The following is a 72089-nucleotide window of genomic DNA, read 5'->3' as shown; positions in this document are numbered from 1 at the left end:
CCCTTGATGGATCCCACGGATCCGTCGTCAGTGATGAACTTCATTATCAACATCTTTGTACTGATTACTGCCCCGAGATCATTGATAGTCTTTCTTCCTAGAATGACGTTGTAGGCCGTGGAGTCTCGCAGAACCACGAACTCCGCCATTACCGACTTTTTCCCCTGTCCCAGGCCTATGGATACCAGTAGGGAGATTATCCCATCAGACTTGATAAAGTGGTCACCCAACCCTACTACACTGTGCTGGTGAGTCCTTAAATCGGCATCCCGGAGACCTAAAGCATCAAACACGTTGCGGAACATTATATTTGAGTCGGCACCGGTGTCTACGAGAATCCGCTTATCAAGCCGGTTCCCACCTTGGCCGTGATGACCATCGGAGGATTTTCCGCAACCTCATCAAACCATGGTCCTCTGGACCGAATGATATAGACGGAGTCCTCTTGGAGTTTAGTGCAGGTTGGATGACAAGACCGCCAGGACTTTGGTGTCCTTCTTGTGCGCTGACTTCGACTTTGGAGCCGCGTCTCTCCCGATCACCACGTTTACTATGGTAAGGTCGTGCTCGTGGTCCTCGGGCTCTTTGCGTTGTTTCACCGCGCGGCTCTTCTCCTCTCCATCTCGGTCGCGATCTCGTCTTCTCGGCTCCCTGATGAGGTGGGAAAATTCGGCTAGCGTTTCGTCCTGGATTGCTTGTTCCAGCGCGTGTTTTAGGTCAAAACATTCCTGTGTTTTGTGTCCATATCCCTTGTGATAATCAGAATAGAGGTTCTTGTTTCCTCCGGTTCTATTCTTTAGAGGTCGGGGCTTCGACAGAATTCCCTTCTTGACTATCTGCTAGTAAACTTCCACCATGGGGACCGTGAGGGGGGTATAGTTGGTAAACTTTCCGACCCGAAAAAATGGCTTGAATGTCTTGGCGGGCACCTCGTCTTTGGCGTGCTCCTTCAGCCTTTCCCTGCTACCGTGCTACCGAGGTTGGTTGTAGGTGGGTTGGCATTTGTTGGCTGCCACCACCTGACTGACTTCTTCATCATTGATATATTCCCTAGCAACGTTCTGGATTTCCTGCATCGTCCATACCGGCTTGGTGGTGAAATGCTTCCTGAAATTCTCATTTAGAAGTCCATTCGTCAAGTACAAACTGGCCACCGAGTTAGTTAGGCCGTCAATTTCCAAGCACTCATCGTTGAACCTATCCAAATATTTCTTGGTCGGTTCGCCGGATCTTTGAGTTACCCTGAGCAGGTTGATCGGGTGTTTCGCCTTTGCGATGCGGGTAATGAACTGGGCCAAGAAAGCACGGCTGATGTCTGAAAATTTGACTATAGAACCTTGCGGGAGGTTGTTGAACCATCGAATTGCAGGTCCTGCCAGGGTGACCGGGAAAGCGCGGCACCTTACCTCGTCGCCTACCCCCTTCTAAGTTCATCCTGGCCTCAAAGGCCGTTAGATGCTCTTGTGGGTCTTGGGTCCCATCGTACCTCATGTCCGTTGGCTTATCAAAGTGCTTTGGTAGCCGGACCTCGAGGATTGAATGATGGAAAGGGGTTGCACCCATGATCACGAGGTATCGCGTTCTCTTCGGTCTTTCTTCGTTGTCCTCCCGATGCCGTTCGGTGGTTGGTCTCCTTTCAGGTCAGGCGTATATTACGGGGTCACGCCGCCTTTTTGGCACTTCCCGGTTCTCCCCTTAGCGACTATCCGATCCAGATCACGGGCTTGGTGTATGCTTAGAATGATTTCTCTGGGGAGTTCTCCCCCTTCTGTTGGGAGATCTTGAATAGCTTGGTTCAGGAGTATGTTGACGACGTTCCTAATCTTCTAGCTGGCGTTCCAAGTTCTGCACCCTATTGATGGTGTTTTTGCGGAAAAACAAATTTCCAACACACAAATCCAACCGGCAAGTGTACCGGGTCGCATCAAGTAGTAATAACTCACTTAGAGTGAGGTCGATCCCACAGGGATTGATGGATCAAGCAATTTTAGTGGGTGATTAGTTTAGTCAAGCTAACATTGAAGTGAATTTGGATGAAGTGTAGCCAACAGAAAGTAAATAGCAAGGAAAATTAAAGTGCAGAAAGTAAAATTGCAAGTAACTTAAAGAACAAGAAAGTAAAATAGCTGAAACTTAAATTGCAAGAATTCTAAATTGCATCAAATGTAAAGGGGGCTGGGGTGCTGGAAATTAAATGAAAGCAGTAGATCCAAGCTTAGAACAATTGCAGGGAGATTAAAGTGCTTGAAAGTAAATTAGAAGCAATAGAAACAGAAAGGTAAAAATGCAGATGAAATAAAAGCAGCAGATGTAAACAGCAAGGCAAAATTTCTTGAAGGAACAAACAGAAATTAAGTTCAGCTTAAGTGCAGAATAAAATTGAAAATCTCAGGAAATCATAGAGACTAGAAAACAAGTCTAGATCTCAATTCCTTCCTTGATCAAAGTAGAAGACAACTTGCAGAAGAGAAGAAAGATGAAAGCAGTAAAAGAAACTTCAGATCTAATTTCTCAATTTCCTCAATCATGCAGAAGAACACAAATGAATTTCAGATGGAGAATTGAAACAGAATTCCTTCAATTCTTGATCCAAAATTTAAGCAGAAAGGAAAATTAAAAGAGAGAGCTATCTACTACTCCCTAATGGAGCCAACCTTTTTTTTTAATGGAGCTCTATTGATGCCTTTATATAGGCTTTACAAAATGAAAAATGAAAATGAAATTAAAACAAATTACAAAAATGAAAATCCTAATTTAATTGATCCATGTGCCTTTGAGTGATGATGTGGGCTTTGCTTGCTTTGGATTTGAGAAGAAATGGGTTTGGTTGGCCTTGATTCAATTTGGAGAGGAATTGAATTTAAATGAAATTTTAGTTGAATTTTGGCCCATGTTGCTCCCAGGAGGCTGCCCTGCCCTTGTGGAGGGCAGAGTAGGGAAGCCTTGTGTAAGGATCCAACTAGCGTGCCAAATTTTGGGTGAGACCTTCAGGATGCTGCCCTGCCCTTGTGGAGGGCAGGGCAATGTTGCCATGATGCACCAAGCCTTGCCTCCCTGCCCGTGTTGTGATGCGCCAAGGATGTGCGCCCAAGCACCTGGCCGTGCCAAATTGTGCGTGCCATGCACCAAGGAATGTTGCTCTGCCCTCCTTGTGGGCAGCGCTTTCCTTGTTATTGGGTGAGGTCCCAAGTTCGAATCTTGGTGGAGGAAGTTGCTGCAATTTTTCCTTGGTTTTCTTGGCACCTAATTCACGCCTAAGGCTTGGCTTCCTTGGAGGTCTTGTGTTCGAACCTTGGTGAAAGCATTTGGGGGAGCAATTTTCCTTGATTCTTCATGAAGAGAGCACGACATTGCCCTGCTCTCCAAGAGGGCAGAGCAGAAAAATGAGCGCTACTTGCTTTGGAGTGAGGCTCCAGCTTCGAACCTTGGTGGAAGCACTTTGGTTTATTTTCGCTTATTTTTGGCCCGTAAAGATGCCTTTCACTCATGCCTCAATTGTGTGCCAAATATAGATTGCTATATATCGTTGGAAAGCTCTGAATGTCAGCTTTCCAACGCAACTGGAAGCACATCAATTGGACGTCTGTAGCTCAAGTTATAGCCCTTTGAAGTAGGCATAGTCATGCTGTGAACGCCCAGATTTTAACTTAGCGAAATTTTGCTTCCAACCTCACTTTGCATCACGATATTGCCCTGCTCTTGGCAAGGGCAGGGCAGTGTGCGTGCTGGTTGCTTTCTTCTTTGATTTGGTCATGGGCCATGCTTTTAAAAGCGTGGCCTAAGGCTTCAAAGTGTGCTCCAACTTCAAAGTGTGTCCAAAAGCTCTTTTTTTCTCCTTTTTTGTGCTTTTTTGCTTCTTTTTCTTCTTATTTCCTACAAGATTTATAAAATTAAAAGATCAAGGAAATATACCAATTAAGTATAAAAGCATTCAATATTTAAGCACAATTTATCAATTTCTTGTATGAAAAAGCAAAGAAAAATAGGTATATGATGACTTGTCATCACAACACCAAACTTAAACCTTGCTTGTCCCCAAGCAAGAAAAGAATCATGCAATAAAGATTGACAACCCAAGGTAAGAAGAATAGCAACTCAATGTTCATGGCAAGCTAGTTTTCTATGCATGCTACAATCACAAAAGAGATGTAAATGATTGATGCTTCTATCTAGCTCATTTTATGAAATCTTTTTCTTATGATTATTCCTTGAAACAAGCTTTTGAATTTTTTTTTCTTCTTCTTTTTTTTTTTAGCTTCTCCTTTTGGGTGCTTTGCCCCATGAGTTGATAACAAAGCTACGACTTCTAAATGCTTTGTTTTCAAGTATTACCACTTGATACATAAGCACCACAAGCATTTAATTAGAGGACTTCATTAAGCTCATTTTTTTTTCTTTTCTTGACTCTCTAATCATTGATGCTCAGAGCCTTGAGCTTTGAGGGAGTGCTTTTGCACTTGAGCCTAGCCTTGACTTCTAAGTGTTTTGTTTTCAAGCATTTGGCTTGATACATAAACACCACAAGCGCTTAGCAAATAAATTGCCATTGGTACTCAGAGCCTTCAGCTTTCTCATTCTTTCCCTTTTTCTTTTCTTGCTTTAATTGTATTTGCTTCTTCAAGGTTTTCATGATTTCAAAATATTTCACAAAATGTACTAGATGAAAAATTTCAATTAAATAAAATCCAATGCAATTGAACAACAATCAATCATACTAGCTTTCCAATACTTGTATGCACATACTAAATTCTTCTTTAATTCCTTGTTTGTTTATGATCATGATGCTTTTTTGCTTTTGAATTCACAAAACTCAAGTTGGTAGTCATAATGTCACAACAACATATTTCAAATCAAATTCATGCTATGCTTAGTCATACCACACATGCATACAGAAAATATAAAGACAATCATGCAATTTAAAGTGCTGGAAATAAATGAGAGGAAAAAGAACTCTACAACCTTGCAATTCATCTTCTCTATTGTTGTCGTTTTCCTCCCATTCTTCTCCTTCCCATACCAACTCAGAATGCTTGCTCATCCTCAAGCAACAATTAGAACAATGGCTATGGGGCTAAGATGGATCTTGAATGTCTTACACAATGATATGTTAGTAGCACATGTGTTTTAAGCAAGCAAAATTAAAGATAACAATCAAGGCACAAGAGACAGAGACATTTTGATTGCATAGATAAGATGGTGTGCACAATACATTGCATAAAAGATAAGTGGCACACCAAACTTAGTGTGACACTTTCACTTGGAATTAATGCAAGTATCTTGTAAGAATTAGAACCAAATTTTGTTGCATAGCAACACCAAACTTAGAATGCAACCATATGTCAATTTATTTGAACTAAAACTAAACAAAAGAAACTGTTATATGTTAAATACAATCACCAAATGAAGAGTCTGTCATGAATAAGGATGTCTTGGTGATGTATTAACAAAAACAGTTAATGAAAGAAAGCATTAAAAACAAGTAAATAATCGAAACAAAGAGAAAACAAAAATTATCCAACTAAGAAGAAGAAAAATAACACTGCAAAAGGCAATATGATTATGCAGACAAGTGATGTTGCTTGAATGATTTGCATAGAAAATAAGTGGCACACCAAACTTAGAATCTTGGTGTGTCACTTTCATTTTTGATTTGATGCAATCATCCAAAAAGATTGAAAATAATTTGTTGCAAGGCAACACCAAACTTAGAATGTAATCATATGCCAATTTATTGAAATTTAAACACAGCAAAGAAAGAGAATAAACCAAGCAGAGAAATGAAATGTTACCTAAGGTTGGGTTGCCTCCCAACAAGCGCTCTTTTAGTGTCATTAGCTTGACATATTGTTCTTCACTTTCTTCCTCTTCTTCCAGTTTGTTAAGAGGAATGACCTTAAGGGGGAGAAGATTCAGCTACTGTCCCTTGTCTTGGCCTTTCCTCAGCAAGCTTTCTTTTGCAAATGGCTTGATTGATCTTGCTTGCTGGATTAGGGACAGAATTGGTGTTCTTGCTAGTTGCCTTCACTTTTTTGGATACAAGACTTGGTTGCTGTGTGATTATTGGAGTTTCGTATTCATCCAGAGCTTTTTGAATTGGTGGTTCCATGAGCTTTTCTTCTATGTACTTCTCTGCTTCACTTGAGTGTAAATTTTCTGGAATGACTTCCTCACTTTCTTGCTCTTCCACTCCTTTCTTTGCACCCAACATTTGACTTAATAGTTCTTTTATGGAGGAGGTTTGTTGTTCTTCCCAAGATTTCTTCATCTCTTCTTCATATTTTTCGATCACAGATTCAAGGGAAGTTTGTGAGGGTTGTGAATGTTCATGTTCCTTTGTCACCTCAAGTAGCATTTGTGAATGTAAAATCCTTGGCTCATGTCCCTCATCCTTCATTGCAATTTCACTTGACACAGGGACCTTTTGTTTTTGTTTTTCCATTTTCTCCTTCCATGCATTCGACAATTGGCCTAACTGCACTTCCATATTTTTGAGGGAGTTCTCTTATTCTTTTTGGTACTTCTCTTTCTCCTCCACAAATCTTTTGAGCATGGACTCAAGCTTTGATATTCTTTGGCTATTGGAAGTTTGTGTGAGCGGTAAGTTTTGAAAGGAGCTTTTTGTTGAAGCATGGTCAAGTGATGATATCTTTGGATGAATATCATATGGAGCATTAGAATTCCTTTCCCAGCCACTATTGGAATTATGACTTGCATCATTTTGTGGTGGAGGGAAATATCCCATATGATTTTCTTGCTCATCTTGTGTCTGTGAAGCAAATCTCCATGGATTGGAGTGCTTAGAATTTGTATTTTCTTGGTGATATTCCCAACCACCATTAGAGATTGGTGATGGTGGGTGATATCTCATAAAATTTTGTTTGACCATAAGATGAGTTGAACTCCATTTGTATTTTGTAAACATCAATGAAATTTGAAATTCATGTCACAGAGAAAGAATTTCTTAGTGAGGCAATAGCTCAAACACCTTGCTATCAATTTAAAACAGAGAACAAAAACAAAAAAATGCTTGATCTAGACTTCTCACCCACTTAATCATTGTTGATCTAATCAATCCCCGGCAACGGCGCCAAAAACTTGATGGTGTTTTTGCGGAAAAACGAATTTCCAACACACAAATCCAACCGGCAAGTGTACCGGGTCGCATCAAGTAGTAATAACTCACTTAGAGTGAGGTCGATCCCACAGGGATTGATGGATCAAGCAATTTTAGTGGGTGATTAGTTTAGTCAAGCTAACATTGAAGTGAATTTGGATGAAGTGTAGCCAACAGAAAGTAAATAGCAAGGAAAATTAAAGTGCAGAAAGTAAAATTGCAAGTAACTTAAAGAACAAGAAAGTAAAATAGCTGAAACTTAAATTGCAAGAATTCTAAATTGCATCAAATGTAAAGGGGGCTGGGGTGCTGGAAATTAAATGAAAGCAGTAGATCCAAGCTTAGAACAATTGCAGGGAGATTAAAGTGCTTGAAAGTAAATTAGAAGCAATAGAAACAGAAAGGTAAAAATGCAGATGAAATAAAAGCAGCAGATGTAAACAGCAAGGCAAAATTTCTTGAAGGAGCAAACAGAAATTAAGTTCAGCTTAAGTGCAGAATAAAATTGAAAATCTCAGGAAATCATAGAGACTAGAAAACAAGTCTAGATCTCAATTCCTTCCTTGATCAAAGTAGAAGACAACTTGCAGAAGAGAAGAAAGATGAAAGCAGTAAAAGAAACTTCAGATCTAATTTCTCAATTTCCTCAATCATGCAGAAGAACACAAATGAATTTCAGATGGAGAATTGAAACAGAATTCTGATGAGCGGATATTTTATACGCTTTTTGGGGGTAAATTCATGTAGATTTTAGTATGTTTTAATTAGTTTTTAATAGAATTTTATTAGTTTTTAAGCAAAAATCATATTTCTGGACTTTACTATGAGTTTGTGTATTTTTCTTGGATTTCAGGTATTTTCTGGCTGAAATTGAGGAAGCTGAGCAAAAATCTGACTTAGGCTGAAAAAGGACTGCTGATGCTGTTGGATCCTAACCTCCCTGCACTCGAAATGGATTTTCTGGAGTTACAGGAGTCCAATTAGCGCGCTCTCAACGGCTTTGGAAAGTAGACTTCCAGGGCTTTCCAGCAATATATAATAGTCCATACTTTGCGCGAAGATAGACGACGTAACTTGGCGTTGAATGCCAAGTACATGCTGCTGTCTGGAGTTAAACGCCAGAAAAACGTCATGATCCGGAGTTGAACGCCCAAAACACGTCATAACTTGGAGTTCAACTCCAAGAAAAGCTTCTACTTGTGGATAGCTTTAGTCTCAGCCCCAGCACACACCAAGGGGGTCCCAGAAGTGGATTTCTGCACCAATTGTCTTAGTTTACTCATATTCTGTAAACCTAGGTTACTAGTTTACTATTTAAACAACTTTTAGAGAATTATTTTGTACCTCATGACATTTTCAGATCTGAATTACATACTTTTTGACGGCATGAGTCTCTAAACTCCATTGTTGGGGGTGAGGAGCTCTGCAGCGTCTCGATGAATTAATACAATTCCTTTCTTTTCCATTCAAACACGCTTGTTCTTATCTAAGATGTTCATTCGCGCTTAATTATGGAGAAGGTGATGATCCGTGACACTCATCACCTTTCTCAACCCATGAACGTGTGCCTGACAACCACCTCCATTCTACATCAGATTGAATGACTATCTCTTAGATTCCTTAATCAGAATCTTCGTGGTATAAGCCGGATTGATGGCGGCATTCATGAGAATCCAGAAAGTCTAAACCTTGTCTGTGGTATTCCGAGTAGGATTCTGGGATTGAATAACTGTGACGAGCTTCAAACTCCTGAGGGCTGGGCGTTAGTGACAGACGCAAAAGAATCAATGGATTCTACTCCAACTTGATTGAGAACTGACAGATGATTAGCCGTGCTGTGACAGAGCATAGAAATGTTTTCACTGAGAGGATGGGAAGTAGCCATTGACAACGGTGACACCCTACATAGAGCTTTCCATGGAAGGAGCCTTGCGTGTGTTGAAGGATTTCAAGGAAGAGTTGAAGTTCAAAGGACAAAGCATCTCCAAAACTCCAACATATTTCCTATTACTGCACAACAAGTAACAACTATTTATTTTATGCCCTTTTTACTTTATACGAGGCTAAAGAACTCTATTGGTATCCTGATTAAGATTAATAAAATAAACATAGCTTGCTTCAAACCAATAATCTCCGTGGGATCGACCCTTACTCACGTAAGGTATTACTTGGACGACCCAGTGCACTTGCTGGTTAGTTGTGCGGATCACAAATTCGTGCACCAAATTCCTTCAATTCTTGATCCAAAATTTAAGCAGAAAGGAAAATTAAAAGAGAGAGCTATCTACTACTCCCTAATGGAGCCAACCTTTTTTTTTTTTAATGGAGCTCTATTGATGCCTTTATATAGGCTTCACAAAATGAAAAATGAAAATGAAATTAAAACAAATTACAAAAATGAAAATCCTAATTTAATTGATCCATGTGCCTTTGAGTGATGATGTGGGCTTTGCTTGCTTTGGATTTGAGGAGAAATGGGTTTGGTTGGCCTTGATTCAATTTGGAGAGGAATTGAATTTAAATGAAAATTTAGTTGAATTTTGGCCCATGTTGCTCCCAGGAGGCTGCCCTACCCTTGTGGAGGGGTAGAGCAGGGAAGCCTTGTGTAAGGATCCAACTAGCGTGCCAAATTTTGGGAGAGACCTTCAGGATGCTGCCCTGCCCTTGTGGAGGGCAGGGCAATGTTGCCATGATGCACCAAGCCTTGCCTCCTTGCCCGTGCTGTGATGCGCCAAGGATGTGCGCCCAAGCACCTGGCCATGCCAAATTGTGCGTGCCATGCACCAAGGAATGTTGCTTTGCCCTCCTTGTGGGCAGCGCTTTCCTTGTTATTGGGTGAGGTCCCAAGTTCGAATCTTGGTGGAGGAAGTTGCTGCAATTTTTCCTTAGTTTCCTTGGCACCTAATTCACGCCTAAGGCTTGGCTTCCTTGGAGGTCTTGTGTTCGAACCTTGGTGAAAGCATTTGGGGGAGCAATTTTCCTTGATTCTTCATGAAGAGAGCACGACATTTCCCTGCTCTCCAAAAGGGCAGAGCAGAAAAATGAGCGCTACTTGCTTTGGAGTGAGGCTCCAGCTTCGAACCTTGGTGGAAGCACTTTGGTTTATTTTTGCTTATTTTTTGCCCTTAAAGATGCCTTTCACACATGCCTCAATTCTGCGCCAAATATGGATTGCTATATATCGTTGGAAAGCTCTGAATGTCAGCTTTCCAACGCAACTGGAAGCACATCAATTGGACGTCTGTAGCTCAAGTTATAGCCCTTTGAAGTAGGCATAGTCATGCTGTGAACGCCCAGATTTTAACTTAGCGAAATTTTGCTTCCAACCTCACTTTGCATCACGATATTGCCCTGCTCTTGGCAAGGGCAGGGCAGTGTGCGTGCTGGTTGCTTTCTTCTTTGATTTGGTCATGGGCCACGCTTTTAAAAGTGTGGCCTAAGGCTCCAAAGTGTGCTCCAACTTCAAAGTGTCTCCCAAAGCTCTTTTTTTCTCCTTTTTTGTGCTTTTTTGCTTCTTTTTCTTCTTATTTCCTACAAGATTTATAAAATTAAAAGATCAAGGAAATATACCAATTAAGTATAAAAGCATTCAATATTTAAGCACAATTTATCAATTTCTTGTATGAAAAAGCAAAGAAAAATAGGTATATGATGACTTGTCATCACCTATGACGCAGTTCCTGCATTATTCTGGCGCTATCGCTGCCTGTTCCCCCAAAGGGGCGTCTCTCTTGGGATCGTGAGGATGGCTCGGGTCGTCGCAGAGGGGACCTCGTGCACTCCCAAGAGGAATCTACGGAGGCTGCCCCCTGGGCTCGGTTCTACCGCTAGGTTCTACAGGACCCAGTATGAAGTCCATTTAGGCGGTTTCCCACAGACGGCGCCAATGTATGGTAGGTCGGGTACCGGACTGTTCGTAGAGGTCTCGGGATGGGGAGGTGGGTTCCGGCCTATCCTCAGTGGATGGTGTGAACGAAAGTGCACCCGAGCTACCGAGCACTTCAAGTAGAAAGGGGGGTCTCACCTGCAAAGACACTCCGACGTTCTAGTCAGTAAGTGTGCAGGCGATGAAGGTGTAAGGTGTTTAGGGTGACGTACCTTGGGGGAGAGGTAGGACCCTCCCCTTATATACCTTGTTAGTAGGGCGGGCCCCGCAGAGGGAGGACTCTTTCCAAGAAGGTTCTTTCTTCACAGCTGTCATGCAGCTGGCACTAAAGGCTCGTGGCCGGGTCACCAACCGGACGGGCCAGGCGCGTCGACCCGTCCGAGCGGGTCGTGACATATTCGGGTCGGGCGAACGATGTGCCTAACTGGGCTGGGCCGTAACAATACACAAATACATTGATAGCTGATTTTAGTATACAAATAACATTTTTTGTTGATATATTAGAGACAAAAATATATAATTTATACTTTATTGTATATGTATCATATTTTTTCTCAATACTTTTTAAATTTATTTATTTCTATAAATAAAATATTTTTTTAATTTATTTAAATAAAAAATCCGAAATTTATCTATTAGCCACTTTATAAACATGAGTAAAAATTTTAAATTTATAATACAATTCTTTTCGTTAAAATTCATTTAAATTTTACTTGATTTGCTAATTTTTCTACCATCAATTCTATTAATATATCACTAATGATAAGGCAAATAATTTAAATATTAGAAATAACTTTAAAATTTATTTTATACACGAAAAACAAAAATAATACTCTACTCTTAATTTAATTTATATTTTTTCTAGTTAATTAATTGAGATTTGAGAACGTGAGGAAGACATAGAATATGCCTAGCCCAGGGTTTATTCTCAGAGCAAGCACAATAGACTTGGGAATATACTGTGTTTGTTGTGCCTCAGAAGGCTATCATTTATTTTTGTTTTACTTAAAACAATTATGTTATTTCAACTTTATTTGATTTCGACTTGACTAATATCACTTTTTCCTCGTTTTTTTGAGGTTTTTTTTTATTTTATAAAAAATATAAATAATTTTATATTTGGATATTTCGTATAAAAAAATTTATTTATAAATTGTTTGGATATAATAATATAAATTTTTCGTTTATTTATTATGTGAAATTACTATGACGAACTTTTTAATTTTAATATGGAGAGAAGGTTGGTGTATAGCAGAATTATAAAGGTATATGGTGTTTCACTAGGGTATGAGGATTGTGTAAGACAAATCGGACCGTTCAATTGGAGATACTGAAAATCCTCGGTTCGATTTGTGTACTGGCAAAAAACTCTGAGTCCGATTTGTGTACTGGCAGAAAACCTTGGGTCCGATTTCAGAAAATTTTGGGTTTGATTTGTGTACTGGTAGAAAATCCTGGGTCCGATTTCAGAAAATCTTAGGTCCGATTTGTGTCCCTCTCTCTCTCCAATGAAGTCGGACGATTCGATTTCATCCCACTAAAACAAAAAATTAAAAGCCGTCATAATCATGTATATCTCTCCAATACTCCATAACTCAGCATAACTCACATGTCAATCTCATATAAAAAAAATAGCCTTACTATGACATATAGACACTTCGCTGAGTTACCATATTTCCGTGTCAGACACGACACGACACTCATCGATATTCGTCTGATACGTATGTCTGCTGTGTCACAACTGTGACTTAATAAAAACTAGTAAATTCTTCTCTAGCTATACTTGAATACACCTAAATATCATCACGTGTCAGCGTGTCCAACGTTATTCTTAACATGTATTCATAAAATAAACTTACAAATAGTATATATTATTATTATTAAAACAAAAATTATTTTAAATGCTTTATATAATTAAAATAAGATACTAAAAATAATTAAAAAATTAATTTATATTTTAATATCAATAAAATAATAAAAATATCATAACGATTTTATCTAAAAATTACTTTATATTTTATATATATGTGTGTCCTTGTATCTTATAATATTTTAAAATGTGTGTGTCGACGTGTCTCGTGTCTGCGTTAGTGTCTACATCATAATGTGAAAAACATTTTTTTTAAAGATCTTTTAAAAAAATATAAATTATAACTTTTTAAAAAATATGTTTTTTAGTACTTTTATTTATACTACTAAAAATTTATTAAATATACTAAAATTTTTTTTTTAAATTTTTTTTTAAATTTTTTTAGCAACTTAATAACATTTAAATATGTATATAATATTTATAATATATAAAAAATTAATTAAATATTTCAAAATTTAAGTTAAAGACATTTAGTCATTTATACGCTCGTAGAAAAAAAAAATCATAAAATGTAGGGACGCCTACAAGGAAAGGAATCGCAAGACCGAAGGAGGTGTCACCGTAATTTCACCCTTTTCCAATCTCCAATACTGTGCCACCGACCTCACCCATTCTAAAAGAGATGCTACGCAGCCTCAGTATTCGACTAATTTTTTTAGATATGTAAAAATGTTGTCTATAATTTATAGTAATGGTTAATTGGTATATTTTTTATATGAATTTTAATTTTTTAATTTTAATTAATAAATTAAAATTTTAAATTTGAATAATAATAAAATTTGTAAAAATTTTGAAGATTAGATCTCTTAAATTTATAATTTAAATTTTTTATTTATGTTAAAATAAATTTTTTTATTATAAAATAAATTAGAAAGTTTGATTTACAAATTTAAAAATTTTTTTAATATTAAAACAGAAATTTAAAAGTCAAATTTGTATATTTAAAAAATTTTAAAATAAAAAAATAAATTCAATCCTTAAATTTGTATATTTTTAAAAGTCACAAATTCTATACTCTTCACATGAAAAAACACGTCAATTTTTCATATGGTTTAAAATCACCATCCCCAGTCCAAAAAATCAAATCACTATTACACAAAAAATAAAAACCGACAGTATTCAGCAGTGCACTGCACCCTTTCCGTTTATTCTTCCTTCTCGTAAAATCTCTGATTTATTTTTTCCTGCATAATGGGGAAAAAACCTGATCGAAGCCACTGGAAGACGGTTTTGCCCCTGCTATTTCTGTCTCTGTTCTCCACCGTCGGATCATCATGGTCGTCGTCCAATCATCGGCGAGCATCATCAACAATTCGATTCCGATTGGGAAGAGACACTGGTGGGGAGAGGCTGGTTCCGATGCGGGCAGGTGCAGCCTTTAAGATTGCTTTGTTTGCGGACCTCCATTTTGGAGAGGCCGAGTCGACGGACTGGGGACCAGTTCAGGATGTAAACTCCATTAGGGTGATGAACACAGTGCTAGACGACGAAACTCCAGGTGAGGTGAACACTTTTTAATTTTTTTTGAGTTTCGAATTTATGAGAACCAGAAATATTAATGTTTGGTTCAATTTTTAAAATTAAATTAAAAAAATAACTTTTTTCATGACATTATTATTTTTATATCATATTTTTATAATATAAGTATTTTTAGAATTAAAAATTTAAACACAAAATAATTTTTTTATAAGTTGTTTTTAATATAGTTATTTATTGTTTAAACTATTTTTTCTAAAAAAAATTTAATTAAGTTGTTTACCCAAATTAGATCTTACTCTGTTATTTTATTTCGACCTTTTAACATTTGGCTTGAGTTGTCACGAGCAGATATGATAATAGGAATTTTTTATTTAAATAAATTAAATAAATGTATTTATTATTGAAATAAATAATTTTAAAAATTATTACTAAAATTTGTCTTCAAATTTTATTTCGTTTACCTTATAAACGAGATATAGTAAGATAAATTTTCAACATTTATAAAAAGAGGTGTAATTCTTGGTATTTTTCACAAATATTTTATATCTTTTTTTCTCTCGTTTTTCTCACAAAAGAAAGAAAAAATGTCTAGTAATAGCGGATATGTAGTTATGTGTGTTTATCCCAATTGTTGTATGAGAAATGGCGACAACGGGGTGATATTTGAGTGTGAGAATCTGTTACTGTTGCGATCAGTAACATGATGTAACACCTAGCATACTGTGTCGTATGTCGGTGACATCTGGCAGACACGGTCCCGCAGCCATACAAGCTTCAGCGAGAACGACCCTTTCCCCTGTGCTGCCTGCTGTGGAACCACCGGAGGCTTGAGACCGAGCAGCCGCTGCACCAACTCCCACGCCTCCGTGCGATACCATCAGTAGAAGTCACGGAAGCTCCCCCAATTGGGTCCTTCTGTGTGCGTAGCCCGAGTGGTATGCCACATCTTGTAAGGCGATAGTGGCCTCACCCCATGAGAGATGGATCGTGTGGGTCTTTGGACAATCGCTCCACGAATGACGTAATCAGGGAGTTGTCGAATGTGAAATCAATGAGAGGCATCGTATCACCGAATCCAGCTTTCCTCAGATACGGGACGATGGCATCGGGTGGAGGAAGGATATGGCTCACTCGCCGGGGGAGGAGAAGGTGAGGCCTCTGACAAGAAATATATATTCACAATTATTAAAAAATAAATAATTGGATAGGTCTATCAACATAGCAAACTGTCTTTACTATTCTATACATCTACCTAACAGAATCTTACACGTATATACTAATTGGATTTATGTTGACACAACATTTTCTGTGACTATTTACTTTCTTAGCTAATACACATTTTCTCATTCCGTTACGTGAATTTAAAACATTTAATAAAGTTATTAACAATCTAACTAACTAAGTCTGACTTAACTTAATAATTTAATTATCAAACTTGGCTAGTTAATAACTAAGACTTAACTTAATAATTTAATTATCAAACTTGGCTAGTTAATAACTAAATTAATAATTATGTAATAACAACCTAATACAAGTAAAATAAATTAGAGTTTCAAATTTCTACTATTAACCTATTTCTAGTGATACAAACTGTATTCTATCTATATACGCGATTACATAAAAGTCAAGATAACAAAACTAACCGCAAAGTCCTTTGCCCCAGCGTAATGCCAATTCTCATTCAGCCTGTTGATGTTTCAATCACTACCATTTGCGCGCGCCATCGTCATATTACTCGATAATATGGATAGAAAGGGGTAAAAGAGATGAGAAAGTGGTTGAAAGGTTCAAATTGGAGCCAAAACCTTGCTGTCAATGATATATATATTTATAACCGTCCACCAGCCTTATCTCGTTTACAGTATAAACAAGATAGGGATAGAGAACGAATTTTAGTAATAATTTTTAAAATTATTTATTTAAGTAATAAATACATTTGTTTAAATAAAAAACCTTGATAATAGTGGCATAATATGATAATAGTAGCATATTAGTTAAAAAAAAGAAAAAAAGACAGATAGATCCCTGACCTTTTAAGTTTTTGACAAATATATCTTTGACAAAATTTAAATACAAAAAAATTTCTAACTTTAATAAATGGAGGACAATTTAATCATTCCGTCCATTTTTCTCTCATACACCAAACAGAATTGGCTAACATGGTTGAAATTGTGTCCAGATATCCGTTACGGTGTCACGCTGGAAGAGGGATAAAGTTCGAAAGACAAATAAATCCTACTGATGAAAACGACGTCATTTGAGGACAATAGCCTGAGACAAGCTCCACGGATATCAATCGAGTCCTTAGCATCAGGCTTCAAGAGACGATCCTTCACCATCTTCACACACCAGACATCAACCACATACATGCATACATACATACATACAACATGAACAGGGAGAGAAGAAAAATAAGAAGGTAGCATTACCATGACAACAATATGATCGGAACAAGTTGACCTTTCTTCATATACTGTTTAGCAAGATTTTCATTATTACTACTAGTGGCGATCTCAGCCCTAAGCAAATCACCGACAGTAACATGCACTAAACTGTACTTCACAAATCACATACGAGTAATGAGTAAGTGAAGTGTTGAAGGAAGAAAGGGATTAATAATCATCATAATAAAGAAGGAAAGGGAACGAACCAACCTTGTGTTTGACAAACTCGCATTGAGTGCCTTTTTTGGAACCAGGAGCACCCGAAATCATAACCCGAAGAGGCTCGTAATCACGCTCAGGCTGTGCATCAATTCCAAGTGCAGCCACAATCTGAAAATCAAAGTCAACTACAGGATCAACTGATAAAAAGGAAGATAAAAATTGAAATAGTGAGAATAGAATGATATCACGGAATTTGAATTGGAATTGGGGAAAGTGAAAGGGAAAGAGGAAGAGGCAAAGACGGCGGTGCCGCAATGGAGAGTGAGGGCACAAGAAGAAGGATGGCGACGAAGAGTTGAATTAGAAAAAGGCCAGTAGCTCGGAAGAAGAAGAAGAAAAGGAGGAAAGAGTATGTGATTTAGAATTAGTGAAGCTGATGGTGATGGATGGAGTGGTTAGGGATGCCACTGCTACCATGTTGACGCTCATGGCTTCAATTCCAATTATCCCTATTTGCAAAACGACATTGTTTTTATCAGCAGAGATTTATTTGTCTTTTGAATTTTATTCCTTTTCTAGTGTGATATTGTAACGAATATCTGAACACCGTTTTAAGTAAGTCAGTCAATTTTATTTTAGTATATGAGAGATAAATAGACGAAAGAAATTATTCTCTATTTATTAAATTTAAAAATTTTTTGTATTTAAATTTTGTTAAGAGTGTTTGTCAAAAACTGAAGAAGATTAGGGACTTAAGTCTTGATTTGATTTTTAAGGTAAAGTGGTTCAAAATGGACCGCAATCACCTCGTTCAGACTGATTTTTAAAATAATAACAAAATGATATAGATAATATAATTCATTATTAAATATGGTAGAAAATGTTATATAAAAATGTCATAGAAAAAAAAGTCTCATAATTGCATTTTTTAAATTAACAATTACTTAATATTTTTTCCCTCCACTATACATGACAAGTCAAAATATCAATTCTTACTCATTTTCTATTTTGTTGGCTAATTGATTAGTTCTTAATTTAAATTTAATCTTCCTAATAAAATTGTTTTATATTACTTTTCGGATTAAATATATATGTTAAAAATGAATTGTTTAATAAATTTTGGTTTCATATGTTTTGGAATTTAACCTAAATATATTATAACTATTAACTATAAGATGAAATATAATTCAGTGAAAGATAATAAATTACAGATTCTTGTAAAATAGATAAATAAAAAAATATAATAAATATAAAATAAAAAATATAAATAGAAGACTCTAATATTAATATTTACCAATATAATTATCTAATTATAATAATAAAAGTAACTCATATTATATATATATATATATTTTGCAACTTAAGATCCACAGAGATATAGAAAAGAGAGGGAATTTTATATGTTATTGTAATGTGTCATTTTGTCTAAGAGTTAGCCTCCTATTTATATGCATATAGAAGGTTATATTTTTAACTTTATTAAATTCATTCTCTTTTGAGAATGGACATCCACATAATCTTCCTTATCACAATACTCTCCCTTGAATGTCCATTTAGGATTATGCCTCGTTAAAACCTTATTAAAGAAAAATCCAATAAAAAAAACTATAGTAAAGGGAAAAGAGTACAAAATCCTTTGTAATAGGGATTGCCTCATTAAAAATCTTGTCAAGAGAAATCCAATAGAAAAAAAATCTGACCAAGAAAAAAAGAGTACAACCTTTCCCTCTTGTCACGATTATTTAATATCTCGAAATTGGCGTATTCCAATCTGATGTACCAATCTTTCAAAGGAGGATTTTAGAAGTGACTTTGTAAATAAATCTGTCAGATTATCACTTGAGCGGATCCGTTGGACATCAATTGTTCCTTGATTTTGAAGATCATGAGTGAAGAAGAATTTAGGAGAAATATGCTTTGTTATATCACCTTTGATGTATCCACCCTTAAGTTGAGCAATGCATGTTATATTATCTTCAAACAGGACAGTTGGAGCTATCTTATGATCAATTAGTCCATATGATGACAGAATATATTTGATCAAACTCCTGAGCCAAAACCACTCGCGACTTGCTTCATGAATTGCTAGTATTTCAGCATGATTAGAGGATGTTGCTGCTATCGTCTGTTTTGTGGACCTCCATGATATAGTTGTATCACCATATATAAACAGGTATCCTGCTTGAAATCTCTCTTTGTATGGATCAGACAAGTATCCTGCATCTGCATAGCCAACTAGTTGTGACTTGAATCCATATGGATAAAACAATCCTATGTCAACCGTTCCATAAAGATATCGAAAGATTTGTTTGATTCTATTTTAATGTCTTTTGGTTGGAGAGAAACTATACCTTGCTACTAAATTCACAGCAAATGATATATCTCGTTGTGTATTATTAGCAAGATACATTTTAGCGCTCCAATGACACTAAGATATGGTACTTCAAGACCAAGGATATCTTCATTTTCTTCTTTAGGAGGGAATTGATCCATTTCCACATCCAAAGATCTTACGATCATTGGGATATTTAATGGATGTGACTTATCCATATAAAATTTCTTCAAGATCTTTTCTGTGTTTGTTGTTTGATGAGTAAAGATCCCATTTTTTGTATGCTCGATTTGTAGGCCAAGACAAAATTTAGTCTTTTTTAGATCTTTCATCTCAAACTCTTCTTTTAGAACTTTTATAATTGTTGGAATCTATTCAGGAGTTCCAATGATATTTAAATCATCAACGTACACAGCAATTATAATGAATTCAGATACAAATTTCTTTATGAAAACACATGGGTAGATATCATCATTCTTGAATCTGTTTTTGGCTAAATACTTAGTAAGACGATTATAACACATTCGTCCAGATTGCTTTAAACCATATAAAGATCTTTGCAATTTTATTGAGTATAACCCTGTGGATATTCATGGGATGATTTAGATATCTTTAGTTCTTCAGTGACATTCATATCGATATCACGATCTAATGATCCGTATAAATAGGTTGTTACCACATCCATTAGATGCATATGTAGTTTATGGTATGCGGATAAACTGACTAAATAACGCAATATTATTGCATCCACTACAGGAGAATATGTTTCTTCATAATCTATATCAGGCCTTTGTGAAAAATCTTGTGCCACAAGTCGAGCCTTGTAACGTACAACTTCATTTTTCTCATTTTGTTTTCTCACAAATACTCATATATATCCAACAGATTTTACATCTTTTGGTGTACGGACTACAGGTCCAAATACTTCATGTTTTGCAAGTGAGTCTAACTAAGCCTTCATAGCTTCTTCCCATTTTGGCCGATCATTCATTTGTCGACATTTTTCGACTATTTTTTGCTCAAGATCCTTACTTTCATGCATGATGTGTAATGTCACATTATATGCAAATATTTCATCGACAATTGCCTTATTTCGGTCTCATTTTTTCCTGTAAAGACATAATTTATCGAAATCTCGTCATTTTTACAATTTTTAGGTACCTAAACGCCTTCTGGCGTCAAAACTATATCAGAATTTTGGACAATTACATGTGTCTTTACTATGTCTTTATCTTTTTCAACGGGAATAGTATTTACCTCTTTTTTTTTAGGATTTTTGTCTTTAGGACCGATAGGCCTGCCACGCTTCTAACATGAATTTGTTTAGTGTTTAGTATTTTCAGCTGGTATATAGGATTTAGTAACCCTCTTCGTATTAGAAAATGTATTAGGCAATTCATTTGTTATTTTTTGCAAATGTATAATCTTTGAACTTCTAGTTCACATTGCCCTGATCGAGGATCTAAATGCATCAAGGATGATGCATTCCAATTAAATTCCTTTTCAGGAAGCTTGTTTTCTCCCCCTAATGTTGGAAATTTTGATTTATCAAAATGACAATCTGCAAATTGGACTTTGAATACATCTCCAGTTTGTATCTCAATATACTTCACTATAGAAGGAGAATCATATACAACATATATCCCCAATGGGAACATATATCGCACACATGAATATTCTTAAATGAAAAGTATTTGGCTGTTGGCCAAAAGCTAATTGCATATAAGAGAACTGATGGTAACTTTTTGGCCTCAAACGAATAAGTGTGTAAAACAGCATGCCCTTAAGCTGAGGTTAGGAGATTAATTCTCATTAGTAAGTGAAGGTTGTGGTAGGCTTAGAGAAGGGGGGTTGAATCTATGCCTTCCTTTTAAGTTGCTGTTATGATCTTTTTAAACAAAATTACAATTCTGATTCTGTTTGAACTCAGCAGCGGAAATTTATGAGACAATTTATTTTTGTCTCATGAATATCAGAAAATAGAACTCAGCAGAGAATAGAAAGGCGAACACCAGCATGTATCCTGGTTCGGTTGCCTTGTGCTATGCAACCTACATCCAGTCTCCTCCACAAGTATGGAAGAATTTCACTATAGTTAACAGAATTACATACACCAGTTTCACACTCAAGTTCTATCTTAACTTGACATTGGCTATGCTAACTCCTAACTATTCACTCGTAGTGCTAACCCAACTAAGAAAGGGATACCAAACAGGTACAAGATACAAGACACTTAACTAACCTAAAGAAATCAGAAAAATAACTCTAGGCTTTTCTCTCAAGTGTATCACTCAGCCTTTTTTCACTCATGGCTTTTACTTGAGCTTTCTCACAATGCCTTTTCTCACAAGAAATTACAGAAAGATAAACTTGGAAAAGTACATTACAATCAATAAAACATGAAGGAGATTGACTTCATCAGCAGCCTCTTTGCTATGTGCAAAACCAGATTCGCAAACGTCAGATGCAGTTCTTCAGTATTGGCCGAATGCTTCTTTGAAAGAAAGCATTATCCAAGTAGAGGAACTTCTTAACAGAACACTGTTCTCACTCTCTAGTTTTCTCTCCTTGCCTTTGAATGAACAGAAAATCTTCTTTTATCTCCTTGCATGTTGCTGGGTTCTTCTTCCAAGGTCAACACCTTGAGCCTTGAGCTTCACCAACCCACAGATTCACTTTTTTTTACCTTAATCCTCAGAGTAGAAACTTTTCCTCTGACTTCCTCATCTTGACTGAAAGCCACAAAGCAGTAACCATAGAAATCTTCTCATGGTCAACTTGATCTTAGCCATTGAAAAACTACTTGGTCCCCAAGTATCACTTGTGACCGTAGATGTGAAGCAGAATAGGACAGAGAACAACTTTCCCTTGAATGCCATTTTTGGATAGAGCAGAGAGTTGGAAAGAAGAGAAGAAGATTTTATGCAAGCAAGATGAGATGGAATACCTTTATCCTAAGCTTGATTTAGTTTGAATTTTGTGATTAGATTTCTGTTTATCAAGCTTAACCTTTCTCTCTCTTGCTTCTTTGGTGTTTTGCTTGGTGAAGAAGCTCTTTCACTCTCGTTCTCTTTCTTACTTTTCTGAAGCTGTGATGTGACTTGATTAGAGAGGAGAGGAACGTTGCTTTTGGTTAAGCAAAAGGGAGGGATTTGCATTTCTGAAACCAGATCGGGCTTGGATCGGGTGTTGGTGTGCTTGGCCCGATTTAATTTCTTTGGCTTCCTTCTTTGCTTTTGCTTGGGCTCTTTATTTTGCTTTCAGCCCAATATTCTTGCTTATTGCTTTTGGGCTATTAACATTTGGCCTGCAACAATAAACAATTAGTTAATATGTAGATATAAATAATCAACACTTAATTATTTATTTTGCCTAAAAATAATGTTTGTCATCACTAATTAATTTAGTTAAATTCTTAACTCAACAATCTCCCCTTTGATGACAAACATGATTTAAGCAATTATCAAAGGAATTAAGATTTTGGTAAAGTTAGAAAACTTCCTTTTGATGTTTCTTGCTTTAATGTTGCTCCCCCTTTCCTTTTCAAGATTAGCTCCCCCTGGATTTATGTTTTCTTCTTTATTCCTGTTTTACATTGTACTTAAAGATAACACACTAGAGAGTTGTACACAATTATCTTGTCTAAGGGACATCAAGCAAACAACACTATATAAACAGCCCAACATTAAGCTAATATTATCAACAAGTGAAATCAATTTTTAATGCAGCAAAAAATCCCAAAAGAAGTACTTGAATCTATTGTCCTATTACTATTACTCCCCCTTTTGTCATCAAGGGCGGATAATAAGCAAGATCAACAAAAACAAAGTCTTGCATCCTGCAGAAAAGAGTTAGTCCATAGTGCAAAGTACTGACTAAACTACCAAAGGTGCAGCAATATCTAGAGTTATTACAGTCATCAAAATAAAACAGTTCAAAAGTAGCTAAAGAAACAGAATTCATGAGACAAAAAGAGAGCAGCAGCAGCAGTTTTTATGAGACAAATTTTAGGCATCAGAACCATCCCCCTCCGAAACAGCTTCCTCTTCAATATCAGTGGCAATGTCTTCATCATTGTTAAGGTTATCAATGAAGGTCATGAGCACAGCCACCCTATCTCTTGATTTCTTCAGGAAGTTCTCATGCTTGCTAGCTAGCTTCCTTTGTTCCTTGCTCATGGCAATCAAGTGATTTGATTGTGAAACAAACTCTTGAGTAACATCCTTGACCACATTCAGCAGAGCAGATTTCTTCCCATTGGAAATGGAAGTACCCTCAGTGGAAGGAGGAGGAGAGTCATCTGGGATGTACTATTCATCATCATCATCTAGAACCACTCTCTCAGATCGAGTTGGTCCTTTTTGCTGTTTCACTGAACCACCCCCTTTTAGGTATGAATGTTTATTTTCATAAGCCTCATTTGACAGGTCAACACCAAAAGTTTCAAATATGCAAGTCAAAAACATGCCATAAGGTAGTGCTTTATCTTTCACACTTCTAACAGAATCAAACATGTATCTAGCCATCAAATAGGCAAAAGAGATTTCTGTTTTAGTGATTAGGGCATACAAAACAAGTGTGTCCGTGTAAGAAACCCTTTGATATGAACCACTTTGAGGAATTAAAATGTGGTTGACAATACGGTGCAACTGAGCACATTCATATCCGAGGGCTTTGTGAGTGGGTGTGATGCCATCGATTAATGAAACATGTTCACAAATGTGAGCCAAAGCATCATGGTAAGAGATACCAACACCTTCATCCCACTTCACAGATGTATAAGCACACGGCCCTACATCAGTGTACTTCAAGGAGTCACTGATTGTCTCATTATTCAAGATAATGTCTCTGCCTTTAACATAAGAATGCACGCTTCCTTCATGGTAAGTCATGTTTGCATAAAATTCTTTGACTAACTGAGGATAAACAGGTTTTTTGATTTTGAAAAGGTGATTCTAGTCTAAAAATTCCAGATTTTCAACAAAAGAAAAACCTTTCTTTTTCAAATCAGGTAAATCAGCAAGAAAAGACGGACAAAGAGTGCGATACTGAATAACTCCCTCATAGAAATCATGGTTTATGGCAGATTTGAAATGATGGGGGTTAAAGTCTGAGTGAGATGTCATGAAGTGTGATTTGTAAGCAAAAGGATCAATATCTGGTTTGCTAACAGATTTGAGAGGGTGATGAGGGTTACCTCTTTGTGAACGCACAGGAACAGACCTTGACTTAGGTTTTGTAGGCTCAGGAACAGGCTCTTCAATAGCAGGACGCTTACCCTTGGATGAACTAGGTTTTGTGGAACTTGGTTTGGATGGCGTTGCCTACGATGGTGGCGTCGGTATGGCAGGAGCAAGATACCTTGGAGTGGTCTTGGTACGCGCCATGGGATCAGTTCGAGGAGGAGAGGTAGGAGGAGAATGTGAGGGAGTGAAAGTGGTGTCTTGAGAACGGGTTGATGGTCTAGGAAATCCTGGAAGTTTATGGATTTTCTCACGAGGTGCTCTTTTAGCAATGACTTTCTTCCCTATTTTGGTTAAATTGATGATTTTGATGGAAGGGAGATAGTGGAGTGAGAGGGAAGAAACCGAAGGGTTAAGGAGAAGTTATTGAGGGAAGAGAGGGAGTGTTGGTAACCGTACCCAAAAGTGGTTTTCTAAAACCATGCAACTGCATCACTTTTGAAATGACATGAAAAGACCTGACCTCATAAATTTAAGATTTGATTTGATTTGAAAATAAAAACAGGAAATGAATTTTAAATTTTGAAAAACCAAAAAATAAACTAAAAATCTTTTTGGATTATAAACATTAAATAAAAAATTTTAAAAAATAAACACACAGCCCATCCCCCAAAAAATGTAACATTCACATATGGGCCCAAAGATAGTTGGATTTAAGGAAACACAATGGACCACTCTAGATCTGATTTTGAGGTTGGTCCAGATTATTTTTCATTTGAAACAAGCCCAGAACACGCTGGCTTGATGGAGACGTTCATCACCTGCCCAGAATTGTCTCATACCTGTTTATGAGACAAAAATCTCCAGCAAATACATCAGCACTTTTCAAATAAAGAATCACAACTCAAAATTCCTAAACAAGCCTTAAGCATGCAGAATCTGTCCTCAGCTAATGATTTTGTGAAAATGTTTGCTAATTGCTCCACTGATTTAACAAATTGAATACTAATATCCCCCTTTTGGACGTGTTCTCTTATTGAGTGAAATTTCACTTCAATATGCTTAGTCCTAGAGTGCAAAACAGGATTTTTAGAAATATTGATGGAACTCATATTATCACACATTAAAGGAATATTTCAGCAGAACGTATCTAATGATCCTTTTAACTGCAGAAAGATGTGACTCTTTAGGTTTGGATTGGAACCTAGAACACAATCCAACACTTTGCACAATATCGGGTCTAGAGGAAGTTAAGTACATAAGTGAACCAATCATTCCTCTATACCTAGTCTCATCAACATCTTTCTCAGTTTCTCCCTTATCTAATTTAGAACTAGGATGCATGGGTGTTCCCATAGGTTTGGCATTTTTCATACCAAATTTCTTAACTAATTCCTTGGCATACTTTTCTTGATGAATGAAAATACCTTTTTCAGTTTGTTTAATTTGCAGCCCAAGGAAGAAATTAAGTTCACCCATCATACTCATGTCAAATTCACTTGTCATGAGTTTTCCAAATTCAGAACAAAGGGATTCATTTGCTGATCCAAAAATAATGTCATCAACATATATTTGGACTAGAATAAAAGAATCATTAGAGTTCTTGATGAATAGAGTTGTGTCAGTGGTGCCTCTTTGAAAACCATTTTTCAAAAGAAAAGAGCTAAGTCTCTCATACCAAGCTCTAGGAGCTTGTCTTAAACCATAGAGAGCTTTAGACAATTTGAAAACATGATTAGAATGTTCTTTATTTTCAAAACCAGGAGGCTGCTCCACATACACTTCTCTATCTATCACACCATTCAAAAATGCACATTTCACATCCATTTGATATAATTTAAAACCACAAAATGCAGCATAAGCTAAGAGAAGTCTTATGGCTTCCATTCGGGCAACAGGGGCGAAGGATTCATCAAAGTCTATTCCTTCTTCTTGGTCATATCCTTGAGCCACTAGCCTTGCCTTGTTTCTTGCAATGCTACCATCTTCTCCCAACTTGTTCCGAAATATCCACTTGGTGCCGGTCACTTTCTTTCCACTTGGCCTTGGAACCAAAGTCCATACTTGGTTCTTTTCAAACTCAAGAAGCTCATCCTCCATAGCTTTAACCCAAGAAGGGTCACTAAGTGCTTCCTTGACGTTTTGAGGCTCTATTTGTGATAGAAGGGCAATGTTGGATCCTTCATTTGCCTTTCTAGTGGAAGACCTTGTTTGCACTCCATGAGAGACGTCCCCAATGACAAATTCCTCAGGATAATTCTTCAAGAATCTCTACTCACGAGGTCTGGTGGACTTGGAGACAGATTCAGTCACCAAGGGATTCTGGGCACTGCTGGCTGCAGGATTTCCTTCAGATTCATGAGACAAAATGGAATTGTCTCTTGAATTTTCAGCATTTGCAGTTTCTAGTTCAGCTTGTCCAGAATTTTCTTTTCCATGATTTTGAGCAGTTTCATCCTCCTTTTGAGCTTTATTTCCTGCATCACAATCTTCCAAAATGCTTTGCACCAAGTTAGTATCACAAAATGTAACATGTATGGACTCCTCAATAATTCTAGCATTTTGATGATAAACCTTATATGCTTTACTAGTTGTGGAATATCCTACAAACAAACACTCATAAGCCTTTGGATTAAATTTACCCAAATTTTCTTTGTTATTTAAAACAAAACATTTGCATCCAAAGGTGTGCAAGTAATCTAAGTTTGGTGGGTAGCCTTTCCAAAGTTCATAAGGGGTTTTCTTCAAAAATTTCCTTATGATTGTTCTATTTAAAATGTGGCAAGCCGTATTTACCGCTTCAGCCCAAAGGAATTTTGGAACATTACTCTCACAAAGCATAACTCTTGTTATCTCTTGTATGCATCTATTTCTTCTTTCCACAACACCATTTTGTTGTGGTGTTCTTGGACAAGAGAAGTTGTGAGATATTCCAAATTCCTCACAAAAGGATTCAAACAAATTATTTTCAAATTCAGTTCCATGATCACTTCTTATAGAAGAGATTTTTAAATCTTTTTCATTTTGAATTTTCTTGCAAAAAGGTTCAAAGGCCGAAAAGGCTTCATTTTTGTGTGCAAGAAATAAAACCCAACCAAACCTAGTATAGTCATCCACAATCACTAAACCATAATGTTTACCACCTAGGCTTTGAGTTCTTGTTGGACCAAATAAATCAATGTGTAGCAACTCAAGTGGTCTTTTAGTAGAGATGTCTTCCTTTGGTTTAAAAGAACTTTTTGTTTGTTTTTCTATTTGACAAGCATCACAAGTGATGTCTTTGTCAAACTTTATCAAAGGGAAACCTCTTACTAATTCTTTCTTTGCTAGTTTGTTTATTTGAAACATACTTGCATGGTCCAATCTTTTGTGCTATAACCACTTTTCAGATTCTTTAGAGTGAAGACAAGCTACATTTTGATCTTTTAGTTCATCAAGAGTAAGTCCATACATATTATTGAAACGCTTGGCAACAAACATCACTTCATTCGTCTTTTCATTAACAACACAGCATTCAAGCCTTTTGAAAACAACTAAATATCCTAAATCACACAGCTGACTTATACTCAAAAGATTGTGCTTTAAACCACATACCAAAAGCACATCATCAATGAAAGTAGATTGCTCATTACCTACTTTTCCAACAGCAATAATTTTACCTTTACCATCATCTCCAAAGGTCACAAAACCTCCATCATACTTATTTAGTTTGATGAAGTAGGTTGACCTTCCAGTCATGTGCCTTGAACATCCAGTATCCATGTACCACATGTCCTTTTTATTCTTGGATGCTAGGCAAATCTGCATGATGAGTTTCAAGTAGCCTTAGGTATCCAAATTAATTTGGATCCTTTGAAGTTAATCCATCTTGGTTGCCCAAGTGCATTGAAATCACAAACAATATTGTAAACTTTGTTTTCAACAACACTTTTTTCAATGAAGCATTGTGCACATGAGTGACCAAATTTCTTGCAATTAACACAATGATTTTCTGATGTGTGCCGCTGAAATTTAGGTGAGTTATATTGCTTGAAATGATTAAATGGTTGGAATTTTCTGGTTTTTGGAGGAGATGCATTTCTTTTGACAAATTTATTTTTATTAATGTTGTTCCTCTTTACAAGAGCATTTTCATCAGAAATTTTTTTGAACATTTTTACCTTTCGAATATGAGGTTTTGTTGTAAAAATGTGGTTTCTTGAAAACAGCCTCATTTTTTGAAATGTAACCAAAACCTGGCCGGTTTGAACTCGGTTCAGTTCTTGGTGAAGGCTTAGTTTCACTTGTGTATACTTCATCAAATTTTTCTTCAAGTGTTGGAGTATTTTCGATACCAGATTTGTTTGGCATGGTTTTGGTATTTGATGAAGAAGCCACAAATTTTATAGAGGAAATATTAGAAACTGCATCTTCCTTGGCTATGTAGCCTAAACCAGATTTTTCAAACAATGGTCTTTGACTTGCAAGTAATTTGTCCAAGTTACTAGAACCTTGAGCAAATTCTGCTAAGTCACCATTCAGCCTTTTAATCATGTCATTTAATCTTTTATTTTCAGCAATTAACTCATGTGAAGGATCCACAATGTGCTTTCCTTTTAATTTTTCAAGTTCAGATTTTAGAAATCTGTTTTCTTCAATGATGTCCAAAGCACATTCAGTTTCCTTCACTTTTTCTTTTAAAAACTCATTTTCAGCTCTTAACCCATCTCTTTCAGATCTGTATTCATTGTATTTGTCAAGCAGTTTTGAGGTGTTTAAGGTAAGATCATCAATAATAGCATGCAAGTCCTCAATGGTCAAATCATAATAATTTACCTCATCAAGATTGTTGTTTCCAGCCATGAAGCAGTCTTTGTTATCTCCTTCAGATTCTTCTTCTTCATTTGAGTCATTCTCAAGATCCTCCCAAGCTGCCATGAGTACTCTCTTCTTATCCTTCTTTCCTTTGTCCTCCTTTTTGAGCTTTGGACAGTTTGACTTAAAGTGTCCAGCCTCCTTGCAATGATGACACATCACCTTGCTCAAGTCTATCTTGTGCTCCTTTGAACTTGAACCCTTGTATTTGCCCTTGCTCTTCATCATCCTTCTAAATCTCCTAGCAAAAAACAAAAGCTCGTCATTTGAAATACCATTACTAGACTCACTCTCTTTTGGTTCTATTTGTGACTTGAGGGCTATTCCCTTTTTCTTTGAGTCTGTGTTTGTGTGTGTGGCTTCATAGGTAAAGTTTTCCTCTCAGCTCATCATAGGTTATGGGACTTATGTTGTTACTCTCGGTTAGGATAGTGGCAGTGTTTTCCCACTCTTTTGTGAGGCTTCTAAGGAGTTTTCTCACCAAGGTTTGTTCTGCATAGTTTGTACCCATAGCATCAAGGTTGTTGATTATGATTGAGAATCTCTCAAACGCTTCATCAATGCTTTCTCCATCCTTCATGCTAAACATCTCATACTCTTTTCGCAGCATATCAATCCTTGTTTATTTTACTTATTTGGTGCCTTCATGTGTAACCTAGAATTTTTCCCAGATTTCTTTGGCTGTCTTGCATCTAGACACCTTCCAGTACTCTTCAAAGCTGATAGCACAGTGAAGAAGGTTGATTGCTTTAGCATTCAGCTCTATCTTCTTCTTATCATCTTCATTCCATTCAGCTTCTTCTTTTGGAGTCACCACTCCATCAGCACTTGTTTTTGTTGGGATCTTTGGACTGCTTACAACGATCTTCCATATGTTGTAGTCAATGGATTGGATGAAGATCCTTATCCTTTCTTTCCAGTAGGAATAGTTCTTCCCGTTGAAGAAAGGTGGCCGGTTGTTTGACTGGCCTTCAGTGAGGGTGTAAGCAACTGTGGTTGTGCCCAAGTTGTTTGCCATTGGATCTTTGCTCCAAGCGGTTAAGCTTGATTCTTGAGACCTCAGCTCCTGATACCAATTGAAGGTTGTGGTAGGCTTAGAGAAGGGGGGTTGAATCTATGCCTTCCTTTTAAGTTGCTGTTATGATCTTTTTAAACAAAATTACAATTCTGATTCTGTTTGAACTCAGCAGCGGAAATTTATGAGACAATTTATTTTTGTCTCATGAATATCAGAAAACAGAACTCAGCAGAGAATAGAAAGGCGAACACCAGCATGTATCCTGGTTCGGTTGCCTTGTGCTATGCAACCTACATCCAGTCTCCTCCACAAGTATGGAAGAATTTCACTATAGTTAACAGAATTACATACACCAATTTCACACTCAAGTTCTATCCTAACTTGACATTGGCTACGCTAACTCTTAACTATTCACTCTTACTGCTAACCCAACTAAGAAAGGGATACCAAACAGGTACAAGATACAGGACACTTAACTAACCTAAAGAAATCAGAAAAATAACTCTAGGCTTTTCTCTCAAGTGTATCACTCAGCCTTTTTTCACTCATGGCTTTTACTTGAACTTTCTCACAATGCCTTTTCTCACAAGAAATTACAGAAAGATAAACTTGGAAAGGTACATTACAATCAATAAAACATGAAGGAGATTAACTTCATCAGCAGCCTCTTTGCTATGTGCAAAACCAGATTCGCAAACCTCAGATGCAGTTCTTCAGTATTGGCTGAATGCTTCTTTGAAAGAAAATATTATCCAAGTAGAGGAACTTCTTAACAGAACACTGTTCTCACTCTCTGGTTTTCTCTCCTTGCCTTTGAATAAACAGAAAATCTTCTTTTATCTCCTTGCATGTTGCTGGGTTCTTCTTCCAAGGTCAACACCTTGAGCCTTGAGCTTCACCAACCCACAGATTCACTTTTTTTTACCTTAATCCTTAGAGTAGAAACTTTTTCTCTAACTTCCTCATCTTGACCGAAAGCCACAAAGCAGTAACCATAGAAATATTCTCATGGTCAACTTGATCTTAGCCATTGAAAAACTACTTGTTCCCCAAGTATCACTTGTGACCGTAGATGTGAAGCAGAATAGGGCAGAGAACAACTTTTCCTTGAATGCCATTTTCGGATAGAGCAGAGAGTTGGAAAGAAGAGAAGAAGATTTGATGCAAGCAAGATGAGATGGAATACCTTTATCCTAAGCTTGATTTGGTTTGAATTTTGTGATTAGATTTCTGTGTATCAAGCTTAACCTTTCTCTCTCTTGCTTCTTTGGTGTTTTGCTTGGTGAAGAAGCTCTTTCACTCTCGTTCTCTTTTTTACTTTTCTGAAGCTGTGATGTGACTTGATTAGAGAGGAGAGGAACGTTGCTTTTGGTTAAGCAAAAGGGAGGGATTTGCATTTCTGAAATCAGATCGGGCTTGGATCGGGTGTTGGTATGCTTGGCCCGATTTAATTTCTTTGGCTTCCTTCTTTGCTTTTGCTTGGGCTTTTTATTTTGCTTTCAGCCCAACATTCTTGCTGATTGCTTTTGGGCTATTAACATTTGGCCTGCAACAATAAACAATTAGTTAATATGTAGATATAAATAATCAACACTTAATTATTTATTTTGCCCAAAAATAATGTTTGTTATCACTAATTAATTTAGTTAAATTCTTAACTCAACAGTAAGGGTCTAGCAATTAACTGGAGGCGTTTAATAAGTGATTCTGCTAACCCATTGTGTGTGAATATGAGCTACTGAATGTTCAACGCTTATTCCGTTAGTCATACAATAAGCACCAAAGGCTTAGGAAGTAAATTCACCAGCATTATCAAGACGAATTACTTTGATTGAATTTTCTGAAAACTGTACTTTTAATCGAATAATTTGAGCAAGTAATCTCGCAACCGCCAGGTTGTGAGAAGACAATTAGCATGCATATGATCATTTCGAAGAAGCGTCTATTAAGACCATAAAATATCTAAAAAATCCACATGGTGGATGAATATGTCTACATATATCGCTTTGAATCCTTTCTAGGAATTCAGGGGACTCAAATCCAATCTTTACTGGTGATAGCTTTAAAATTAGTTTTCCTTGAGAACATGTAGTAAAACAAAATTCACTAGATTTAAAAATCTTCTGGTTCTTTAGTGAATGTTCATTAAAATTTTCAATAATTTTTTACATCATGGTTATTCTTAAATGACATAATCGATCATGCAAAATTATAAATTCATTTGGGTTGGTAAACTTCAGGTTTACAATGACATGTGTTTCAATTGTACTAATTTTAGTATAGTATAACTCAAATGAAAGTAAGGATAACTTTTCTAATATCACATTTTTATTTGAATCAATAGTTGTGATACATAAATACTCATAATTTTTCTCATGCATTGTTTCAATATGATATCCATTTTAACAAATATCTCTAAAACTTAACAAGTTTCTTAGAGACTTGATAGACAAAAGTGCATTGTTTATTATGAATTTTGTTCATTCGAGAAACAAAATTATAATTCTTCCAAAGCCTTCAATCACATTACCTGAGCCAATAATAGTATTAACATATTCTTTTTTGGTACAAGATGAGTAAAATATATATTACTTTTGAGAATGATATACAAACTTGCACAATCCGCAAGGCAAACATCTTCACCATATGTCCTTGTAATTTTTTTCAAAGACAAATAATAATAAAATGAGTAAAAGTATATGCACAGTAAAATTATTTTTCTTGATTGAAATCGTTTTTCTAAGAAGTAATATACATAATATCATATACTAAAAATTTTATTATTATTATTATTATTTTATAACTTGACATATTTAGTAATTTTAAAATTCATAAACATACATATTTTATTAGATATTATTTATATACATCATACTTGAAATACAAATACATAAGGAATAAAACTTAATATATATATATATATATATATATATATGTTTACATATTTATTTACATGAGTACTTAACAAATCCACATATTAAACTATTCCATCATTGATCAAATGGTCAATATTTCCTTCAGAATCTTTAAAGAAATCAGATACTTCATAATAAGTGGTGTAATTTTCAGCAATATCCTTTGAAACAAAATTTGTCTCATTTTCTTTGTTGTCATTTTTCAAAGATACTTGATAAAGATCGACTAGGTGCCTTGGGTTATGATAGGTACGCGACCAATGTCTCTTTCCACCACAACGGAAATATTTATCCTCTATTGATTTATTTTGCCTATTGTTTCTTTCTTTATCTCACTCCTGGTGAGATCCTTCTTGTGAACATAATTTTTCTTCCATCCATAATTTTTCTTGTTACCAAACCTTGCCATTTACCTCTTTTAGGGTAATGATTTGTCACATTTATTTCAGAAAATGGGGCGGCGCCAGTTGGGCGTGCTTCATGATTTCTTAAAAGCAATTAATTGTTATGCTCAACAACAAGAAGACAAGAAATTAGATCAGAATATTTTTCAAATTCTTTTTCTTGATACTGCTGCTGCAGGAGCACATTTAAGGCATAGAAGGTTGAGAAAGTTTTCTTTAACATGTCATTATCAGTTTTTTTCTCCACATAATTTCATTCGTGAGGTAATTCGGAACATTGCTAAATTATATTCATTTATGGATTTAAAATCCTATAGACGCAAGTGCGTCCACTCATATCGGGCTTGAGGAAGTATCACTGTCTTTTGATGAATATACATTTTTTCAAGGTTTTTTCATAGATCTACAGGATCTTTTAGTGTAAGATGTTTATTTTTCAATCATTTGTGAAGTGACAACGAAGGAAGATCATGGCTTTGACTTTATCCTTTTGGGATGCATTATTTTCAATCTTAATGGTATCTCCAAGATCTATTGAACCAAGATAGATTTCCGTATCTAGTGATAAGTAGTTGTTTCCAGATATATCAAGAGCATTAAATTTAAGATGAGCGAGCTTTGACATAATGAAAATTTATTACCCGAGTCTTCCTAAATTTTGATCAGAGTCTCGTGTTGATAACGTGTTGTAAAATAAATAAATAAGGAAGATATAATAAATATAAAATAAAAAAGTGTAAATAAAAGACTCTAGTATTGATATTCACCAATATAATTATCTCACTATAATAACAGAAGTAACTCATATTTACTAGTATTATATATAAGGGAGATCTATGGTGGCAGAATTGTGATAGCTAAAAGTTGCTTTTTATTAACCAACAAGTGCTTTGTTGACATATGGCGCTTTTATCATTGCAAGAGAAGCATAAAGCATAAAGTATTAAAGTACATGTCCAAAAATAATTTTTTGTTCATATGAGTTATTAATTCATTATTGAATCATACTCCTTGTTTCTATAAGTTTTGTTTATTTTTTTCAAATTGTATAATTAATTTTTTATTTTATTACTTTATTACTGACTTTTTTTAAAAGATATTGATTAATAAGAAAAAAAATCTTCTTGTTACCTATTTTGCATGATACTTCCCAAACAATAAGCTTTAAATTAATTTGTAGAGAGATGTGAAAATTAAATCATTTTTAGTAGCTTTTTTTATAATTAAAATATAAAAATGATGTTAGAAATTTATTTTGTAACCCACTTTTTTTTATAATTTTATAAAGTACGAATTCTGTAATAATTTATAGTTAAATTGAAATTGCGAAATTGATACAACATTTAAATAATAATATGTTGATAACGATAAGCTCATTTTTTGGAGGCAGTAAAATTAAATTAGATAATAATAATCTCTCTAAGTTAAAAATTTAATTAATTTTGATTAGAGATTCAAACTATTTATCTCTGTCCATTAACAATTTTACCATATTTGGCCTAATCAACTCCTCTAGTATACTCTCTTCAAAAGTGTCACGTGTTCCTTTTAGATTGAACCTTGTCTTTGTACCACCTTAGCCATTGTTTTGATCTAGCCACCACAGAAGTCATATATATATATATATATATGAGAGAAAATTTTATATTATTGTAGTGTATCTTTTTATTTGAGGTTTAGCCTGTTATTTATATGTGTACAGAAGATTATATTTTCAATTTTATTAAATTTATTCTCTCTTAAGAATAGATATCATATAATCATCCTTATCACAACATAGATTGTTTAGTATCATCTTAAGCTAAGCAAAAAGATTCAAATACACAACAAAAAGTCAATGTGTTTTAGGCAAAACAACTTAATTAAATGAAAAGTATACTTCATGATAAATTTGTTTCAAAGATTTAAATATAAAGAACATATAAATTAAAAATTTAATCTTAATGCATTAACAGCATAAACTATTTTAAATAGTTATGCAGTCACATCCTTTTTTTAAGACTATTTATGTAATTAATGTAAAAAAAAATGATTATTTTTTATTAGACGACATTCCATTATTGGATACACAGGTAAAAAAATACAGGGATATGAACATGTTATATGTGATGCTTGAGTAGTTACATGTTTAAATTCCAAATATGCTAATTACTTAGGAGAAGTTGTTATGAATTTATTGAAGAGAACTGCTTTAGTTCAAGGTAGCTATGAATCTTTTCTTGCCCCCTATGTCTGTGAATTAATTTTCTTTATGATCATTTATAGGTTTCATAAATACCAAAGGCTAATGAAACTATATGACAGATTTTGTGATATATCTTGGTGATGTGATTACGGCTAACAACATAATGGTTGCAAATGCAAGCTTGTACTGGGAGCAGGCAATCTCTCCTACGCAAAACAGGGGCATACCTTGGGCCAGTGTATTCGGAAACCATGACGATGCTCCATTTGAGTGGCCATTAGAGTGGTTCTCAACACTTGGAATTCCTCAAATCCGTTGCCCTCCAACCGGAACTTTTTGTTCAGGTACTCGGTAATACGTTTCAGATAATTAAGAATCTTGTTATTGTACATATTTTCTTGATAGGGAGTTGAAAATATAATCATAGTATATGATCTTTAATACATTCGTCGAAGTAGGTTGATCTGGTTTCTGTGGAGTTATGAATATTTCTCTGAGGATTAAAGAATAGGTTTTTTTGTAATTTCCAAAAAGAAAAAAGGGAGCCAACACTTTTTAGTAATATTATTCAATATTTTTAGCTAACATTTCAATTTTATACTATTAAAATTGGGGTTAAAGTTTAGGAGTTAGAATTTAATATTTAAGATTTATTCAAATAAGTTAAAATTGAATAAAAGTACTTTATTTTTTTAAAAAATATTTTTTAACTCAAAAAAGTCAATTTAAATTAACACTTAGAATATTGATAAGTGTCAGTCAAAAATTGATAAATTTTGTTAGTCACGTAACATTATTCGATCGGGTATAATTATCTAGTTAGCTAGTAAAAGCACACAAACAAGTTACAAGTGTATGCAAACACTCAGATTTGTTAGGGCAATAGGCCATGGCTCCCCCAAAGATTTTATAAAAAAATTAGTAGTTCTTTTTCACATAAAATAAGATTAACTCAGATAGTTAAATTCACATATTTTCATTTTACATATCTGTGTTTATCATTCATTTAACTTTTTATTCTTGTATGATACGCGGTTGATAGTCTCATACACTTTTATATATTATTTTATTTTTAGAACACTAAAAGCTGTGGTATAACTAGTAGTATGCCACATGCTAATAAATAGTCATTATTTTATTTTTTAAATCACCATTGCAAACTACATATCATTGTAGTATTAGCCCTATATATATTAGTAGATTTTGATATTTTATTTTATTAGAAAGTTAAAATTTTATTTTGGTGTAATATATTATTTGATTGTAATAGAAATAACAATAAAAATAACTAGTTTTGAGACTTTTGAAAAATAGATGCTTTAAAATTAATTTTTTTAGAATGTTAAAAATTAACTTATAAATTATAATTTATTTGCATAATTAAAAAATAGTTTTTTCAAAAGAAAAATTAGTTTTTAGATTAAAAATATTTTTTATGTGCAAAAATTAGTTTTTTTTTTTTTGTAAAAAAACCTATTATTTTTTAAAATTTAATATGTATTTTTAAAACTAATGTATTAATTTTATAACCAATTAATAACTAATTTTATCATTTAAAATCAGTTTGTAAACCAAATTTTTAGTTAACCAAAACCAGCTTTAATTTTTTAGTTAACCTTAACTATATATATTGCACGTATTAATAACAAATTTAAAAACTAATTATATTTACAAATTTTTTTAATATAAATATTATTATATAATTTTTTAATTATTTTTATTAAATTTTTTGGCCCTCCAAAAATTTCTTTGAAGCTCCGCCACTGCATAGGGACACAATTGGAGGAGAGGCACTTGAGCGAGAGATACGTGAAGAAGCTAGTGACAAGACGAAAAATTCATCACGTCAAAAAACTTGTCCACTGAAATTGTATTTTAGTTGCTGAGTTTTGGTTACGTTTAATCAATTCAGACCAAGCTGATTCAGATTTGATCATTTTCAGGAGAAGAAGGATGTTTCAAAGGAACAGGACGACCTGAACTACTGAAGAACGAGATCAAGCACAATGGTTCTTTCTCTACCTATGGTCCTAGAAATCTTTGGCCAAGTGTCTCTAACTATGTCCTTCAAGTTTCATCATCAGACGATCCACAATTGCCCTTGGCTTTCCTCTACTTCCTTGATTCTGGTGGTGGTTCGTATCCGGAAATAATATCTAGTGCTCAGGCAGAATGGTTTCAGCAGAAAAGCAAACAAATTAATAGTGATTCAAGGTAGAATAAAGCATTGCATTTATATTCGGATAAACAGTTTTTCTTCTGGTTTCTTATTTGGGTTTTTCAATTAAGAACTCTGATCTACGGACACTAATACAGACACGAGACACAACACGGAATATGAGACCCATGAACATACGAATTTTAAATTCTTATAAGACATGAAGGGACATACACGCACACAGGCACACACGCACACACATATATATATAATATTTTTTAGATAACTTATAATGATATTTTGATATTTTTTTGATATTATAATATAAATTAATTTGTAATTTTTTTATGTCTTTTTAATTATACAAAATATTTAAAATATTTTCATGTTTTAATTAATAATAATATATACTATTTCTAAATTCATTTCAAGAATACATGTTAAGAATAAGACTCGAGATGCAATAATTAGGTGTGTCTAAGTATCTTCGAAGAAGAATTTTTTATTTTTTATTAAGATACAGTTGGACAAAAAAGACACGCAAAATGCATATTGATAAATGTCGTGTCCAAAATATGTCTGACACCCAGACACAATAAGTCAGCAAAGTTTAGTGCTTCATAGATTAAGAAAATAACTAGAAAATAGTTCTTTGATTCTCTTGTTTTCCCTTGTATTTTTCTAATGACTCAAATGAAGCATATATTATTTGTAATTGGCAGGGTGCCAGAGATTATTTTCTGGCATATACCGAGTACGGCCTACAAGACCGTCGCTCCCAAGCTTACAATACAAAAACCTTGTGTCGGTTCAATTAACAAGGAAAGTGTTGCATCTCAACAAGCTGAAATGGGTATCATGAATCTTCTTGTGAATAGAACTTCTGTCAAGGTAAGTTCTAAGCCATCTTGGTGATTTGGAAATAAAAAAAGTTGTAGGATTATGACTAGTTAAGTAATACACTTCTTATTAACCAAGTAATACACTTCTATCTAGCTAAGTAATATCTCACAAAGAAGGATGAAAGTATCTTATCATTGGCCTGGTTGTGTTTTAGGAATAATGGCAAAAATTTATCCTATAATCTTATCATAATTTTTATGTTATAATTGATTAAATCTCTTCTCATCCAAATGCAAACATCGTTAAGATTGGTGAGTCTTTTGCTTGATTGTTGATTTTATTTTGAGAAGATGGAAAGTACTTTTTTTTAGTGATACTTTATTAAACTTGACCATATAGTAGGTATAGAGAGAAAAGTATGTACATATAAACAATCTTTGGGATTTAGCAGAAGCATCCCAAAAGATTATAACCCAACCATTATAGTGCCAAGCTCCCTCTTGTCAGCTAAAGAGTTGTCCTCTATACTATGGTATTATTAGATATATAATTATTCATATGTCTTTATTTGATAATTTAAGTGTTTAGGATATAGTTTCACGATAGGTATCCCGTGCAAGCTTATAACAAGTCCTAGATCTCATTCTTCTCGTGGATATTTGGTAAAGCAACAACTAGTGGTATTGAGAACCATAAATTTTTGTGTAACTTGATGAAATTAAGTTTGATATTCTAATTTATTTAAATTGAAATTCTTTTACTCTAAAACCCTTTCTTTCTCACGAAGAATTTAGATCTCCAACCTACTAAAATTGGGTAATCTTTAAAAAAGTTTAACTTTCCGAGTCATTTTTCCGAGCAACCATTCTCTTTAATCATAAATTGGATGGATTCTTCAAGTCCCAGTGCCTTTGCTTTACACACAGATGAAGTTGCACTAATCTCAGTATCTCACACAACATCACCAAATGTAAGGCTCGTTTGGTTAGTGCCTCAAAGACATAACATCTTAGAGGAATGACATTATTGTCTGTGTGTTAGTGTCCTCTTCTACCCTATCTCTTGTTCCAAAATCCAAATGCATCATTACTCGATTCGAATCCCCTCAATTTTTCAAGTACTCCCAACCATCTCATTACTTTTATCCAATTCTGTAAACAGTTTGTCAGCATAAATACAGGATACTTCTAATTTCTTTACATAATATCTTTTCATATACATCAACATCTTCAATAATTATTTGATTCCTTAACCTCCACAATGTCTATATATAACTGTAAAAAACAAAATGATCCATTTCTTTTATTTCACACTATAAATTCTGATTTTAACTACAGATCTAAATAGTTACTGTGATTATTTGGCATAACCCACACCAACTTCAACCAATTACAGCAACCCTTAATTTTCCTCGATGATAGAAATAGGTTTTTATTATTTATAGGAGGAGATGTAAGGAATAGATAAGCTGAATTTTCACTACTTAATTTATAATTATTGCTGGTTGGCTGCTAGTTAGCTCTTTTAAGCTAGTTTAGTAGGTTAGGAGCAGTAGTTCTAGGCTTAACTACTGCCTATAAATTCTAGGGGTTAGTTAGTTCTAGTTAGTTCTATTCAGTTTGTTAATTTAGGAGAGGAAAATTCTCTCCAGAATTGATTAGATCCAACAGTGTATTTCAATTAGGGATTGTGATTTACGATCCCTAGTTCATCACTAAAATCTCCTAATTCTACTAGCTCTCAGTCCCTACCAACTATTATCAGAAGTCCACAGATCTTGGTACTTGTGGTGAATGGTGCAGCCACGATCACACAAAATGGAAGGGAGATTGGATGCGATGGAATCGCGTTTTGACCAATTTGAAGACCTGTGTCACGCGTTGCAGAAGATGCTGCAGAGGACCGATGCACGAGTGGATTCCATGGAGCGAGGTGCTCCGATCCATCACAACCGGAGTTCTCCGGCATTGCACTAGGCTGTCACTGGCTCAGAAGGAAGCAGAACTGCGCCGGAGTAGTGGTGAAGACTAGAACTCTCGATATTTCGAGCTGAGGACGCGATGACCTAGATCGAACGTATGGAGTAGTTCTTCCTGCTCAGAGCGGTGCCGGAGGAGGAGTGACTCACGGTGGCGACGTTCGCCATGGAAGGCCACACATTCACGTGGTTTAGGTGGTGGGAAGCGACAGCCTCAGTACTCTAGTGGCGGTTCCTCAGTGTGGTGCTGCTATGGCACTTTCAATCGGCATGGCTGCAGAGTCCGTATCAAACATTGCTGAACCTATAACAGTCAAACTCGGTCCGAGACTATGTCAAATTATTTCGTGCTTCACGTGCGGCCTTTTCGTAAAATCGTGCTGGAATTGCTATTGCACCTCTTCTTGAACAGGATGAAACTGGAAGTGGGTGAAGAATGTAAACTATTTCCATATCAGTTAGTGGATGAGTTGATGGAGTTGGCACGAAAGGTAGAAAATTGCAACATTGTCTTGCCAGGAGTATCAGGACGCAGTAAACCACCGGCTTCCAACTTTGTCATTACCAATTCACTTGCCACCAAAGCTGTGGACCCTGCTACAGTGTTTAATTCTATTGCTCATAAGGGTGCAGAGTCAATGACGAATCCCTTGCGATGGCGCAGATTGAGACATTTCAGCAACAAAAAGTATAGGGCGAAGTGTGTCAGGGGGAATGTTTCTTCTGTGTTGAACTATACTTAGCAGACCATGTATACAAGAACAAGGAGTTCAAGCTGCTAATAATGGAAGCAGAGGCTAAGGAAGGGGACTGGTTGGAGCACGAAGTTGTTCCAGACATAATAGAGCAACTGGAGCTCAAACTTTCATGTTGCAATCCCCACCATAGGTCGTTCAAGGTGTGGGCTGAGGTGAAAGGGCATCAAGTGAGGGTGTTGGTTGATTGTGGGGCCTCGGATAACTTCGCAGCACCAGAAATTGCAGCAAAATTGGGGATGGTCATAGATACTACACCTAAGTTCCGAGTGAGGGTGGCTGACCATCGAAATTCGGGGGGATAGGATAGATGCAACGGAGTCACATTAAGCTTCCAAGGGCTGTCCATAACAACGGATTTCTACTTTTTTCCACCGAAGAAGCGGAGTTTGTTTTGGGGCTGGAATGGTTAGACAAGTTGGGAGTCATTAGAGCAAGTTTTAAGGATTCTTGGATCAATATACTCAATGGTGGGGGCCTTTAATTTTGAAAGGCGACCCAGAACTGTGTTAAGGTGGGTAAATTTACACTTGGATTCGGTTGTAAGTGTGCCACAGTTGATACAAACAATGTTGGACGATCAAGAGATAGTCTTTCATCCACTATCGGGGCTACTGCCGCATCATTCGCATAATCATGCTATTCCCTTAAAAAGGAAGGGGCTATTGTGCCTAATATTAGGCCTTACCTTTTTTCATATCACCAAAAAGTGGTAATTGAAGAAATGGTTGCGGAAATGCTGGTTTCAGGAATCATTCGGCCTAGTATAAATCCGTATGCTAGTCCCATCTTGCTGGTCAAGAAGAAAGATGGAGGTTGGAGGTTTTGTGTGGACTACCGCGCTCTAAATGGGATCACCATAACAAAAAAATTTCCAATTTTAGTCATTGATGAGCTTTTGGATGAGTTGGCAGGGGTGCTGATTTTTTCTAAGCTTGATTTAAAGTCCGGGTATCATCAAATTAGGATGCACGATGAAGACATTCACAAAACTGGCTTCCAGACGCATGAGGGACACTACGAATTCTTGGTAATTCCTTTCGACCTAACCAACGCGCTGAGTTCTTTTCAAGCTTTGATAAATGACATCCTTAACCCGTTGCTTCGAAAGATTGCATTTGTCTTCCTCGGTGATATCTTAATCTACAGCCGGGATGTCGAGAGTCATGTCGTTTCACTTGTAGCAAGTATTTTGCATTATCACCACCAATAAGCTTGTGTTAAATGCCAATAAGTGTACATTTGCGGTGGATTCAATGGAGTATTTGGGCCACATAATCTCGGCTGAAGGGGTGGCTGCAAACCTTAGCAAAACAGCAGCCATGCTTGCTTGGCCGGTCCTTAAAGATGTACGTGCCTTACGGGATTTTTGGGCATCACTGGGTACTATCGGTGGTTTGTGCAAGGATATGGCATCATTGCAAGACCATTGACAGATTTAACAAGAAAGAATGCTTTTGAATTGAACGCTAAAGCCATGGCAGCCTTTGAACAACTAAAATCCCTCATGGTAGCCCTTTCCACATTGGTTGTCCCATATTTTTTGCAAGAGTTTGTCATAGAGACCGACGCCTCGAGCGAAGGATGAGGGGCTGTGCTGTCTCAACAGGGGCGCCCGATTGCATTTCTAAGTCAAGCATTATCGCCAAGAGCGCATAAAAAATCAGCTTACAAGAGGGAATTGATAGTAGTGGTGCTTGCTGTCCAGAAATGGTAGCACTACTTGCTGGGAAGTCATTTCACGGTGTTGACGGATCAGCGGAGTTTGAAGTTTCTTACCGAGCAACGTTTGATGGATCCGGCCCACCTCCACTGGACAAAAAAGTTGTTAGGCTTGGACTCCAACATCAAGTATCGGCCGGTACTGGAAAATAAGGCACCGAATGCTCTTTCGCAGCAAATGATAGCTAAGGCTATCTCGGTAGTGCATGTAAATCTTTGGGACGGTATAAACGCTAAGATAAAGGAAGATCTGGAGCTACAAAAAATGGTAACAAGGGTCTAAGGATTTTCCTAGTTACTCCTTAAGGAAAGGGAGGCTGTTCTATCAAGGAAGAGCAGTGTTATCGGCAAATTCAGCTCATATACCCTCCCTGTTGGCTGAGCATTATGACAGCGGGATGGGGGGCCATTCAGGGTACTTTTATACGTACAAGAGGTTGGTGGTTGAGGTCTATTGGAATGGGATGCAGCGACGGGTGAAGGATTATGGTCGCTTGTTCTATTTGCCAACAAAGCAAATACGTCGTGCTTAAGCCAGCGGGACCGCTGCAGCCCTTGCCAATTCCAGAGAGAATATGGGACATATCACTATGGATTTTATGGTCAGCTTGCCCAAGGCAAAGGGCATGGACACCTTTTTTGTGGTGGTCGATTGGTTGAGCAAATATGCCCACTTTATATCGTTATCACACCCTTTCTCAGCCAAGGAAGTGGCTGCAATTTTCATTAAGGAGGTGGTAAAGCTTCATGGATTTTCGAAATCCATTGCTTCCGACTGAGATAGAGTTTTCATGAGTAGAATTTAGTTCAAATTATTTCAGGCGGCGGGCACGAAATTGAAATACAGCATCGCGTTCACCCACAGATGGATAGGCAGACAAAGGTGGTGAATAGGTGCCTCGAGACTTACTTGAGGTGCTTTGTGGGTGGATATCCAAAGAGGCGGTTGGAATGGTTACCAAGGGCAGAATATTAGTTTAACACGACCTTTAACAATTCAGAATGCACTACCTCATTTCAGGTCGTTTATGGGGTGCCTCCCCAATTTTGTTCCGAGAAGAGACAAACCCATCTCAGGTTGAGAAAGTGGCTGCACTGGCAGTGACCAGAGATGCGGTTCTAGCTAACTTAAAGCAGCATTTGATGCAAGCTAAGTAGAGAATGAAGCAAACAACGGATAAGAAGCAAAGAGAGTTGGAATTCGGGATAGGAGATTGGGTGTACCTCAAGCTACAACCTTACCGAATTAGTTCCTTGGCTCAAAGGATGAATGAGAATTTGAGCCTTTGCTTTTATCGGCCTTTCGAAGTGCTAGAGAGGGTAGGCCTAGTGGCATATCGATTGGCGCTGCCGAACGGGTGCAAGCCCCACCCGGTCTTCCACGTAAGCAAGTTGAAGAAGGTTGTCCCGGCATCACAGCAACCGCATGTTTTCCCACCAACGATGGCAAAGGATGGCAAATTAATGGTGTAGCCCGAGGGTATTTTTGCATCTAGATCAGCGAGGGATGGCTCCTTAGAGTACTTGGTTCGTTGGTAGGATCTTCCATCATGCGAGGATAGCTGGGAGGAGGTTGTCGCGCTGTGACACTCTTTTCCAGAGTTCCACCTTGAAGACAAAGTGGTTGTCCAGGGGGAAGTAATGATAAGAACATGTTTCGATTGGTTTATAGGAAGAGAGGTAAGGAGTAGATAAGCTGAATTTTCACTACTTAATTCATAATTGTTGCTGGTTGGCTGCTGGTTAGCTCTTTTAAGTTAGTTTAGCAGGTTAGGAGCTATAGTTCTAAACTTAATTGTTGCCTATAAATACTAGGGGTTAGTTAGTTCTAGTTAGTTAGAAAATTTTGTTCAGTTTATTAGTTTAGGGGAAGAAATTCTCCCCAAAGTTGTTTAGATCCAACAATATATTTCAATAAGGAATTGTGATTTACAATTTCTAGTTCATCAATAAAATTCCCTAATTCTGCTAGCTTTCTCAGTTCCTATCACATCCACATCACAAAGGACAAAATTTCTACGTTACCATTGAAAGGAAAACATAACTTCACATGCCTTAATGTAGAAAGATAAATGGGTCTTTGATTTTAGATTTTCATCATATTAGGTGTTATTGGAGCATTAAATTTTAGGTATGAGATTGTGATTCTAATTACAACATACTATAGCAATTATGAGTTCTCACTTGTTTAATACCTAAAGCTTTACTTATAAATTTTATATTATTATGCTTTTTTGTTGAGACATTGCTTGAAATTCCTTGAGTTTTATGTGAATAGCGCTCATTGCTGATAACAAAACCGTTTTGATAAGATTCTTTGTATTCAGTCATATCTTGAAAACACATTCACGTGGTGCTCGATGAACATACAATAATTTCTCCATTTTGTTGCACTATTTGATCATCCTTTAAATGAGATTCATAGATGTTCTTTTTTATCTATTATCTTATTCTGTCCAGTTGTTTATTTTGTTAAATTTTAATTTACACTTGTTTAGCATCCGTCTACTATTAGACCCACAAACCGAATACATTTACCTTGTTTTACTTGGGATTGTAATGTATTTTTTTTCTTTTGAGGATAGAAATTTATAAAATTTGTGAAACATCCAAGAACATACGCATGCCACCTTGCCACTAGGGCCCACAACATAATACAGCCAGATTTCCTAATAAAATAGTAAAATGTATCGATATATGTCTTAATGAAAATTAGATATTTTAATTTTAGCCTCTCTAAATTTTGTTAAGATGTTAGTCCTTCTCTTTTACTTTTGGCCTTATAGCTCCAAATTTTGGTCTTGTAAAGTGCTCTTAGTAGTTTTTTTAATCATCAAAATATTTGACACTAATATATCTAGCTTTAAAAAAATAATAAAAAAATACGTTAGAGTTACTAAAACTAAAACCAAAGCAACTCATTTACAGTAATTACAAAAGTATTTAAACTTTTTATCTTTTTATAACTTGCAGGCAATATTTGTTGGACACAATCATGGCTTGGATTGGTGCTGTCCATACCAAAAACTATGGCTATGCTATGCAAGACACACTGGCTATGGTGGCTATGGAGATTGGCCTAGAGGAGCTAGAATTTTAGAGATCACTGAGAATCCCTTCTCTCTAAAGACTTGGATAAGGATGGAGGATGGTCAAATGCACAGTGAAGTTGGCTTGAGTTGAAGGTCCATCATCTAATTATAGAAAATGCTTAACCAAAAGTAAATACTAAAGACACCTATAAACAAAAAAGTAAATACACGGGAAAATAAACGAAAATTGCTGCTAGCAAATTTGTAAATTTGTATTCTTTGCAGGCGTACGCCTGCATGGGATTGTAGATATACATTCTTATGTATCTTATTATTGAATTCATTATACATAATATTCCTGTGTGGTGAGCTTTGTAGGATGTATAACTCGTTTTGTCCAAGTCTAAATTGGCCTTCGCTTGAGATGGATGAGGTATAGCTCCGAGAGAACTGGTAGCCATGGACACCTGTAAAGACATTTCGATGCTCGAGTAAGAGTGAGAGAAGAATAACGTATATTCAGAGTGAATAACATACTTTTTTTTTCTTTTTAGAGTTTTCTATTTTATAGTGTTGATGAACGTTTTTGCTATAAGGAAGTTACAACGTTGACCTAGTATATTGGTAATTACTCCTTGATGTGAAGTTACCGTCGGTTTAGAATTTTCACACAAAAATAGTCTCGTCGAAGTATAGATCTAAACCAACAAGCAACCCTCAATCAAAGTTTAATTTTAGTTGTCACAAGTTCAACCCACTAGAAATAACCGAGAGTATTACTCCCAGGTTGTTCTCCCTAAGAGTTGCAATCGACTGCTCAATTATTGGTTATGAGATTCAAGGGGTTAGGTTGATAAAATAAGAAATTTAAATGACAATAAAGTAAATCAAACAACTAAAGATAACAAATACTAAAAAGAGGCATTCATAGCAAGGATTGAGAATCAAGATTTTCTATCCTAGTCATTAATCATAACACAATAATAACCAAGAGCTAAGCCTATTACGTTATCTCCAACATCCGGAGAAAATCAAATATGGCTAGTTAATCCTAATCCATAAGTAGCATCAATGGAAACAAGACAAACTAACAACCCTAGATCACCAATCCAAATTGGGTATTATTGACTCAAGAGCACCTAATTTCTTTTTCCACGCCAAGCATGCACAAAATTTACTCTAAAACTAAGCCAAGCATTTTGTCAAACACTTACTGTGCATAAAAGGAAAAACATAGGAAATTGCATGAAATATAAAATCTAAAGCTACCAATTATAAGAAACTAATAATAACAAATCAAAATAAACATCAACAAACATAAAAACATCAAAATGACATTAAATGAAATTAAAAGTAACAAGAGTTCATGAATATAAAAGTGGCATAAAAGAGAAATTAACAAGATAAACTAAGGAAATTAAGGCAATAGAACAACGAAAGATAAAAGAAACTAGATGAGAACAAGAATTGAAACTTAAATCTAAGAGACAATTAAACTAAGAACCCTAATTTCTAGAGAGAAGAGGGAGCTTCTCTCTCTAGAACTAACCTAAAACATGTTTTCTACACTACTCTAATTGCTCTCCCCTTTCATCCTTCTTCACTTTGGCTTGAAATAGCTTCAGAAATGAGTTGGACTGGGCTTGGAAAGCCCTGAAATCGCTCCCAGCGTGCTCCTTTAATGAGATCACGTGACAAGTGTCACACATACGCGTGGGTCACGCGTACACGTGGCCTGGCGAACTCCTTCCTCACTCGTACGCGTGAGGTACGCATGCACGTGGACATGAATTCTCCAAATTCTCATTTCTTCATGAATTCTCCACTTTGCATGCTTTTTTTCACTTCTTCAATAATCTAATCTTTACCTTATAAGTCTGAAATCACTAAACAAACACATCAAGGAATTGAATAAAATCAAAGAAAATTAAATTTAGCAAATTAAGGGCCTAAAAAACATTTTAAGCACAATTTAGGAGAAATTCACAAAATTATGCTATTTCATTGAATAAATGTGAGAAAAGTTGATAAAATCCTCTAAGTTCAACACAAAATAAACCCTAAAAATGGAGTTTATCACTCCCCAGTCTTATCTAAAACTTAATGAAATAAATATGTTAAATTTATAATGCACATGTGAAAAGGAAGATGGCCTTTTGTTCAGCTAGTCTATTTTTGACTTATAAGTATAGTGAGTTCGAGGTATAATGGACAGATACAGCTCCCAAGCTTAATCTAGAAAAATTTTAATAAAATAGGTTGAACTTTTGAAAAGAATTTTTGCAACCTATAAATCAACATTTTGTAATAATGTGGGCAGCCGCTGATGACCGGATTTCACTCACTATATAATGAATCTGTTATTTGGCAAGTGCACCAAATTATCGCCAAGTAATAACTCACTTAGAGTGAGGTCGAATCCCACAGAGATTGATTGATTGAGCAACTTTAGTTAATGGGTAAATTTAGTTAAGCTAATCGATAGAAATTGTTGAGTGTAGAAACCTAAATAGAAGAAATGTAAATGACTTAAAACTAAAGGAAAGCAATAAAGTGCAGAAAAGTAAATGACAAGAATGTAAAGTGCTAGAACATAAATGCATGACTGAATTGTAAATGGGAAATGGGTAATGGCAGAAATTAAAGAAAAGCTATAAAGAATAGGGAAGATAAGAATAGGGAGAATTCATTGGGATTAGGAGATGTTGCTCTCTTTGGATTAAATTCAGATCATCTCATCTTCAATCATACAACTCATTGACCTCTTGGCAATCATGATTGATTGAACCCCAATCCCTTGGTGATTCAATCTCTTAAATCTTGATAATCGGCCAATTCCTTGGTCTAATTGCTCATGAAGAGAGATAAGTTTGGTCCCTGACTATACCACACATCCTCATAGATCTAAACAGTGGGTGGATTTCATGTCACCATATCCAATCCTAAAACCCAGATCTACTCAAGTGTGAGAAGGGATTTCAAGCATAGTTTCATGTTCCCCTTTCCAAGGTTCCCATGAAACCCATATTGCATTCAACCTCTTTTCCAAGATGATTGAACACTAAGCATGAAGAACGAAATTCCTTCTAGAAAATCAAAGAGAAGATGAAGAGAATAAGAAATTCACTATCATTAATCCATCAAGTACAACAGAGCTCCCTCTCCCAATGAAAGGAAATTTAGCTACTCATAGCTTTAGAGAAAAGTACAAGAGATGGAGAAGATGAAGTGAAATATAAAAGCAAACTAAAACTAAGCTACCAATCTAACTTTTTAACTCCCTTTTCAGTACTCTCAAGGAGTATTTATACTACTCCTAGGACTAGAAATTAAAAGTTACAAAAAGGAAATGAAAATTACAATTGAAAATAAAAGGAAAACTCTAATAAAATGAACTATGTGCCTGGCGTGTGAGTGGCATTTGAGCGGCGTGCCATGCCCAGCTCATCAGCTTGGCTTAGCGTGCCACGCCTGGCTTCCAAGTGGCACGCCCTTCTCATGCAGTTAGCCTGGCGTGCCACGCCTTCGAGCCCAAGTGGCACGCTCGTATGGTTCTCTAGAAATTAGAACTGGCGTGGCACACCCAGGTCTAGCGTGCCATGCCCTCAATAAAGCATGATCATCCTCGTCTGGAGACTTGAACTAGCGTGGCACGCCCAGGTCTGGCGTGCCACACCCTTAGTGAACTCTTCATCCTCTTCTCTAGAATGTTGCACTGGCGTGCCACACCCTTTAATAATGACTTCATTCTCTTCTATGGTCAACTACACTAGCGTGCCACACCCAGTAGCTGGCATGCCACGCCTTCAATAACTCCTCATTCTTCTTCTCTGGAAACTCATGCTGGCGTGCCACGCTCAGAACTGGCGTGCCACGCCCTTTAGGTCTAGTAGCTGGCGTGCCACACCTTAAGTCCCAAGTGGCACGCCCATTGTTCTTCTTCCTTGAAGGCTTATGTTGGTGTGCCACGCCTTCGACCTTAAGTGGCACGCCCATGGTGGTGGTTGTATCCCTCCTCTCTGGAACAATGAACTGGTGTGCCACGCCTTTGTGTTCAAGTGGCACGCCCAAAGTAAGAACAAGGGTGGCGTGCCACGCCTTCAAGTCCAAGTGGCACGCCCAGGGCATGAGCAAGTGTTGGCATGCCACTCGTTCGAGCTCAAGTGGCACGCCCATTTTAGCATTGAACTCTTTAAGCTTGGTGTGCCACGCCTAAAACCCAAGTGGCATGCCCAAGACATAAACAAGGTTGGCGTGCTACGCCTTCGAGTCTAAGTGGAACGCCCAGTGTTTTGAACCTTCAATTCCCTTCTGCTTAGTTGCATTGGCATGTCATGCCTTTGACCTCAAGTGGCATGCCCATTGTATATAGTAGTGTTGGTGTGTCACACACAGCTTGGTGTGCCACACCCAGCATGGTGTGCCACGCCCATTATGGGTGATGGAGTTGGCGTGCCACGTCCATCCTGGCATGCCACGCCCCTTATGGATCTTCAATGATGCTTCTCTGGAATATATAGCTGGCGTGCCATGCCTGGCTCTGGCGTGCCATGCCCATAGTAAGCTTCATGGACTCTTCTCTGGTCTTGATAACTAGCGTGCGACGCCCCTTGGCTGGAGTGCCACGCCCACTCAATTTATTGGCGTTTGCTTCAAGTGGCATGCCCAGCTCACACGCCCAGCTTCTCTTCCTTGCTTCCTTTTCCTTTTTGTTCCTCTTTTCACATGAAATTCAACAAAACTCATTTCAAAACAATGTACCATAAAATTTATCATTTAGTTCATGAATCACATTGGTTGAATGAGATTTCACTCCTTTTATGGTCTTTTTAGATAAGAGAAAGAGATAGATGATGCAAGTTATCAGCCGCCAAGCTCGACTGTTGTAATTAAAATGTAAAAAGATAAAGTTTCTCAAAATAATAATAATACTAATAAAAAGGAAGAATTAGGAAAAACAAGAATTAAATTGTGGTGGGACATAAATAATAAATGCCCATAACTTGCTTGTTACGATTACTAAGGTCACCAGGACTGTTTATGAAGGGGTTATTTTGATCCATGTGAGTGGTATTGGATCAATGATGTAGATGAATTAGTGATGAGCAGATAATTTATACGCTTTTTGGCATTATCTTTACATAGTTTTAGTATGATTTAGTTAGTTTTTAGTATATTTTTATTAGTTTTTAAGCAAAATTTTCATTTCTGGACTTTACTATGAGTTTGTGTGTTTTTCTGTGATTTCAGGTATTTTTTGGCTGAAATTGAGGGACCTGAGCAAAAATCTGATTCAAAGGCTAACAAAAGACTGCTTATGCTATTAGATTCTGACCTCCCTGCACTTGAAATAGCAAAAATCTGATTCAGAGGCTAACAAAGTCCAAATAATGCGCTCTCAATTGAGTTGGAAAGTAGACATCCAGGGCTTTTCAACAATATATAATAGTCCATACTTTGCCCGAGTTTAGACAACGCAAACTGGTGTTTAACGCCAATTTTCTGCCCTATTCTGGCGTTAAACACCAAAAACAAGTTGCAAAGCAAAGTTAAACGCCAGAAACAAGTTACAAACTGGCGTTTAACTCCAAAGAAGACCTCTACACATGAAAGCTTCAATGCTCAGCCCAAGCACACACCAAGTGGGCCCGGAAGTGGATTTCTGCATCATTTACTCATTTCTGTAACCCTAGTAACTAGTTTAGTATAAATAGAACTTTTTACTATTGTACTAGGGGTCTTTTTCCTTATTTTCGAATTCATATGCCATTTGGGGAGGCTGGCCATTCATCCATGCCTAGACCATTTTCTTATGTATTTTCAACGGTGGAGTTTTTACACACCATAGATTAAGGTGTGGAGTTCTGCTGTTCCTCGAGTATTAATGCAAAGTACTATTGTTCTTCTATTCAATTCATGCTTATTCTTATTCTAAGATATTCATTTGCACACAAGAACATGTTGAATGTGATGATTATGTGACACTCATCACCATTCTCACTTATGAACGCGTGATTGACAACCACTTCCGTTCTACATGAAAACAAGCTTGAATGTATATCTCTTGAGTTTCTAATCAATGATTCACATCGAGTCCCCTCTGACAATGGGGCATCTGAATCTGAGATCAGAGTCTTTGTGGTATAAGCTAGAATCCATTGGCAGCATTCTTGAGATCCGGAAAGTCTAAGCCTTGTCTGTGGTATTTCAAGTAGGATCTGGGATGGGATGACTGTGACGAGCTTCAAACTCGCGACTGTAGGGTGTGGTGATAGACACAAAAGGATAGTAAATCATATTCCTACATGATCGAGAACCAACAGCTTATTAGCCATACGATATCCGTGCATGGTATTTTTCATCCGAGACGAGCAATCCGACAGTTGATTAGCCGTACAGAAATCGTAGAGGACCATTTTCACTGAGAGGACGGGAAGTAGCCATTGACAATGGTGACACCCAACATACAGCTTGCCATAGAAAGGAGTATGAAGGATTGGATGAAGGCAGTAGGAAAGCAGAGATTCAAGAGGGATAAAGCATCTCCATACACTTATCTGAAATCCCCACCAATGATTTACATAAGTATCTCTATCTTTATTTTACGTTCTAATTATCTTTTAATTATTAAAACTCCATAACCATTTGAATATGCCTGACTGAGATTTACAAGGTGACCATAGCTTGCTTCAAGCCGACAATTTCCGTGGGATCGACCCTTACTCACATATGGTTTATTACTTGGACGACCTAGCGCACTTGCTGGTTAGTTGTGTGAAGTTGTGAAAAAGAGTGATATTACAATTGTGCGTACCAAGTTGTTGGCGCCATTGAGATCACAATTTCGTGCACCAAGTTTTTGGCGCCGTTGCCGGGGATTGTTTGAATTTGGACAAATGATGGTTCATCTTGTTGCTCAGATTAGGTAATTTTCTTTTCAAAAAGTTTTCAAAAATCTTTGAAAAATTTTTTATTTGTTTGCGTTTTTCCTAAAAAATAATTTTCAAAAAAATCCAAAAAAATTTAATAAAATCATAAAAACAAAAAATATTTTGTTTCTTGTTTGAGTCTAGTGTCAAAAATATTTTGTTTCTTGTTTGAGTCTAGTGTCAATTTTTAAGTTTGGTGTCAATTTCATGTTTTAAAAATTTGTGCATTTTTTGAAAATTTCATGTATTGCATTCTTCATGATCTTAAAGTTATTCTTGGTACGTCTTCTTGTTTGATCTTAAAATTTTCTTGTTTTGTGTCTTTTCTTGTTTTTCATATGCATTTTTGAATTCTTAGTGTCTAAATATTAAAAATTTCTAAGTTTGGTGTCTTGCATGTTTTCTTTTCTTGAAAAATTTTCAAAAATAAGTTCTTGATGTTCATCATGATCTTCAAAGTGTTCTTGGTGTTCATCTTGACATTCATAGTGTTCTTTCATGCATCATTGGCTTTGATCCAAAATTTTCATGTTTTGGGTCATATTTGTGTTTTTCTCTCTCATTAAAAATTCAAAAATCAAAAAATATCTTTCCCTTATTTCTCTCATAAATTTCGAAATTTTGGGTTGACTTAGTCAAAAAATTTTGAAATAAGTTGTTTCTTGTTAGTCAAGTCAAGATTTCAATTTTAAAAATCTTATCTTTTCAAAACTTTTTCAAAAATCAAATCTTTTTTATTTTTCTTTTATATTTTCGACAATATTTTTAAAATTGATTTTCAAAACCTTCTTCTTATCTTCATTTCAAATTTTCAAAAACTTTACTAACAATTAATGTGATTGATTCAAAAATTTGAAGTTTGTTACTTTCTTGTTAAGAAAGGTTCAATCTTTAAATTCTAGAATCATATCTTTTAGTTTCTTGTTAGTCAAGTCATCAATTTTAAAAATTAAATCTTTTTCAATCATATCTTTTTCAAAAATTTGGTTTCAAAAATCTTTTCTAACTTCCTATCTTTTCAAAATTGATTTTCAAATCTTTTTCAACTAACTAATTGATTTTTTGTTTGTTTTAAAATTCCTATCTTTTTCAAAGCCACCTAACCAATTTTCTCTTTCTAATTTTTGAAAATCACCTTCCTCTTTTTCAAAATTTTTTTAATTAACTAATTATTTCAAATTATAATTTTAATTTTATTTCTTCTCTTAATTTTCGAAAATCACTAACTTTTTTTCAAAAACAATTTTCAAATTTCTCTCTCATCTCCTTCTATTTATTTATTTATCTACTAACACTTCTCTTCTACTCATAATTCGAACCCTCTTCTCTTCTCTCTCTGTGTTCGAATTTTTCTTCTTCTGTTCTTTTCTTCTTCTACTCACATAAAGGAATCTCTATACTATGACATAGAGGATTCCTCTTCTTTTCTATTCTCTTCTTTTTCATATGAGCAGGAGCAAGGACAAGGATATTCTTGTTGAAGCAGATCCTGAACCTGAAAGGACTCTGAAGAAGAAGCTAAGAGAAGCTAAAGTGCAACAATCCAGTGAAAACCTTACAGAGAATCTCGAAAAAGAAGGAGACATGGCCGAACCCAATAACAATGGTGGAGGTGTAAGGAAGATGCTTGGTGACTTTACTGCACCAAATTCCAACTTACATGGAAGAAGCATCTCAATCTCTGCCATTGGAACAAACAATTTTGAGCTAAAGCCTCAATTAGTTTCTCTGATGCAACAGAATTGCAAGTTTTATGGACTTCCATCAGAAGATCCTTTTCAGTTCTTAACTGAATTCTTGCAGATTTGTGATACTGTTAAGACCAATGGGGTTGATCCCGAGGTCTACAGGCTTATGCTTTTCCCTTTTGCTGTAAGAGACAGAGCTAGAGTATGGTTTGACTCTCAACCTAAAGATAGCCTAAACTCTTGAGATAAGCTGGTGACGGCTTTCATAGCCAAGTTCTTTCCTCCTCAAAAGGTTAGCAAGCTTAGAGTGGATGTTCAAACCTTCAGACAGAAGGAAGGTGAATCCCTTTATGAAGCTTGGGAAAGATATAAGCAACTGACCAAAAAGTGTCCTTCTGACATGCTTTCAGAATGGACCATCCTGGACATATTCTATGATGATCTATCTGAATTGTCTAAGATGTCATTAGACCATTCTGCAGGTAGATCTATTCACCTGAAAAAAATGCCTGCAGAAGCTCAGGAACTTATTGACATGGTTGCAAATAACCAGTTCATGTACACTTTTGAAAGGAATCCTGTGAGTAATGGGATGCCTCAGAGGAAGGGAGTTCTTAAAATTGATGCTCTGAATGCCATATTGGCTCAGAACAAAATGTTGACTCAGCAAGTCAATATGATTTCTCAGAGTCTGAATGGAATGCAAAATGCATCCAACAGTACTAAAGAAGCATCTTCTGAAGAAGAAGCTTTTAATCCTGAGAATCCTACAATGGCAGAGGTGAATTACATGGGTGAAGCCTATGGAAACACCTATAATCCCTCATGGAGAAATCATCCAAATTTCTCATGGAAGGATCAACAAAAGCCTCAACAAGGATTTAATAATGATGGAAGAAACAGGTTTAGCAATAGCAAGCCTTTTCCATCATCCTCTCAGCAACAGATAGAGAATTTTGAGCAGAGCCCCTCCAGCTTAGCAAACATAGTCTCTAATCTATCTAAGGCCACTCTAAGTTTTATGAATGAATCAAGGTCCTCCATTAGAAATTTGGAGGCACAAGTAGGCTAGCTGAGTAAAAGAGTCACTGAAACTCCTTCTAGTACTCTCCCAAGCAATACAGAAGAGAACCCAAAAAGAGAGTGCAAGGCCATAACCTTACTTGGTGTGGCAGAATGCACAGAGGAGGAGGAGGACATAAATCCCAGTGAGGAAGACCTCATGGGACGTCCTGTGGACAAAAAGGAGTTTCCAATTGAGGAACCTAAGGAATCTGAGGCTCACCTAGAGACCATAGAAATTCCATTGAACCTCCTTTTACCATTCATGAGCTCTAATGACTATTTATCTTCTGAAGAAGATGAAGACATTGTTGAAGGGCATGTTGCCCAGTATTTAGGAGCAATCATGAAGCTGAATGCCAAGCTATTTGGTAATGAGACTTGGGAGGATGAGCCTTCATTGCTCATTAAGGAACTGAATACCTGGGTTGAGCACACTTTACCTCAAAAGAAACAGGATCCTGGTAAATTCTTAATTCCCTGTACCATAGGCACCATGACTTTTGAGAAGGCTTTGTGTGACCTGGGGTCAGACATAAACTTGATGCCACTCTCTGTAAGGGAGAAACTGGGAATCTTTGAGGTACAGGCTGCCACATTCTCATTAGAGATGGCAGACAAATCCATGAAAAAGGCTTATGGACAGGTAGAGGACGTGCTAGTAAAGGTCAAAGGCCTTTACATCCCTGCTGATTTCATAATCCTAGACACTAGGAAGGATGATGATGAATCCATCATCCTTGGAAGACCCTTCTAGCCACAGCAAAAGCTGTGATTGATTTGGACACAGGAGAGTTAAGGACTACCTTGTGTTTAAAACTCAATGATCTCCCTCTGTAACCATGAAGAGGAAGTAAGAAAAGCTTCTCTCAATGCAGAGTCAAACAAAGCCCCCACAGTCAAACTCTAAGTTTGGTGTTGGGAGGCCACAACCAAACTCTAAGTTTGGTGTTGAACCCCCACATTCAAACTCTAAGTTTGGTGTTGGGAGGTCCCAACAATGCTCTGAACATCTGTGAAGCTCCATGAGAGCTCACTGTTAAGCTATTAACATTAAAGAAGCGCTTATTAGGAGGCAAACCAATTTTATTTATATATGTTATTTTCTTTTTTTTAGGTTGATGATTAGGTGGAGTCACAAAAACAACTGCAAAAGTCAAAGAAAAATAAAAATAGCATTAAAAATAGCACACCTTGGAAGAGCAACTTACTGGCATTTAAACTCCATTGAAGATAGCAGAATGGGCGTTTAACGCCCAGTATGGCACTATTCTGGGTGTTAAACGCCAGAAATAAGCACCAGACTGGCGTTAAACACCAGAAACAAGCTACAATCTGGTGTTAAATGCCAGAAACAGGTTGCAGCCTGGCGTTTAACGCCAGGAAAGGAATAAAAACCGGCGTTTAACGCCATAAACAAGCAGCAGTCTGGCGTTAAACGCCAGGATTGCACAGCAAGAGCGTTTTGTACGCCTAATAGGAGCAGGGTTGATACATCCTTGACCCCTCAGGATTTGTGGACCCCACATGATCCCCACCTACCCTACCTCTCTCTCTCTCTCTCTCACTCACCAATCAAATCATATCATCTTCCCTATATTCTCTTCACCAATCACCTCCATACCTCTTCCCCAAAAACCCCATCCACCTCACTTTAAAAATTCAAACACTTTTCCCTCCTAAACCCAACCCTAATGACCGAAACCCAACCCTCTCCTCACCCCTATATAAACCCCTCACTACTCCTTCATATTCACACAACACAAGCACCTTTCCCTCCTCTTGGCCGAACCACCTATCACCCTCCATATCCTTCATTTTCTTCTTCTTTCCCTTCTTTCTTTCTTCTTTTGCTCAAGGACGAGCAAACCTTTTAAGTTTGGTGTGGTAAAAGCATTGCTTTTTGTTTTTTCATAACTATTTATAGCACCTAAGGCCGGAGAAACCTCTAGAAAGAGGAAAGGGAAGGCAAAAGCTTCCACCTTCGAGTCATGAAAGATGGAGAGATTCATCTCAAAGGTCCATCAAGACCACTTCTATGAAGTTGTGGCCAAGAAGAAGGTGATCCCTGAGGTCCCTTTCATGCTCAAGAAAAATGAGTATCCGGAGATCCGACATGAAATCCGAAGAAGAGGTTGGGAAGTTTTCACCAACCCCATTCAACAAGTCAGAATCTTAATGGTTCAAGAGTTCTATGCCAATGCATGGATCACTAGGAACCATGATCAAAGTATGAACCCGAACCCAAAGAATTGGCTTACAATAGTTCGGGAGAAATACTTAGATTTCAGTCCGGAAAATGTAAGGTTGGCGTTCCACTTGCCAATAATGCAAGAAAACGTACGCCCCTACACTAGAAGGGTCAACTTTGATCAAAACTTGGACCAAGTCCTCATGGATATATGTGTGGAAGGAGCTTAATAGAAAAGAGACTCAAGAGGTAATCCGGTTCAATTGAGAAGACTAGACCTTAAGCCTGTGGCTAGAGGATGGTTGGACTTCATCCAACGCTCCATCATTCCTACTAGCAACCGATCTAAAGTGACTGTGGATTGGGCCATCATGATCCATAGTATCATGATTGGGGAGGAAGTGGAAGTTCATGAGATCATACCTCTAGAACTCTACAAGGTGGCTGACAAGTCATCCACCTTGGCAAGGTTAGCCTTTCCTCATCTTATTTGTCATCTCTACAATTTAGCTGGGATTGACATAGAAGGAGACATCCTCATTGAAGAGGACAAGCCCATCACTAAGAAAAGGATGGAGCAAACAAGAGAGCCCATTCATGGACCTCAATAAGAGCATGAGGAAGATCCTCATCAAGAAATCCCTGAGATGCCTCAAGGGATGCAATTTCCTCCACACAACTATTAGGAGCAACTCAACACCTCTTTGGAAGGCTTGAGTTACAACATGGACCAACTAAGGGTGGAGCATCAAGAGCACTCCATCATTCTCCATGAGATTAGAGAAGATTAAAGAGCTATGAGGGAGGAGCAACAAAGGCAAGGAAGAGACATAGAGGAGCTTAGGCGTTCCATTGGTTCTTCAAGAGGAAGACGCCACCCACACTAAGGTGGACTCATTCCTTAATCTCCTTGTTTATTTATTTTCTGTTTTCGGTTTTTTGAGCTTCATGTTTGTCTATGTTTTTGTCTTCATTACATGATCATTAGTGTCTAGTGTCTATGTCTTAAAACTATGAATAACTCCATGAATCCTTCACCTCTCTTAAATGAAAAATGTGCTTAATTACAAAAGAACAAGAAGTACTTGGATTTTAAATTTTATCTTGAAATTAGTTTAATTACCTTGATGTAGTGGCAATACTTTTTGTTTTTTGAATGAATGCTTGAACAGTGCATATTTTTTATCTTGTTGTTTATGAATGTTAAAATTGTTGGCTCTTGAAAGAATGACGAATAAAGAGAAATGTTATTGATAATCTGAAAAAATCATGAAATTGATTCTTGAAGCAAGAAAAAGCAGTGAAAAAGAAAAAAAATTAGCGAAAAATATAGCAAAAAAAAAAAAGAAAAAGAAAAAGCAAGTAGAAAAAGCCAATAGCCCTTTAAACCAAAAGGCAAGGATAAAAAGGATCCAAGGCTTTGAGCATTAATGGATAGGAGGGCCCAAGGAAATAAAATCCAGGCCTAAGTGGCTAAATCAAGCTGTCCCTAACCATGTGCTTGTGGCATGAAGGTCCAAGTGAAAAGCTTGAGACTGAGTGGTTAAAGTCATGATCCAAAGCAAAAGAGTGTGCTTAAGAACCCTGGACACCTCTAACTGGGGACTTTAGTAAAGCTGTGTCAAAATCTGAAAAGGTTCACCCAGTTATGTGTCTGTGGCATTTATGTATCCGGTGGTAATACTGGAAAACAAAGTGCTTAGGGCCACGTCCAAGACTCATAAAGTAGCTGTGTTCAAGAATCAACACATTGAACTAGGAGAATCAATAACACTATTCAAAATTCTGAGTTCCTATAGATGCCAATCATTCTGAATTTCAAAGGATAAAGTGAGATGCCAAAACTGTTCAGAAGCAAAAAGCTACTAGCCCCACTCATCTAATTGGGACTAAGTTTCATTGATATTGTGAGATTCATTGTATATTCTCTTCTTTTTATCCTATTTGATTTTCAATTGCTTAGGGCCAAGCAACAATTTAAGTTTGGTGTTGTGATGAGCGGATAATTTATACGCCTTTTGGCATTGTCTTTACATAGTTTTTAGTATAATTTAGTTAGTTTTTAGTATATTTTTATTAGTTTTTAAAAAAAAATTCACATTTCTGGACTTTACTATGAGTTTGTGTATTTTTTTATGATTTCAGGTATTTTCTAGCTGAAATTGAGGGACCTGAGCAAAAATCTGATTCAGAGGTTGACAAAGGACTGCTGATGCTATTGGATTCTGACCTCCCTGCACTCAAAATGAACTTTTTGGAGCTACAGAAATCCAAATGGCGTATTCTTAATTGCGTTGGAAAGTAGACATCTAGGGCTTTCCAGCAATGTATAATAGTTCATACTTTACCCGAGTTTAGATGACGTAAACTGGAATTTAACGCCAGCTTTTTGCCCTATTCTGGCGTTAAACGCCAGAAACAAGTTGCAAAGCAGAGTTAAATGCCAGAAACAAGTTACAAACTGGCGTTTAACTCCAAGGAAGACCTCTACACGTGAAAGCTTCAATGCTCAGCCTAAGCACACACTAAGTGGGCCCAGAAGTGGATTTTTGCATCATTTACTCATTTCTGTAACCCTAGTAACTATTTTAGTATAAATAGAACTTTTTACTATTGTACTCGGGGTATTTTTCCCTATTTTCGAATTCATATGCCATTTGGGGAGGCTGGCCATTCGGCCATGCCTAGACCTTGTTCTTATGTATTTTCAACGGTGGAGTTTCTACACACCATAGATTAAGGTGTGGAGCTCTGCTGTTCCTCGAGTATTAATGCAAAGTACTATTGTTCTTTTATTCAATTCATGCTTATTCTTATTCTAAGATATTCATTCACACACAAGAACATGATGAATGTGATGATTATGTGACACTCATCACCATTCTCACTTATGAACGCGTGATTGACAACCACTTCCGTTCTGCATGAAAACAAGCTTGAATGTATATCTCTTAGGTTTCTAATCAATGATTCACATCGACTCCACTCTGACAATGGGGCATCTGAATCTGAGATCAGAGTCTTCCTGGTATAAGCTAGAATCCATTGGCAGCATTCTTAAGATCTGGAAAGTTTAAACCTTGTCTGGGATATTCCGAGTAGGATCTGGGATGGAATGACTGTGACAAGCTTCAAACTCGCGACTGTAGGGCATGGTGACAAATGAAAAAGGATAGTAAATCCTATTCCTGCACGATCGAGAACCAACAGCTGATTAGCCATACGATATCTGTGCATGGTATTTTTCATCCGAGACGAGCAATCCGATAGTTGATTAGCCGTACAGAAATCGTAGAGGACCATTTTCACTGAGAGGATGGGAAGTAGCCATTGACAATGGTGACACCCAACATACAGCTTGCCATAGAAAGGATTATGAAGGATTGGATGAAGAGAGAAGGAAACCAGAGATTTAGGAGGGATAAAGTATCTCCATACACTTATCTGAAATCCCCACCAATGATTTACATAAGTATCTCTATCTTTATTTTATGTTCTAATTATCTTTTAATTATTAAAACTCCATAAACATTTGAATCTGCCTGACTGAGATTCACAAGATGACCATAGCTTTCTTCAAGCCGACAATCTCCGTGGGATCGACCCTTACTCACGTAAGGTTTATTACTTGGACGACCCAGTGCCCTTGCTGGTTAGTTGTGCGAAGTTGTGAAAAATAGTGATATTACAATTGTGCGCACCAAGTTATTGGCGCCATTGAGATTACAATTTTGTGCACCAATTAGTAACTGAACAATTGTCATTTTACATTGTCTTTTGTTAACTGTTGTAAAATATCCCATGAGATTGGGTGTAAACTTATGCATTTCATAGAAATACTTAAATTTATTTTGGAGTTTCATGATGCATTTTGTAATAGCCCAATTTTCAGTATGTTTAGATCATATCAGAAATTGGGTGCTACCAATTTATCTTCCTAAATGTAACTATTATTTATTATATAAGCATGTTACCTTGTTAGCACGAGCTCGATTTTACAGGTAATTTTTTTAAACATTAAGTAAACACGCATCAACAACAGATATAATAACTTTCACAAGACGATGAAAGAAAATATAGAAGCATTTCATAAATATACACATAGAACTAAGTGTATGGTTATAGGTTGTCAATGTCGTACGATCCAGTCGGAACACTCCTAGCATAGCTAGATGATATATAAATACATATGACATCCTAGGCCCTAGCCTATTCAAAAAGCCCCTTAATTGGAACCCAGGCTAGCCTAATTCTCGTTATAAGCCTAGTCCCCTCTAAGGTCACAAAAGCGAAAGGAAAACACTCTAAATCTTCAAATGTAGCTAAGTAGGATGTCTTCTAAACAGCAGTAACCATATGGTTCTCTCTAATGAGTCATGGAGTGTATATAAGTAGATGGGAACGAGGCCCACCTGAACTTAGATATCCTAAGCGAGGTCCTCATAAGCAGAATCTTCTGGTATCTCATGGAAGGGCACTCCCATTTTTGTCTGTAGGGTGGGAGGAAGATGGGTAAGAATTGGGGAGTCCTTAGTAGGGTCGGAGTTAGAGGTTAAGTTTATTTTACTATTATTAGGCAACAACAATAAGCAACATAATACATTCAACTTAAAAAATAAAGAACACAAAAGTCAAGCAATCATAAAGTACATATAAAGCACCCATATATATACACAGAAAATACATCACAGATAAAATGTGCAACAAATATTATGCATGTCTAGCCCTACATAGGCGAGCTCATGTGTCAGTTGGCTACCACTCCTAACATTACCCAGCACAAGTTCCAGATATAGCTTTTTAGATGCATACAATGTGCATAAAAGTCTCATGGCCAGGTCGTATAGAATGTGACTTTTAAAATATGCTTATATCTGGAAAATAGTTCATAATATGTGGTCATCCCCACTATACATTTGGCATTAAGGCCCAAACAACAATTTCATCTGCTCTCATGTGGCAGACGATCTTTTAGAATCTTTTATCTTTGGCCTTTGCTATCTTATAGTAGAGATTCTTTAGATTCATTTAGTCTTTGCTATCTACTCTACTGTGGCAGAAATCCCTTTAATCTTTTTTCTTTTCTTTTCTTTTCTTTTCTTTTTTCTTCTTTTCTTTCTTATCATTCTCTTTTACTTTCTTATATTTCAACAATACAAATTTTCTTCGCACTCTTCCCACACCTTTTCGTAAGTATCTTATGAAAAAAGAATCAAAGATTCTTAACTTAACTTTGTGTTTCTAAAACTTTTTAGAAAAATTTGTCTGTTTATCGCTTTAAATTATATTATATCTTTTATTATTAAGATAATTATTTAAAATAAAATAATAATTATAATATTTTAGAACTGAAATTTAGTTAATAATATTGTAAATTTCTTTTGACCCCAAACTTTTCAGAAATTTTACTTTAACCACTTAGCTTTTAAAAATTCCGTTTTAATTCCCAACTTTTCTTTTAATTAACTTTCAACCCCGAAACTCTTTATTAATTATATTTTGGCCATGAAATAATAAAAAACATGAGGGTTTTTGTTCTTCAAGGAATCGAAGCAAACTCATAAAAAATTCATCAGATTTTACTTGATTTTTAACTAGTTTTTCAATCTTTTCGGTAACCGATTTTTCTCAACGTTGAAATCCAATTCACATCCACCAAATCACATCATTTTCATCATTATTCTTGCTTAAATTCATCATTAAACATGGCTGTTCAGTTCGATTTTTCTAGCAGTTCTTGGAACTGAATTATTTCATCAAACTTTCAACACAATTCAAGCATAATAATACTCAAATTCAAACACAACTACACAATCTAGAAATCACACAACATTAATGAATTTATTTATCAAAATAAAATTACCAATCCTACCTTTGTATGAGATCCACCAAACCAAAACACCAAGGAAGCTTTCTGAATGAGAAATTGAAGAAGATAATGTTAAGCATTGGCTACTCCACCTTTGAGCGCACTCAGCTGAACCATGCATGGAGGGAAGGAGGCTTCAGCTTGTGATTTCTTCCATGGAGAATGGAACCGTTGTGAAGAAAAAAAAAAGAGATGAACACTTTAATCGGATTAGATTTTTTACTGGAGTTACAGAACTCAAGAAATCAAATGCCGAAGGTTATGGCTTCCATCGCTTTTCTCGATTCTCTCTCTCTTTTCTTTCTTGGCTTTGGTGATAAAGAGAAGAAGGATGAGATTAACAATTAATGATGGTGATAATGTGTTTAACTAAGGGAAAGTGTCATTAAGGTGATACATGTCTAGGTTTTAAGCTGCTGAGTGAGAAGTTCAAGTTATAAATATCTTAAATGGATGATTACGAAAGCTAAATATATTAAAACACAAGTAATAACAATACATACATACATAAATATGAGTTACTAATATAAATGACATTAGTAACAGGGTGATTATAAGGATATAAAATCTCCAGTGAAGCAATGCAAAGCTAAGTCTACTAAAAAATACTGATATTTATTTATATCGAAAGATATTAAACTTAATAATAATATTATCATCAAAACTCTATTTTCATTATAACAGGTAACATAAATAATAACATAATAATAATATTATTATCTTACTATTTATTTATTTTCAAGATACGAGATCAGTTCGTCAAGATAAAACTAATTACTGAAAAACAAGATTTTTGAAAAACATCGTGTCAGTATAAAACCAGGGGGTTACACATTTGGAAGATGAGTAAGAAATGTTAGTAGAATTTTCCTTTTGTTGTTTTGCCATTCTTTGGCTATTTTGGCTTTTTATTATTTTCATCTTCTTTGTCCCCTCTTTTTGTTGTTGCTTGTTGGTATTACATGGGTAAGAAAAAGAGGAAGCGAAAAGATGAATAGTTTGAAGAAGAGGAATTTGTTCTTGATGTCAGTGACCTTTATTCTTCAGTTGCTGATTCAGTAAAAGAGATATGTTGTGGTTTTTTTATGAGGAGAGTGTTAAACAATTAGGGGTTTTTGACTGGTAAGAGAGGGTGATATTGTAAAGCTCGAACTTTTAGCTTGTGGGGCTTTTCACTGAGTGTTTCATAAGGGTAAAGGTTACAAGTTCTTCTATATGCACACTTATGTATTTGTGGCATTAGGAGTTAAGTTTTCTTTTATACCGTTTGAGTGTGGTGTTTTGACACAACTGAGATGTGGGCCATCTCAATTACATCCAAACTCATAGGCATTTATACGGGGATTTGAGATTCTTATGGAGTTTCTTGAATTAGAGCCTTCATTGGAGGTGTCCTTCGCATCATTTTAGGTTAAAAGTGTGAAGAAGGTTGTATGGTTAAATCATTCTAATACTCCTAGCCGAACTATATTTAGTTTTTACAATCTTCATTCAAATGATTCAAGGTGATGTGTGTGAAGTGAGGTCGGTTGAGAAGAAATTTTCTTTTTATGTGAATAAATTTCTAGTAAAATTTTTTTTTCATTGGCATCCATCCCCTAGGAAGATTTTAGGTATGTGATGAGGTCAAACTGATGTGCTCGTACATTGGCAAGTGCACTAAATTACTTCATATAATATCACAGTGAGTGAATGTCCTTCCCACGAGGATTAACAGATTGAATCAAGAAACATCTAATTAAATCTCTAATTAGATCAATCAAATTTTGGTACAAGGATTGTGAATCTTGAAGTAGAAGCAAGAACAATGAAGAAGATTGTTGATTATGAATGAGGGAAAGCTTAAAAACTTTGGAAAGTAATCAAGGACTAGGATGTTAAAGGCTTCGGAGTTGTTTAATTCTTAGAAGAATTAATACTTGTATTTTCCTACTTTGACTCATGCAAAAATATTTTCACAGCAAATCATTTATAATTAAATTCCAATTCCTTGAAAATCTGATTTCTCTTAACTTAATTAGTCGCCAATTTCTTGGTCAACTAATTAAGAGAAGAGTTTAAACACGATTTCGATTTTAAGCCACACAACTTTCAAAATACTATTTCTAGTAAAGTTGAAAATAATGAGAAAGAGTTTTAAGCTAATTTTGATAATAAATTTTCTAAAGTAATTGATGCGTGAGCATCTTATACCATTTTTCTAGTTATTTTTATATTGTTTTTAATTAGATTTTATTTACTTTTACTTGATTTTAGTGTGAAATCACCTTTGGATGCTACTTTGAGTTTTTCTTGTGTTTTTATGGTTTCAGGTGAGATTTGAACCAGTTTGGAGAAGCCTGGAGCAAGAATGAAAAATACTGACAGCACCCTCCCTGGGTGCTGAACGACCACTTGGAGTTCAAGGCCAGCAGGGGGCATAGGCCAACAACATTAGCTTCCTCCCCTAGTATTCAATGCCCAGTTCTGAAGTTGGATGCCAGCAAGTAGCCGAATTACACTTTATTAGGCCTCTAAGTGGATTTAGCACTTATTAGTTTTATTTTATTTTTTTGTAATATTTATTTACAAATAATATCTTTTAGGTTTAGCATTTATTATTAGGTTAGTATTTAAAGGTAAAGATCAATTAGGTTTAGCATCTTCTTCCTTCCGTACTTTTCAAAACCCTATTTTCTCTATAAGTTATGAGCAACTAAACCTCCTGGTTAAGGTTAGGAGCTCTGTTTATTTCTATGAATTAGAACTATTATTCTTCTAAGGTGTTGTTTTTGTTCTTAATATTATGAACTGGGTGTAACAAGAGTATGACCCTTTTCTACATGAGTTCTTGTGATTCTCAAGAGAGTTATCTCGCTTAAACTACAGCTTGAAAGCACTCCTCCTAAATTGCTAATTACATGAACTAATTGGGAAATGTGACATATAATCCTGTTAGCTTTGGGTAATTAGGATTTTATGAATCATTCATTATTAAAATAGTTGGTAAGATGTTTTAATTCGAAAAGATAAACATCTCTGAGACCTTAACTGTTCTCTCATCATTGTTTAACATCAAACCTGTTTATTTGCTTTATTTACTTGCTTTTCACTATTTATGCATTTTACACCAAAAAAAATCTTTACTATTTTCGTAACTAAGTCCAACAGGATAACTATTGCTTGCTCAATCCGACAATCCTTGTGGGATCGACCCTCACTCACCTGAGGTATTACTTGGATGACCCAGTGCACTTGCCAGTTAAGTTGTGCGAGTTCCAATTTTGTGCACCAGTAATAATAGAATCTGAGACAAAATTAGAATATTTTCTAATACTTCTAACCATTAAAGATGAAGAATAAGATTCAATATTGAAAAAGTAGAAAAGCATGAATCAAAATAAAGAAAACACTTGCATTACTACTCCATAAAATCAAACAGGGCTACTAACCTTTAACAAGAATAGGTTTATATACTCATGGGTGAAAAGAAAATAACCTAAAACTAAAGAGTTATTTGATCCATAGACTCCAAGATCCCATGATTGTGAAACTTGTTCACTTATTTATATTCTAGCATCCTAACTAATTGAAATTCAAAAACTAATCTTATCTTTCAAAGAGTAAGATAACAACTTATTCAAATTCAAATCTAACCTAATCTAAATCTTTACAACCAAATCTTATCTTTCTAAAAGAAGTTGATGCTAACTAATCATTTAAATCTTGAATCTTGAGTTGATTTTAGAGCTTTCTGGATGTTGAATTTGGACTTGACGCTAGGCTCTTTGGATTGGCACTGGGATTTGAAGAATTCTGAGCCACTGGAGTCAAAATTTCACTCAGAGCTAGGCTCCGAATTTGGGAGCTGGGTGCCCAGTACATAAGAATAGGTAGCGTTGGGCGCCACTCCTTGGAGTTGGGCGCCAACCCACTTTTGCTTCCTCTTAAGCACAAAGGTGTTGGGCTTTATGATGGTGGATTTGGGCACCCAATTTGGGTGCAGGGCTTGGGGCAAGGGCGTTGGGCACCAGTCCCTTGGAGCTGGGCTTGGAGGTTGGGTGCCCAGCTTAGAACAGGGGCGCTGGGCGCCAGTTCCTTAGAGCTGGGCTTAGAGGTTGGGCATCCAGCTTGGGGTTTGGGCGTTGGGCTTGGCCTCTTGAATCCCGGTGCCAACCTTGTGTTTTCTTTCCTGAAAATACACTTGTGTTTTCTTCTAAATTTTATCTTGATTTGCTTAATTATATCTTGAAAACACAATCATTTTAAAGCAACTCCAAACATATGAATAGTCATAAAAACTTCACTAAAAATATAAGAGCCTTGGTTTAAATATAAGAAAACTAATTATAAAGAAACCTAAAATCTAATAAAGATTCCTAGGCATCAGTATGCAGAGAATGGAGTACAAAGATGAAATGATAGGGGAATTTTTAGTGAACAATATCTCATCAGCAAGCCTTTTGGCCATGGCTGAACTGCTCGAATGGGATACGAATCAAGAGGCTATTATTGAGGATATGGGTAAATGCATAAGGTTGACTTCGATTGAATTATGTGTTGTTTAAGCTTGGTTGATATCTTATATATTTTCTTCTTGTAGGTGAAAAGGCTCCTAAGGTAACAACGAGTAGTCTTCGTGCATCTTTTAAGGCAAAAAATGTGGAAGAGGGTTCTACTACCAATATTAAGATGGAGGGTGGAGCTGAGATTGATCATCCTATAGCTCAGAGAAAATTTGTAAGCATCAAGAAAGGAAAAGCTGAGGTGGACACTACTAGGGAAAAAGTAATAGATTTGACTAAAAGTAAGTAGCCTGTGAAGGAATTGAATCTGGCAGAGGTAAAAGAGTTTACTACTAACCAAAAAAGGTTACATAGTTTTAACAGGACTAAAGATATGACCTCGTTGTAGAGTGAACACTATCCCTTTGTTCTTTTATCTGATGAGTACCACAGTTGCCTGCTGATGTTGGCTTTATCAACAGTACGGGGACATTGTGGTCGACCAATATTCGCAAGTAATTGTTAATGATTTAGTTTTGAAAGTCATGTTATATGCTTGTTACTGATTTGTTATTTTTTGTAGGTTATTAGTGCTAGACTTATGTGTATAGAGAAGACCTAAGAATTGAAGCAAAATGTGGAATTAGTTGGGAAAGAAGATTTAGATAAGCTTTCTAGAGAGAAGATTAGAAAGGAGGAGGAACTTCATGTGACATTGGAGAAGCTGAATGTGACAGAGTAGAAATTGAAAAAGATAAAAGACTCTGTGGAGCTATTAGAAGCGAAAAAGAAGAAATTGTCTAAGGATAATGTTGATCTTCAGACAAGGATTATAGAGTTGACTATGGAGAAGAAAAGTGTTAAGGGGGTAAGGTGACTCATGACTTTGAGATGTTTATCGCTGGATTTGAGAGAGCTTTTGAGCAGGCTAAGTTCATCTCCCCTACAGTTGATTTTTCTTCTATAGATCCATGTAAAGTGGTATTGAACGAAGAGTTGGTGCATGAAAGGCCGACTTTATAGTTTGGCTAATATTTTTTATTTTGAATAATAGGTTCTGAAGGCATAGACCAATGACATACGTGTAATGATTTGACTTAGAATTCATTGATCAGATAAATAATTTGTATCTTGTATTGGCGGTGCCAAATTATGTCAGTTTTTCAAATATCATCATAGTAACAAAAATAAACAAAAAATGGTAATAATAAATATGAAGAACAAAACATGTTCAAACAACTACAAAAAAGATGTGTATTATTGATTTCGAAACCTCCATGTATGAAGGTGCAATAGGTATGCCTCGTTAAAACCTCTCCCAGCAAAACCTATTAAGTGATAAAATTCAAGTAGTAGGAAAATAGTACATTAACTTGTCCTGACTTATGTACTTAACTGTAATACAATTTGACCTAAGCCCCAAAACCATCCCCCTCAGCAGGGAGAACCCAACGAGTCAGTTCCCAACACCCGACCCGAAGCGCACCCGACCTGCCACCAGACAGCCCAAGTCACTACGCCCAGTGACCGGTCGGGCCAGTACCCATGGGGCAGTACCCGAAACCCCGACCTGGGAACCAGAACGACCTGCTCCTCCCCCCACGTGGACCAGGGCAGCTCATAGAAGCTTCTTGACCAGTGGGCTTGGTCACCTACAGGCCCATCCAGCACAGTATATAAGGAAACAGGCCAGCTCTCTCCCCAAGGTACACAACATCTTACCAAATTTGGCTATCACCTCGTATGGACACTGACTTGATCATCGGAATGTCCTTGCAGGTGGCCACATCCCCCCGGTCCACACCATCTCCGACACCACCAGCTCTCAGCCCGCTTCTTTACACTCGCTCCAAGTTGGTCCAAGGTCTCACCCGCTCATCTTCTCACCACCATCCGACCCGTCGAGCACCCGGAGTCTCCCAGGTAACGAACATTGGCACCATCTGTGGGGAATCCGGGAGCAGACATGGAGAGATTCCCTGCATCAGAGGAACTTCGCGAAGGAGGAGGGACCCGCCTGAGTAGGGCGAGTTCAACGGTTCACACCGGCGAACATCCACGATCCTCCATTTAGCCAAATTAACCAATCTACACCAACACCCCAGAAAGACATCCCTTCAGAGGGACGGGAGCCAACAGTGCCAAGATTAGGCAAGAGCTTAGACATGGAGTACAAAACCTCGAAAGGGAGCTGGCAGCGAGGAGTCGATCCCATGGAGACGTTTGCCGATCCCACGGAGACGTCAGTCGATCCCGCACCCGCTCCCCCTCCCGAAGACATGGGAACCGAGAAAGGAGCCCGACAAGACACGAAGATGAAGTTCATACACGGCGACCTCCCGATATACCCAAGGTAGGTCCGAGAGCCCTGGGGAGTCCCAAAAGGGAAAAGCCAAGAAACGGCTGGAACCGGTCATCATGGGAGCCACCCCTTTCTCCCGTTGATCCTCAAGGTTCGGCTTTTGAAAAATTTCAACAAGCCAACGAACATGAGGTAAGATGGGACTAAGGACCCCCAAGAGCACCTCACAGCATTTGAAGCAAGAATGAATTTGGAAGGGGTAGGTGACGTGGTCAGGTGCCGAGCATTCCCCGTGACACTGGCCAGCCCAGCAATCTGATGGTTTAACGCGCTCCCACAAGGATCCATCACAACCTTCAAGGACATTTCCCAAAACTTCCTAGCTCGGTTCACGACACGCATAGCGAAGGCAAAACACCCAATTAACTTGTTAGGGGTCACCCAAAAACCCAGAGAGCTGACCAGAAAGTTTCTGGACAGGTTCAACGACGAATGCTTGGAAATTGACGGCCTCACAGACTCGGTTGCTAGCCTCTGCCTAACAAACAGCCTGCTAAAAGAGGACTTTGGGAAGCACTTCACCACCAAGCTTGTCTGGACCATGCAGGAAATTCAAAGCGTGGCCAAGGAATCCATCAATGATAAGGAGGTGAGTCAGGTTGTAGTAGCCAATAAATGGCAGCTCTCGAACCCCTCAGTTCGGCAGGCCCCCCAGGTCAACAGATATAAGGAAGCTCCTAGGGACGGAACCTCGGCCAGGCAACCCAAAAAACCCCCACGGGTAGGGAGGTTCACCAACTACACGCCACTCATGGCGCCCATAGTGGAAGTCTATCAGTAGGTTACGGACAAGGGAATCCTATCCAGACCCAGACCATTGAAAGAGAGAACAGGAGGCAACAAAAGCCTGTACTGTGATTATCACAAGGGGTTCGATCACAAAACCCAAGACTGTTTCGACCTCAAAGATGCTTTAGAGCAAGCCATCCGGGAAGGAAAATTGAGCGAGTTCTCCCGACTCATCCGAGAACCAAGGAGATGGGAACGGGAGCGCTCCGAAGAAGATCGTAGCTGGACTGTCGAGCCAAGACAAGAACCCACAGGGAACTCTGACAACCCCCCAACATTCATGGTCAACGTTGTGGTCAGGCGTGATACCCTTCCCCCAAATCCAAGTCGGCAGCAAAAAAGGATACCTGGATCCTTTCCATCTCGACAAGAGGTCCCATC

At 36.6% G+C, this 72089-nt stretch overlaps 1 protein-coding gene and 1 non-coding gene across 3 annotated transcripts; one reads left to right on the top strand and one right to left on the bottom strand.

Moving 5' to 3' along the window:
* Positions 1 to 13922: 13922 nt before the first annotated feature.
* On the top strand, positions 13923 to 46902 carry LOC130968838 (probable inactive purple acid phosphatase 16). 2 transcript variants are annotated; one of them, XM_057894311.1, is made up of 6 exons: positions 13923 to 14368; positions 35966 to 36190; positions 37602 to 37691; positions 37790 to 38060; positions 38727 to 38895; positions 46276 to 46902. In XM_057894311.1, exons 1-6 carry the CDS (start codon positions 14062 to 14064, stop codon positions 46483 to 46485), a joined length of 1272 nt encoding a protein of 423 aa, XP_057750294.1. In that variant the 5' UTR covers positions 13923 to 14061; the 3' UTR covers positions 46486 to 46902. The 2 variants fall into 2 exon arrangements, with proteins under 2 accessions (XP_057750294.1, XP_057750295.1); XM_057894312.1 differs by lacking the exon at positions 37602 to 37691 and having other exon boundaries at positions 13927 to 14368; positions 46276 to 46889.
* Positions 46903 to 55249: 8347 nt separating this feature from the next.
* On the bottom strand, positions 55250 to 55357 carry LOC130972324 (small nucleolar RNA R71). Its single transcript, XR_009083510.1, has one exon. It is a non-coding gene; the product is annotated as a small nucleolar RNA R71 (small nucleolar RNA).
* Positions 55358 to 72089: the final 16732 nt, after the last annotated feature.

Source organism: Arachis stenosperma, chromosome 3, assembly GCF_014773155.1.
Source record: "Arachis stenosperma cultivar V10309 chromosome 3, arast.V10309.gnm1.PFL2, whole genome shotgun sequence".
NCBI lineage: Eukaryota > Viridiplantae > Streptophyta > Magnoliopsida > Fabales > Fabaceae > Arachis > Arachis stenosperma.
Note: the sequence above shows the minus strand (reverse complement) of the source record. Positions and strands in the feature narration are given on the sequence as shown.

What these genes read in the sequence shown, in the direction of transcription:
- LOC130968838 (XM_057894311.1), top strand. Translation starts at nt 14,062, where the DNA reads ATGGGGAAAAAACCTGATCGAAGCCACTGGAAGACGGTTTTGCCCCTG. An exon ending in GCTAGACGACGAAACTCCAG is followed by an intron (nt 14,369 to 35,965) that starts GTGAGGTGAACA and finishes ACTATATGACAG; the next exon opens with ATTTTGTGATATATCTTGGT. An exon ending in TGAATAGAACTTCTGTCAAG is followed by an intron (nt 38,896 to 46,275) that starts GTAAGTTCTAAG and finishes TATAACTTGCAG; the next exon opens with GCAATATTTGTTGGACACAA.